This window comes from Eptatretus burgeri, chromosome 5 (assembly GCF_056783735.1).
Source record: "Eptatretus burgeri isolate ZD-2024b chromosome 5, Ebu_testis_v1, whole genome shotgun sequence".
NCBI classification, from domain to species: domain Eukaryota; kingdom Metazoa; phylum Chordata; class Myxini; order Myxiniformes; family Myxinidae; genus Eptatretus; species Eptatretus burgeri.
Window position 1 is genome coordinate 110,838,275 of NC_140965.1, and position 66,036 is coordinate 110,904,310.

General features: G+C 45.3%; 1 protein-coding gene across 5 annotated transcripts; it reads right to left on the reverse strand.

Moving 5' to 3' along the window:
* Window positions 1-22,519: 22,519 nt before the first annotated feature.
* On the reverse strand, window positions 22,520-52,509 carry LOC147027154 (E3 ubiquitin-protein ligase RNF19A-like). 5 transcript variants are annotated; one of them, XM_085883337.1, is made up of 11 exons: window positions 52,389-52,509; window positions 48,906-49,579; window positions 48,122-48,324; window positions 37,276-37,420; window positions 36,733-36,895; window positions 34,111-34,225; window positions 26,308-26,469; window positions 25,789-25,987; window positions 25,561-25,695; window positions 25,157-25,406; window positions 22,520-24,060 (listed from the first exon to the last, which is right to left on the reverse strand). In XM_085883337.1, exons 2-11 carry the CDS (start codon window positions 49,520-49,522, stop codon window positions 23,647-23,649), a joined length of 2,403 nt encoding a protein of 800 aa, XP_085739463.1. In that variant the 5' UTR covers window positions 49,523-49,579; window positions 52,389-52,509; the 3' UTR covers window positions 22,520-23,646. The 5 variants fall into 5 exon arrangements, with proteins under 5 accessions (XP_085739463.1, XP_085739464.1, XP_085739460.1 ...); XM_085883338.1 differs by lacking the exon at window positions 52,389-52,509 and adding an exon at window positions 52,167-52,349 and having other exon boundaries at window positions 22,520-24,057; XM_085883334.1 differs by lacking the exon at window positions 52,389-52,509 and adding an exon at window positions 52,167-52,349.
* Window positions 52,510-66,036: the final 13,527 nt, after the last annotated feature.

The following is a 66,036-nucleotide window of genomic DNA, read 5'->3' on the forward strand; positions in this document are numbered from 1 at the left end:
AAATTCTTTCTAGAAAAAAAAGTTGACATCATAATATCACCGCTAATGGAAATCGCCGATACCATTATCTCCGAAACTAGGCAAGCTGTTTGAATTTTGTTTGCGGGAATCAAGCCGGGCATTAGCACAGATAATTTATCGCAAACCTGATACATCACAATGACGTCATATTCGTTTTTATAACGTCATCATTAAGAGGACGAGGATCTTAGCTCATTTGAGCTTGTTAGAAAAGAATATTCTATCAAACTTGACACATAAAAACTTATTAAAAGAGTTGAAAACCTTGTCAATCACTTTGAAAAGTGAATCTGGTGGTGGCTTGGGATCCTCGGGTCCTGAGTTCAAGCCTCGTTTTTCCGCTGAATTAACACCAGGGGGTTGACTCAGCCTGTCATCCATCCGAGGTCGGTGAAATGAGTTCCAGTGTGTACTGGTAATCGGGGCACTGCATCAGCAGCATAGCCACACCCCTAACCAATGCTTCAACCAGCAGCCAACAGGCTGTACACGAAGGGAAGGGCTATTGATGGATTTATTAAATCTCGTATTTATGTGGTGCAGACAAGATGGGCCGAATGGACTCCTCCTGCGCATAATTTCCTTGTAATCCCTCATTCGTAACAAATCCAAATTTGTATACAAAGTTGAAAAATCAAAAACTTCACCTAACATGATATTGAGGCATCTAATTGTATGCAAGAACTCTAAAGAAATTAATTACACTGGCAGAGTAACCATCCAATGGGTGATCTTGTTTCAAGCATGTAATACGTTCTTCTGCTGCATATTTCTATTTGGGTGGTGTTTAGGCACCTGACTTCTGTTTAGGCAAAAACATTTTGATAATAACCTGCCTTATGTGCATGAAGCAAAACACCTCACTGCACTGGAAAACGTGGGGAGAGGAATACTCCACTGTAAAGGGTAGGGACATGTGATACCTTCTACCTGGAGCGGTGCTGCACGCTCACTTGGCTGTGCTTGGATGGGTTTGAGGGTGGAGGAGCAGCAGCTGAACAGCAAATCCTATCCAGGTTCCTCCTGATGACGTCATCTTTTTATTTTCTTTTTCTTGTTTGGGTCCCACCTGGTGGCTCCATTGCAGGACTGTATGTATCAATTTGGTCTTCCATTTGATTTGAATTTATTTTAATCCCATTCTGAATTCAATTCAATAATAATAAGCATCATGGGTCAGGGTCAGGTGTCCAGTCTTGGTACCAGGTCATCACTGCCAGAAGTTATAAAGTGGCAGTTCTAATTATGTCTCTAATTACGTAACGCACAAATTCACAACCACCAAACAACATACGACACAAAACTACACAAACACCACCACACAAAAGTCCTGGTGAGGGTCTGCTTTCTCTGATTACTCTTTTTCTTGTTTGTATATGTGCTATGTTGGAGTTGGTCAAAATCATTCCGGTTCACTTCTGGTTCCGGGTTTGGAGTGACGAGAGGTCTCCTTCGGGGCTCTCTGCTGACGATCTCAAAGTTAGGTTTCCGGTCGTTATCTGTACCGTTTTAACTGTTTAATTTTCAACCGACATGTTACTGTGTTCCTAGTTCGGTTTTGTTTCAAAAATCGTGCTATTTTGTGAGTATTTTTGTCGATGTTCTTACCGGGTGTTTGAGGCCTAGGCCTTGGCCTCGGTTTGAGGCCAACCGGTTCCACTCGGTGTTCGATCGTTTTTTTTTTTTTTGTTTTTTTGTTTTTTCTCCCCATTCCCTTCAATTTCTATCCTCCCCATTACCTTCAATTTTCATCCTCCCCACTTTCCGAACATCCCCCATTCTCCCAACTAATCTCTTATCTCAAACAAAAAAAAAAATACCCAACAACAACAACAACACGCTGACCTCCTGATTCTGATTCTTCTTCTTCCTCTTATCTTCCTCCTCATCTTCCTCGATTTTTTTTTTCTACACTTCAATGACCTGATCTGTTGAAAACTCTCTCAAACATTAATATAAACAACAAAAACGATCTTATAATGCTTCATCTTCTTCTCTCACACATGTGGTACTCTTTACTGTTTCACAATGCACTACTCTTCTGCTATTTTAACAGACTGCTCTCATTTCGAGCTCTCCTTCATTCCTTGCCTAAAAAAATCCAACTATTACAGCGCTTCTTCTCTCCATTCTCTGAATTCGCCTTCATTGCATCCATCAAGAATTGTGTTAAATCGCATCTCTGACCTAAAACTTTTAAAACCACAGTTTGCCATGGATGCTCGCTTTCCATCAACCATTCTTTTTTTCCAACTTCAATGCCAACTCACACCCCTCACCCCTCACTCTCACTCTCAAAGCAACCATCCCACTCTTCTCCCTCCAAGCCTCCCTCTCACCTCTCTCAAAAATTCCCCCGTCACCTTTCTCCCACCTTTCATCCCCTCACTCATCCTTCTCAAAGTTGTCCCCCTCTCATCCACCAAGCTGCCTCCCTCCACTGCCCTCTCACCTCCATCTGTTCACTCCACCTCCTCAAATCCTCAACTTCCTTCTTCCTTGTCTCTTGTCCCCCCTCTCCCCCAGCACCACAGAGCCTTTCTCCTCCTCATTCGGCCCCTCCCCTAGCTATTCTGCAATACCCCACACTCTTTCAACAACCCTCCTTACCTCCCCCCTCGTCCCTTGTCCTACCCTCCCCCTCCACCCCCTGCACTCAAAGGCTCCTCCCCTACCTCTTCATTGAAAGTGTGGACCTCAAATATCCGGGGCCTTCGCTCAAACCTTTCAGATCTTTCCATACAGGTTGCCACTGACAAACCAGACATAATCTGCCAAACAGAAACTTTCCTCTCCCAAGACGTGTATGAGTCCCAAGTATCTCTCCCCGGTTACTCCCTCCTCCGGTATGACAGACCTGAGCCTCATCCTGGTGGAGGTGTTGCTCTCTTCATCAAAGACTGTATTCTTCACTCTCCATGCACTGCTCTCTCTCCCCCACACCCCCAGGAATACCTCTGGCTACGGCTTCCCCTCCACTCCCACCTCATGTTTATATGTGTACTGTACCGTCCACCGAACAGTGATGGCTCCATCTACACCTCACTATCCGAAAACATGGACCATCTTCTATCTTCTCATCCAAACTCTCTCTTCATCTTATGTGGTGACTTCAATTGTCATCATGCCAGTTGGTGAGGTGTGGGTACCTCTCTCACCTGTCATGGCGCCTCAGCAAAAGCTTTCTGCGACTCATTAGGACTGACTCAATCTGTCAACTTCCCAACCCGGATCTCAACCAATGGTACTCCATCTCTTCTGGATCTGATTTTGACAAATTTCCCTGACGATATCTGCTGCTCTTCCTCTGCTCCAATCGGTTCTTCTGACCACGTCCTTGTCAAAGTGGACATCTCTCTGGCTATTATCAGAGAACCACCTTACCGCCGTCGAGTCTGGCATTTCACTCAAGCCGACTGGCAGGGTCTCCGAGCAGCCATCAAACTTATAGACTGGTCTACAATCGCTACTTTCTCAAACATCAACTCATCCTGGGAATTCTTTCAAAGAAACTTGCTCTGCCTCATGCACAGATTTATCCCCTCTCGTGTTCAGTTGTCTTACCCTTCCTCCCGCCCTTGGTTTACTGAAGCTTGTGGCGAGGCAGTTGTCCTGAAACAACTTGCCTTTGTCTCATGGAAAGCAAACCCAACTGAGGGCAATCTCAGTTCCTTCCATAAAGCTCGGAACAAGTGTGTATCTACCCTCAGGAGAGCCAGAAAACAACATCTTTTTCATCTCAAGTCTGAACTCTCAAACCTCTCTCCCTCCTCAAAATCCTGGTGGCATTTAATCAAATCTGTTTCTGGTGTCTGTTCCATCTCCTCCCTTACCTCAAATGGCCGCACTGCTGATACCGCACGTGATAAAGCTGAATGCCTAAACTCGGTGTTTGCAGCTAAATCTTGTCCTAAACCCATCACTTTCTCTATCCACCTTACCCAGTCGCACCCAACTGTCCCTGGACTCTGTGTCCTTTTCTCCTGACAAGGTGGAAAGCTTGCTTTCAAACCTCGACTCAGATTCTGCAACCGGTCCAGAAGGCATCAGCCCACGTGTCCTCAAAGCCTGCTCTTCTGCTCTTGCTCACCCTCTCTCTGTTCTATTCACCCTCTCATTTGCCCAAGGTCATCTGACATCTGCTTGGAAATCTGCAAACATCACTGCCCTACATAAAAAAGGTGCAAAAACAGATCCCTGCAACTACAGACCAATCAGCCTTCTCCCAATCATCAGCAAGGTTATGGAATCCATCATCGCTTCAATGTCAGGTCAGGTTCGATCTGTGACCTGCTACAGGTACCATGTAAACCTGTACTAACCTGTTCCATGGTCGGGTTGTCGGCGACTAAACAGTCTCCCCCACCAGGTTTTCTGGTGAGGAGGGTGTTTGGATATGGACACCCAGCAGGATTAAAAACAAAACCTGTCAAAGGGCGGAGGAGCTCCTTGTGAGCCAACGGCCATCCATATCTAGTGCCCAACTGTGTCTGCGGACGTCCTCCTGCAGTTGGGTTACTTCTTATTAGGAGGTTGGTGGCAAGATTTGCACTCCGGCCACCGTAAAACGCTTCATTCCGCAAAACGCAAAAACGCAAAAAAATCTGAAAACCCACTCCGTGGGAGTACCTCCTGTGCAGCTTCCCTTCGCAGGGCAGCTCACCGGATGACAGGATTGGGGCAAAGCCTTCGGGACCCCCAATCTTTGATAGGAGGGAAACCACGGGGTAACATCCCTGGGTCAGATTGCGGGAGAGTGTGTCGGAGTGGTGCTGAGGTGTCGTCCACCAGACGGCAGTCTCCTTGGGTTAACCTGAGGCGGTCCCTTCGGGTGGGTGCCTGGAATGTCCTATCCCGAAGAGAGGATGATCACCTGTCTCTGTTATCATCTGAGCTCAAGCGTTTGGACATCGGGATTGCAGCTCTCTCTGAGGTTCGGAGACCGGATTGCGGCGCGATAATGGTGGGTGGTTACACCTACTATTGGTCTGGTCGCTCTGATGGTTACCATACCCAAGGAGTTGCTGTAGCTGTGTCCAATAAGCTGACCCCAATGATAATTGAGGTAACACCGGTCAACGAGCGTATTATGAGATTAAGGATTCGCCACTCCTTAGGTGTCATTTCCCTGGTCTCTATTTATGCTCCGACTGAGGCGAGTGATCTCACCGTGAAGGACACATTCTACGCCACACTCGAGTCTGTGGTTGATCAGTGTCCCAGACGAGATACACTTCTAGTCTTGGGGGATTTCAATGCATCGACTGGAACTGATAGGGATGGTTATGAGGTGTGTGTTGGTCCCCATGGGTCAGGAACTATGAACCAGAATAGCACTAAGTTCCTTGACTTTGCAAGAAGTCATGGACTTAGGGTGGCTGGTTCATGGTTTCAGCGACCGCAAGCTCATCGCTGGACTTGGTATTCCAACGCTGGTGGTGTGGCAAAGGAGATTGACCATGTCCTCATTGACGGTCGTTGGAGGATGATCCAGAACTGCAGGGTCTACCGGAGTGCTCAGTTCCTCAATACTGACCACAGGCTTGTTGTAGCAACTCTCAAGCTGCACCTTAAATCCTGGAGATTGGTACCATCCCAGCCTAGGCTGGATGTTGCCAAGCTCAGGGATGAGAGAGTAGCTGAGGAGTTTGTGAACAGGCTGAGTGGACACTTGGGGGGTCTGGGTGCTTTGGGGGGTCCTGAAGAGTTGTGGAGCACCTTCAAGACCACCGTCCTTGATGTTGCTGGTGGATGCCTTGGAGTTCACCGCAGGGCAAAGAAGAATTTTGTCTCTCAAGGGACACTGGATACCATTGACCAGAGTCGCAGGGCCAGGCTGAATGGCAGAGCTGAGCTGTTCAGGGAGCTGAGGCGTAAAACTGTACGTGCACTGAGGGTGGACAAGGAGGCCTATGTGCGAGGAATCTGTGAGGGGGTAGAGCATCACCTGTGGACAGGTGATTCTCGTCCCGCTTACAGGGGAATTCGCGCATTACGTTCATCCAAGCCCATCCCTCGGAGCACTGCAGTTCGAGCAGAGAGTGGTAGGCTCTTGACAGAGGAGTCTGAAGTGAAGGCCCGCTGGGCCGGTTACTTTGAGCGGTTGTACCAGGCTGATCCCCCAGCTGTCGAGTTGGACGTCAAGGGTGTTACAATCCCTGTTGCTGACCCTCGAATCAACTGTGGTCCACCATCGCTTGTGGAAACACGGGCTGCGGTGAACCAGTTGAAATGGGGCAAAGCTCCAGGGATCTGTGGCATCCATGCTGAACTTCTCAAGGCTGGTGGAAATGCTGCACTCATGTCGTTGCATGCAGTTTTGTGCTCTGCCTGGAACACAGGCATCATCCCAACTGACTGGAAGAGGGGCCTTGTTGTCCCTCTCTGGAAAGGGAAGGGTGATCGCCAAGACTGCAACAACTACCGAGGGGTGACGCTGCTCTCAGTGCTGGGCAAGGTCTTTGCTCGGATAATTCTTGATAGGGTTCGCCACCATCTGCTTGAGCACCAGCGTCCAGAGCAGTCAGGCTTTACACCAAAGAGGTCAACGATTGACCGTATCCTTGCACTTCGTGTACTCACCGAACGCAGACGAGAGTTTCGGCAGGGGCTGCTTGCAGCCTATGTTGATCTCTGTAAAGCGTTCGATTCAGTGAATCGGGATGTCCTCTGGAGGATTCTTGGTCTTCGTGGGGTGCCACCGAAACTGATCGATCTGATGTCTGAACTCTACTCTGGTACTGAGAGTGCTGTGAAGTGTGGTGGTACCATCTCTGACTTATTTCCAGTTGTTACTGGAGTTCGTCAGGGATGTGTACTTGCCCCCACACTTTTCAGCACTTGTATGGACTGGATTTTTGGGAGGATGTCGGAGAGATCAAGTTGCGGTGCATCGTTTGGCAATGTCAAGATCTCGGACCTTGATTTTGCAGATGATGCAGTCATCTTTGCGGAGACTTTAGACATCCTCTTGGGGGCCCTGGAGGTGCTGAATGAGGAGTCGGAGCCGTTGGGATTACGGATTTCTTGGGTCAAAACTAAGATCCAGGCTTTCGGTGACATCTTGGATGCTGCTGTCCTGTCTGTGTCTGTTTGTGGTGAGGATGTTGAGGTCGTGGATAGATTCACTTACCTTGGCAGTGATATTCATGTCTCCGCAGGTTGTGAGCCGGAGGTCAATAGACGTCTGGGTCGGGCCTGGGGAGTCATGGATTCACTGGATCATGGGGTGTGGCGCTGCCGGTACCTGTGCGGAAGGACGAAAGTCCGAGTCTTCAGGTCCTTGGTACTTCCAGTCTTGCTCTATGGGTGCGAGACTTGGACTTTGACCAAGGATCTGAGACGGAGACTTAATTCCTTTGGTACCGGGTCTCTTCGGAGAATCCTTGGCTATCGCTGGTCGGATTTTGTGTCCAACGAGCGGTTGCTGAGAGAGACTCGGATGAGATTTGTAACCTGCATAGTCCGTGAGCGTCAGCTGCGGCTGTATGGACATGTGGCTCGTTTTCCTGACGCTGATCCTGCTCACCAGATTCTCTCAGCGACGGAGTCTCATGAGTGGAGGAGGCCAGTGGGCCGACCACGTGCCTCATGGTTGCAGCAGGTTGACCATCATCTCAAGGAGATGGGGATGGGCCTGGCATCTGCCTGGGGGATGGCCAGACGGAGGCCCCTGGAGTACCGGCGGAAAGTGGACGCAGCGACGCGCTGTTCTGGCACATGCTCCCATACCTGACCATCGCTTCAGACATGAAATCCTTCCTCTTCTCCAATGGCTTGATTTCCGATCATCAATTTGGTTTCAGACCAGGTCACTCTACCATGGATATGCTGCTTCTGCTCTCCCATCAATGGATGGAGGTCCTCAATGCCAGACAGGAAATCTGAGCCGTATCCCTGGACACTTCACGTGCTTTTGACACAGTCTGGCACCCTGCACTACTCACCAAACTCTCTTCCCATGGTATTCAAGGCCATCTCCACTCATGGCTCACAGACTTCCTCTCCTGTCGCAGTCAACGTGTGGCCCTAAATGGAGTTCTTTCATCCCCTCTTCCTGTGCAGGGTGGAGTTCCTCAAGGTAGCGTTCTGGGCCCTGTTCTTTTTCTGGTTTTCATCAATGATCTCTCCGACTCTCTGGAAAATCCTCTATTTCTCTTTGCCGACAACTCCACCCTCTGCCGTTCAATCTGTCATCCCTCAGACCGGCAAGCAGCAGCTTCTTCGCTCACTGCAGATCTGGATAAAATCACAAACTGGTCCAACACGTGGAACATGTCTTTCAATCCAGACAAATCTCACACTCTCACTATGTCTCTTCGAAAGGACCGTTTAGAAAACCCCCCCATCCAGTTTCTCAACAATCCTCCGGAAGAAGTCTTTTCTTTCAAGCTTCTGGGTCTCACTATCTGCCATGACCTTTCCTGGGAAAGTCACATTTCCAACCTCGCCTCAAAAGCCAGTCGCTAACTGGGAATCTTCCGTCGTGCAAAGTCCTTCCTCGGCCCTCTTGAGCTCCTGACCACTTACAAAGCTTTTGTCCGTAGTCTGATGGAGTACTGCTCTCCCCTCTCGGCTGGTGCTCCTGCCTCCCACCTTTCTCGGCTTCACGCTGTCGAAACCAGGGCATTTAGGATCATCGGCATCTCCCGCAATGAAGCTGAGTCTTTGGGCCTCTCACTCAATCACCGCAGGTTGGTCGGTGGTCTTTCTGTCTTCTACTGACTCCTCTCCAGCCTTGCCCCCCCCCCTGCTCTCTCTGCGATTTGTCCCCACCACATTTCCACAGGGAGCTCAAGGTCCGCCAACAACCCCCTTCTGGTAAAACTACCAAAATCACGAATCACTGCTCATCTTCACTCTTTCATTCCTCTTTTTTCCTGCCTTTGGAATCAACTTCCTCACTCTATTCATTCGCATTCTTCCCTCCAGGCTTTCAAAACAGCTGTTCACCACCACCTCTTATCCCCCATCCAAATCCTCGATCTTTTCTACCCCCGATAATCCACCCAAGCCCACTTCCTTCAATTCCTCTGCTTTCCTTCCTGAAAGTCCCTGTAATGTCCATCTTCTCTTTGCCATGTTCCCTGTCCCATCCCCATCCCTCTCCCTTCTACAGTTCACCTAATGTGTCTGTTCCCCACTGTTTTGTCCCTCCCACTCCCGCCCCTCTTGTCTCATGCCCCCTTGCTGTGAGTTGTGTGTTAGCTCTCATACGAGCCTCGACAAGGTATACAAAAAAAAAAATTTAAAACATGTAAAATAACTATTAGGCTGCAGTTACAATGTGTGATGCAGAACACTCGATCATGTAAAACATTTGATCGGTCAAGTTTTCATGGTTGGCAACTGTTGTTTGTTTGGATTTTGCAAGTACATTGTTGAGCCTTCAAAGACATTTTGTTGATATGCTTCAAAAGCTAAAGAAGAAGAAAAAAATCTTGAAGCAATGTGTATTGTGTGGCATCAGCCGGTGGTAGCTGGTATTACAAATCAACACCTTCCAATGAGGCCGGGTGAAGTGAGGTCGAAGCCCTTTATTTCTGCTGCATGAAACACTGCAACCCATACCTGCAGAAATTCTATTTTTTGGAACACCAGCCACATTTTCGATCCAATAATGTCACTTTGTATGAAGTTACATGATTGCAATGCACTTGGTTTACCACAACCAAGTGCAATGGTAAAAGTTGTGCACTTTTCCCATTGCACGTGGTTGTGAGATGGCTTTGAAAACCATCAAATACAAGTCGAGTTTTACCGCTGTTGGGAAAGAAGGTGCACAGAGCACACTGCACCAGTGCAAGCACATCTCCACTTGCAAATAGAGACGGTCCAAGCCCAAATGTTTTGAGCCCAAACCGAAAGAAGCGGGTTAAATTTGCCAGAAATTCCTGGGAAACCATTTGCTGGGAAGAAACACGAGCTTGGTGAAGAATACTTGAACGTGAAATTCAAAATGGTTTGAAAATGTTGGACTTTCTCCCATGTGATCCATGCTTGTGTGTCCACAGCATAAAAGATGAGTACTAAAACATTGTTTTGGTTTTAAAAACTTACCGCAGGGGGAGAGCATATATTATGGACACAGAGGATCTGTTATTTCATTATTCTTTGTGTCGATAGTCCTTGGTCCCTTGTCAATGGGCTGATTGGGGGGTCATGCGTTGACTCGACTGTATTTGTTCCGTTCAATGTCTACCCCCTCCCCCTCTGTTACTTTCCATCTTTCTTCCTTCACACCATCGGTCTTTTCAACATACATGGCAAGTGACCCGTATATTGTGGGTTTGACCCGTTTTCATACCGTTAAAACCTGTGCTATTAGGGTTTGGTTGCGAAGCATGGAGGGATAAAATCTAGCACTGGCGGGTTGCCGAAGCAACCACGAACGCCGATTGGCACGGCCGATCCGGACAGGGTTTCACTACTTCGTGTGGTACCTTACCTGTGGACGACCGGCTAATTGGGGTCAGTGCCCTCAGCGCACACTCGGATTATTGCCGAGCGTTACAGTGAGTGTGCGCTGGCTGACAAAGCAAATTATTGTGGTAGAACGTCCCGTCGAATGTTACTTGCGCATTGCATCGGACCAATAAGGGAAAAGACAACCGAGACAGATTGGAAATGGCAACAAACTTATTTATTACAAACACACAAGCAAGCAATCATTGAGAAGCAACTATTTATAAGCACGAAAGCAAAAAGGCACATAATAGATTTAACCATAACACGTGTGCTACTTGAAGGCGCTGTCACACCTTGACGATTTAGCAAGCAATGGCAACGTATAAAAATGTATGTAAAACGTTGGCGTACACTGAAATTGATGTTTTTTTTTTTAAGTTTTGGTCGTATGCATAACATATTAGTAACGGGCACAGAATGTTTCGTTGTCTTATAGATAACTTATACCAACGAATGCTTAGCCTGTTGTCGGCGTTCACAACCTATGCCCAACCATAGTGTAATAATGCACCCGGGGGATGGGAGGCGGCGAAGCACGTACCAGAGGCATTCATCAGGAAGGAGCACAAGGGTTTACACTCGAACCCACAACGAATAGACAGACACAAGCAATCTTAATAAATAGGGGTTTAATGAACGTAAATCAAGTATTCATAACAGGAATAAATCAAAGTGTAATACTGAAAATAAATCAAAGCATGAGGTAATTTACAGCCTAAAGCTGAGGTGCCTCTACACGCAATTACAAAAACGGACAAGGGGAAAATAAAACAAAAGAAAAATCCCTCCTTTTTCTGGCACTTGGCTTCATCCAGAGATTATCCTTTTTGGACCTGGCGTCGTTGAAACTGCGTGGGAAACCGCATCCGAAAATGGTGCCAAGCCGCTCTCTGGGCGGGAAACGGACGTGAGATAGTCGTGTGGCGGTATTCAATGCCAGGATTCAGAAACCGCTGTGCAGCTTCTTTTCAAGTTCAAACTTGCAATCCGTTCCTCTCTTGCACCAGTTCCATTCACAACGATCGCCCACCTTCCTCCTCGACCATACGACGAGATGACTTCTGAGGCCCCGTGAAAGGCCACGAGGCATGCTCTTGTTCCCTCCACAGAAATGTACACACTTCACGACTCAGCCGAACAGTCAATAGCTGGCGTCTTGCTGCAGCGTGTGAACAAATTCGCCTCAGCACGAACATGAGAATCGTGCAGCCTTCACCATTTTGAGGGGAGGCCAGCGAGCTTGATCATTTTGCTGCAACAACTCCCCTCCCCTGAACCTTCTGACGTCACGCTCATCCATCATCCACCCCAGTGGCATGGCTTGCTCGTTGCCATTCCTGGAAGCAGGGGTTTTGCCTGTTTGGAACTTTCAGCTCAGTTGTTGTTGTTTTTAGGATGCGATTCCTTTTTATCCCCGATCTTGTAAGTGCAATAACATAGGAAAAGATCATGGGGGCAATCACATATGGTGACAAATTATCCTTAACCCTGCTTAATTAACACAGCACTGCCCCACATGTGGTGACATGTAACAACTTAAGCTGACAGTTTCCCTACTTAAATTACATCGAAATGTCTTCTGCTCATCCACGGACCATGCTATTCTGCAGAATCCTACCTTTACTATGAAATTCATCCATCTACTCCACAAACACAACAATATGTTTCTCGAAACGTGCTCGAAGACGATTGATTCGTTTGAAGAACACCTCCTCACGTTCTCGTTACGAGAAGAAGCCCACTGGTAATCTGAGGCCCTTGGCCTGAATATCACAAGAACCTTGATCTTGACTTCACTTCTCAATTTGAGGTCGTTTGTTGACCTGCCTGTGCTCACCATGCTCACCATTCATTGAGTTTGTTGAAACAGTCTTGTTGGGCATCTGTCAACCTCACTGGGCCATTTTTTGGGGTGCAGGTGATGGCTTCTCTGGATATTCGCAATGTGAGTGAATGACCTTTTGAGGGAGAAGCACCGTTCCATTTGTGGCCTTTGGACAGATTCAAAGCTCATGTAAGAATCCTCAGTGTTGAAAAGGCCTCATCGTCTGTGCTCGTTTAACAGGTCTCTTATGTTTCTGGGTGTGAAAAGATTTCTGCTGAAGTTTAACAGGAGGCCTCAGCAGTCCTACCCATGCTGCACTCCAAACCACCCCAGAACATCTTGGAGTGTCCACAGGTTTGCAGAACTTTTTCAAGAACTGTAAACCTCTACTTTGTACAGGCACTTTGTTTATGGTGGCAGCACTATCCTTGGCATGGTCGTTGCAAGTGGTGGCCGAGCATTTTTAGGATTGCCAACTAAAGATTTGTGAGTTGCGAGAATTTCTGCACCGGTATATTTCGAAATTACCGACTGTACTGGTTTCAGAGGAATGGCAGTACCTGGTTTTTGAGGTTTCTTCTTCTTTCCTGAACTCATTTCCTCTGAAGGTGCTGATGTGAACATCCTCATTTCCTTTGATGGTGCTGATGTGTGGAAGGTGCATTAAGTGCAGTCAGACTTCTTCAAAGGGCACAGCAAATAAGGCGATGAGTAAAGCTCTGCACACCTGCACCATATCTTTCCTGAACTTTGAGTTGACTACTGAAACTTTCAGTTGGCCTTTTTCATCTCATTCACATAAGGGCTTCTGTTCCACATGGTCAAGGATGGTTGTGGATGCTGATTACCAGTAAAATATATAATTCATCTTTGAAGTTCAAACTTGATAATATAATATACATAATGGTAATGTTGAAATCTGAGTGAGAACTATTTGAAATTTTAAAAATGTTTCGTTTTTAGCGGAGGTCCAAACCAACGCGATCAACCTTGAGCTTTACAGCAAAGCGGAAGTGATTTGTGTTCACACCATATACAAGATATGCCTGGTGTTGGCTTAATGGTTAGGGTGGTAGACTTGGGATCCTGGAATCCTGAGTTCAAATCCCACTTTTCTGTTGAATTAATACCAGGTGGGGTTGACGCTGCCTGTCTTCCTTCCGAGGTCGGCAAAATGAGTGCCTGCTTGCTGATATGCTGTCGGAGTGGCGACCCGTCCAGGATTGTGCCCAATAGCCAAGGAGACTGCTTAGGTAGCACCAATGCTCAACACAGAGTATGGTCCCGATGGATGGATGGATACACAAGGTGGGGCAGAGAAACAGGAGATTATAAAAACCAATCTCCACTATGCCAAGATGATCACAACATTTATGACTAATCAACGAGCTACTAGGTTTCCTCAATGAGGCCGGTTTGTTTCAACAAGATGGCACGACGTCTCATACCTCCAGTGTCAATGGCCTCCCACGGTTTGACAACTTTTTCATGATCACATCATCTGCAGGAATAGTGACATTACTTGCCCCCCAAGGTCCCCAGTCATGTCAACATCTGACTTTTTTGAAAGGGGGCACTGAAAAAGCAAAGTGTACGCTCATCGCCCACACTGAAGAGCTGAAAGAAAGACTTTGTCAAAAAATTGCCAGAATATTTTTGGAGATGCTACGCCAAATCATGAGAAACATGCTTGGAAGACTAAAGGAATGCCCGTGCAGAGATGGAGATCACCTCGAGGACGTGATCTTCAAGATATAAATGGCATGCTATGTACTTCAAGATGGCATATTTGTAATTTGGCAAATACAGTATGTATATTTAACTAGTGAGTTTTTGAAACCTCCCGTTTTTCTGCCTCACCACGTATAAACAGCAAGAATGGCTGAAGAGATTAGCTGACTTCCAAGCAGATGGTCAAATGATTAAGTGAATAGAACAATGTGAAGTACAACATGCCGTCTTTTGATTAAATCAGTCGACGAAGAGACGGTTTAAAACGCCCAGTATATAGAGTCATAATGGATGTATTTTTATTTATGTTCTATCATCTGCTTGATTTGATATTTAAGTGTATTTAGGAGAGGGGGTTTTGCATTTTCATTGAAGGTACTTCATTTGATTTTCACAAAATTGAAGGTTGTGTGTAGTATGACAAATAAAAATACATTGAATATTTAAATGAACCTGATTGAAGTGGATTTAACAGGTGCAATCAATAAGGGATCATAGCTTTCACCTCATCAGTCTTTTCATGGAAAGAGCAGGTGTTCCTAATGTTTTGTACATTGAGTGCATATCCAAGTTTGAAATTATTTTACCAATTTTATTGCTTTTCCTTTCCTCCCAAGGTCATTGGCAATTTGTTCCATTTAATTTTTTTTCCTCCGTTGAAAAATGTGATCCGGATGTTTCATATAATTATGTTGGAGAGGATGGTACAGAACTAATTTGCCCCAGCTGCTTGATCTGGATCTAATGACAAACCCAACAAATAGATTTGTGGTTCACATGCTGTCCCTCAGGTCATCAACCTGGGGATGTCCACAGCATTAGTATTAGCTACATCTCACTCTCACAACTATAGTGTTGGTGTTTCTCCTTTTCCATATCGTTCCCTTCCACAAGCCTCAATGAGGTATGCAAAAAATAAAAAAGGTAGTTTGACCAAGGCCAAATGAAGCGAGGTTGAGGCCATATACAGTATTTATTTATATACAAACTAAATGAAGGCAGTCATCATGGGTTAACCAAAGGTAGGTCTTGTCCAACAAACGTTTGAGATATATGAAGCAGTTTCTGATTGAACGGATGAGGGAATGCCAGTGGTCATAGTATATCTAGACTTTAAGAAGGCATTTGATAAGGTACCACGTAGGATCACCGAGGCAAAAATAGCATTCCTTTCCTGTAGAAATTCTCTGCAGACTACTGCAGTCGGACTTTTTACCAACTATAATATAGGGAAAACAACTCTTGTATACTATAATTCTAACAGTAGCATTTTTGCCTGGGTAGGTTGTTAACCAAGGTGAGGACTTGTGGAGTAGCTGGTTTCCAAAAATCGCTCAGTAAGAGGAAACAAAAGTGGGAGGATGTCAATAATGGGGTTCCTCAGGGGTCAGTACTGGGACCATTACTATTCATAATTTGCATCAACGATTTGAATAGTGGGTTGAAGAGTAGGCTTTCCAAATTTGCAGATGATACAAAGCTTGAAGGTGGATTGCAGAAGGGGTGGTGATCAGATTCAGGAAAGTATTGATACTCGCATAGATAGAATGGGCAAAGGATTTTCAGAAGCCAATATTACCTGAGCAAGTGTAAGGTGTTGGGAATGGAAAATAATGAAAATAGAGATTTCAGGATGTAAGGGGTAATTTTGGAGCGTATCACACTGGAGAAGGATCTGGGGGTGGTAATAGATATGGGAGGAAAGCAGGCAGCACAATGCCAGGCAGCAATAGGTAAAGAAAATAAGGTTTTAGGCTGTATTCAGAGGGGGATCATTTATAAATCAAAAGAGGTGGTGTTAACATTGTTTTGGAGTTTAGTGAGGCCACATCTAGAATAGTGAGCAGTTTTGGTCACCACAACTCAGGAAGGACATAGATATCACAAAGGGGGTTCAGCACAGGGCTACGAGATCGATTCCAGGCCTAGCTCGACTCAGCTATGAGGAGCTGCTGAAGGAAACAGGGCTTTATACACTAGAAAGGTGCTGGTTACGAGGAGATACGAGATGTTTAAGAAAATGAAGGGTTCTAGACAAAATAAGTGCAGAATAATTATTCAGCAAAGTAAACAGCGATAGGACCAGGGGTGTAGCCTGAGAGTAAAAAAAAAAGAGTTAAGACAGTTGAAAAAGGCAGGGGTCTTTCACTCAGAATTGTTAGGCCTAAAAAAAAAATTTTAAATATAATTTTTTTCTTTTTTAAAGGTAGTTTCTGGTAAACCCGAACTACCCAAATAATTCCTGCAAAGCCCTTTTTGTTGTTAAGGCCGGACTTCCATTTTAAGTCCACTGTTTTTGGCATTACTCTGTACCATTGTTGACCGCTGTGATGTCAGAGAAAATCAGCAGCTATTTCGGTTAAGGGGTCAGAAAGTTTTATCCACATTTTAAAAACATTGCACAACCCACCTACTGACACATCGATGGTGTCTTGTTCAAAGTTGGAAAATAGACAATGAATAGACATTCCTGAATTTTATCAGAAGTGATTGCTGCCCATTTTGTTCACATTAAGTGCTGATGGTCACCAAGACAAGATTTTTTTTTTCTTTTTCCTTTTGACATATGAACAACTACCACCAACTGAAAAAACAACTACCACCAAAAAAACGCTAAAATGGTATGTTACGAAGATAAAGAAGAAGAAGCTTATTGTGAACATAGGCCTAAAATAAAAAACTTTTTTTCATTCTGAATATTTTAAAATACAGAACTGAACATGTTGAAAATTATTTTAAATAAGTTTTGTTACAGAGTTAGAAAAATTGCAAGATCTCATCATTATCTCAGCTTTGTGTGTGCCTTTAATAGACAGTGATGTACTTTGTTGGGAGAGGGGTGTATATTAAGGCCTTAGGTCCCTGTCACACCTTGCCGTTTTAGCCAGCGTATGGCAAGGTATCAAAATGTATGTAAAACGCTGGCGTACGCTGAACTATTGATGTTTTTTTTCCAGTTTTGGACGTATTCATAACGAGTTGGACGTATGCATAACATATTAGTAACGTACACAGAACGTTTCGATAACATATAGATAACTTATATCAACGAATGCTGAACGTGTTGTCGGCATTCACAACCTATGCCCAACGATAGTCTAACTTATACATAGCGCGCGGCAGCGTATCGCCGACGATCACATGGCGTAGCCTATTTAAAGGTTGCGGCTTGACTATTCAAATCGTAACCGCACTAGACATCGAAGTGTCAAGTCGCTGCCACACCTTGACGTTTTAGCCAGCATATGCCGACGTATGAAAAATTTTCCGAATACGCTGGCACACGTCGAATACGTTATGGGTAAGTTTTGTATACGTTAATAGCACGCTGAAGTACGTCGACAAATTTTCAGCATGTTGAAAATTTTTCGATGCACTCTGCGTATGACACGTTCCGCATATGCTGGCCATAAGTTGTAGGCATGTTACACGATCGTTGACACACGTTACTTGTAAGTTACTCAAGTCGAAACACGTCGAGGTAATGGTTAGCGTCAGTGTTCCAGACTCCCTGTTTTTTTTATTTCTTCTTCGGCATGACTGTGATGTTGACACTTCGATTTCTAATGCAGTTATGATTTAAATCGTTGAGCGGCAGCCTATTAATTATATTATATTATAACCGCACTAGAAATCGAAGTGTCAACATCACCGTCATACCGAAGAAAAACAAAACCAAAAAAAAAAAACCAGGGAGTCTGGAACACTGACGCTAAACATTACCTCGACGTGTTTCGACTTATGAGTAACTTTCAAGTAACGTGTGTCGACGATCGCGTAACGTGCCTACAACTTATGGCCAGCGTTATGCGGAGCGTGTGAGTCATACGCTGGCATACGTCAAAATTTCAAGCATGGAAAATTTGTCTAACAGCTCGGCGTACTTCGACGTATGCCAGCGTGCTCTTAACGTATATAAAACTTACCCATACGTATTCGACCTGTGCCAGCGTTTTAGACAAATTTTTCATACGTTGGCATACGCTGGCTAAATCGTCAAGGTGTGAAAGGGCCTTTGGATTGGATTGTTTATACATTGAAAACAGTATACACGTTTTATTTTATACCAGCAAATACCGCCTGTCACTTCACTGACAGGAGTACAGGGTTGGAGGGGGTGGGAAGCAAGGCAAGCTTTACCTCTCCTCCAGAGAGGTGAAGGAAAAAGGAGATGGATAGAGAGAGAGTGGAGTGAGGAGGGGAGGGAGAAGAGAGGAGAGAAGGGGAGGGAGAGGAGGGGAGGGACAGGAGTGGAGGGACAGGAGTGGAGGGACAGGAGTGGAGGGACAGGAGTGGAGGGACAGGAGTGGAGGGAGGGGAGGGAGAGGGGAGGGAGGGGAGGGAGAGGAGGGAGGGAGAGGGAGGGAGGGAGAGGGAGAGAGGAGAGGGAGGGAGGAGAGGGAGGGAGGAGAGGGAGGGAGGAGAGGGAGGAGAGGGAGGAGAGGGAGGGAGGGAGAGGAAGGGAGGGAAGAGAGGTGAGGGAAGAGAGGTGAGGGAAGAGAGGTGAGGGAAGAGAGGTGAGGGAAGAGAGGTGAGGGAAGAGAGGTGAGGGAAGAGAGGTGAGGGAAGAGAGGTGAGGGAAGAGAGGTGAGGGAAGAGAGGTGAGGGAAGAGAGGTGAGGGAAGAGAGGTGAGGGGGGAGGGGTGAGGGAGGGAGGAGAGGGAGGGAAGAGAGGTGAGGGAGGAGAGGTGAGGGAGGGGAGGGAGGGGGAGGGAGGGAGGGGGTAGGAGGGAGGGGGAGGGAGGGAGGGGAGGGAGGGAGGGGAGGGGAGGGGAGGAGAGGGGAGGGGAGGAGAGGAGAGGGGAGGAGAGGAGAGGGAGGGAGAGGGGAGGGGAGGGAGAGGGGAGGGAGGAGAGGAGAGGGGAGGGAGGAGAGGAGAGGGAGGGAGGGGAGAGAGGAGAGGGGAGGGAGGGGAGGGAGGAGAGGAGGGAGGGGAGGGAGGAGAGGGGAGGGAGGGGAGGGAGGAGAGGGGAGGGAGGGGAGGGAGGAGAGGAGGGGAGGGAGAAGAGAGGAGGGGAGGGAGAAGAGAGGTGGGGTACTTGGGGGGTGTCCAAGAATTGCTATGTTGCCGTGTTATGCAGATTATATTGAAAGTACATTAGTTAGGGGTGGGGTTGGTTAAAGTTTCTTATTTTGAGGAGTATAAACTTCATGGATGTCCCCAAAGGGCATAATCTCGAATTTTAGTCAACTCGAAAGGGTCTAATATCTGAATATACAAGATTTTCATGGATGGTGAATGGGAGATTAATATTCTTCAATCCCTTAATATGTCCTGTTGAGCCATGTTAATGATATTCTGTCTGTCACTGCTGAGACCAGCTTCAATGTTTGAAGGAAACCTTGCAGAGTTACGAAATTGGTGTCAATTAATCCTCCAACTTGTGTACACAATACTGTTTTACCCCTAATTTTGTATCTAGCAATGTACAAGTTAAAGTTCATGATTCTATATTTTTTCAAGTATCAACATACACATACATACTGGTTGGAAAGATGTGGAATCTGAAATAGTCATGCTTCCATTTAAACACGTCCCATTAAAAAAAAAAAAAAATCCCAACCTACCCACCTGCCCCATTCATTGAGCAGCATGTTACCCAACTTTTTGGGGGACCTTATTGCATGAATGGTTTCCCTGGAAAGGCAGCAGAAACAGTAGACAAGTTAAAATTGGAATTAGATAGGTACCTGCAAGTATTGGAATAGAAGTATTAAAAAATATTGAAAAAAAGGCAGTGTCAATGGGGCCACAGGTGGATACAACTCAAAGGGAAATAATATGCCCCTCCAAAAAAAGAAAAAAAAAAAGACGGAACTTCGACGTCAACCGATACGCCTCCGCCCACATTATTACATCATTATACAAACTTGTACCAAGTTTGATTTGGATCCCTTAAGCTGTTCTTACATTGTCACTAACGAAAACCTATCACGGATGGATGGGACAGCCGGACGGACAACCCAAAAACATCATGCCCCAGCAACTTCGTCAGCGCAGGCCTAAAAATAAAAAAATAAAAATAGAAAAGGAAAAAAACCTGCAAGTAAGAGGGAAAGGTGGATTGGGATAAACAGACGATAGGTAGGGATGTATGTAGTATTGTTGTGTTTGTGGGGTCGGTGGAGGAATTTTATGGGTGGGATAGGATCGTGTGGAGTTGCTTGGCCCGTGGATGTGTAGGAGCCATCTCAATGTCATCAAGTAAGGAAACTGAGCTTAAGTGTTACTTGTCACCACACAGGGGGTGGTGCGGTGTTCGTTAAATAGGGATTAAGAATAAGTTCCCCCAGTATATGATTGCCCTCTGAAACCCATTCCTACGTTTTTGCATTCACAAGCGAGCTAAGCGTGCCGAGGGGGAGGGGCCCCGGCCTCCTGGGGTTTCGTGCGAGCAGACCACACCCTGGAGGAGAAGTTTTTGTTCAGCACGACGTCGAAGATGGGTTGGTTGCGGAGTAATCGCGAGAGATTAGGAGCGCACGCACGAGGTCAGTGTGAAGAGGTGTTGAGTGCAGAGTAAAGGATGCACGTGGTCGAGAGGCGAGAATGGAGCTAGGAGATGGTGTGAAAGATCAGGGCACGACGAAATGGCTTTCCTTCGACGCATGAAGATGACGGCACAATTATCGTATTCGTGCTGAGGCGATTTTGGCTCGCATGGTGAAGCAAGACGCTGGCCTTTGGCTCTTGGTTGGGTCGTGAGCAACAGACCCCGAGCTTCGTGTACGCAACCGAAGGGGATGGCAGACATTCTGAAAAGCAGCGGGTTGGTGAGGACGATCAATGCACGAGAAAGCTGCATGAGGTGAGCCTTGGTGTTGAATCCCGCTCACGGATTGCCTGACCGACGTTAGTCCCGCTGTGAGAGTGGCCGAGCACCATTTTGAGCGTGCGTTTACACGTGCATGAGGAAGCGCCTCAATTCCACGTTCCACAAAGACCATCTCTGGTCCACAGCTAAGTGCCGGGATAATGGAGGGATTTTTATTTTATTATTCTGTTCCCTTGTCTGAATTTAAGTCTGTGTGGAGGATCCTCAATTAGATTGATTTCGTTTACCTCACGGTTTTCTTTCATTATAATTTGAATTATCGTCATTGTACATATTTGATTACTGTTATTATGATTTGTTCCATTTCATATGCTTGTGTCCGTGTATCTGTTGTGGGTCGAGTATAACCCGTGTGCCTCCGTCCCTTGACCATTTATCTCTGGGAGTCTCGGCTGTAAGCCTCCAAGGGAGAAGTTTGGCCATCCGTCAAGGAAGGGGTTAACCCCCTGGACACGACAGTATATTGCTTGAAGCCTGAGAGGGTAAAGTACAATTGAATAGACTGGGGAAATCGTCCCAAATGGTAGAAGAGTGGACATGGGCACAAAACTGAGATTTTAGGTTATTCGAAGAATGCTTCCATCTTGGAAGAACTGGGAAGACATTGCAGAGGGAGCTCTATCAAATGAGAAGTGCCACTAATCTGTCTGATGAAAGCAACAGGCTTCGAACCATAACCTCTTCATGGGAGATTCTGATGTTGAGAGCTTTAGATTATCCAAAAGAGATGTGATGCTGAGACACCAGTCCGTAGGAGAGAACAGTATTCCAGCGAGCCCTGGACAAAGGCCCTCATTCCAAGTTAAGGAATGACTCAACAACAGACGATGCCTGGTTTTCAGCTAGCTTTGAATAGTGATCAGGCCAGAAGTCATGGCTGATAGTAAAACCAAGAAATGTGAGGGACCTCTTCCAGCTCCTGACCATAGAAACTGGGGGGGGGTTCATTTTACAATCTGTCTCAAATAAAACAGGATTGAAATAAGTTTCATTGATCAGACAATTTCCATTCTACATCTTCGCTGGAAGTTTTGATGGCTTGAAAAATAAAAGGTTTGAGTCGGTGTAAAGACCCAAATACCATTTAACCATAATCACAACCACATCCCATTATTTACTTCCATAACCAAATCGTTCTCACCTTTGATAAATTTGCAAGAACACGTGTTAAAACTAAAATTACAGAAAACGTCCATCACACAAACAGCTTCCGCAAAAAGCAGTTAAAATACAATCGAGGAAAATAAATAAATAAATACAAAAGATCCAGGAAACACCAGCCACGTCCGTTCATAAGTTTCACCTTGCAACTTGTCAAAATGAACGTGTCAAGCTCCCTCATCCTTCAGGTATCAGAAGTTGGTCACGACTGCTGGCTGGCATCATCCAGGTAAGCTGTAATAATAAATAAACAAAAACCATTGCTGTATCAAAGGCCTTGAATCAATGAGCTGTCTGTGTGAAACTCAGTCTTGGTGCACATTGTGAAGGAATATTGTGCAGCTAGATGCACTTTGGAAAATCACCATACCAGCAGGAATCGCTGGTTATAATGAAAACCCGGTTAAGAAACAATGGTGTCAAACTCCCCTTGTAAATAATGTGGCTGAGACACAAGCACATGCACAGACAGATTGCATGCAGTTAAGGGTTTTATTAAATGTTTGAACAATAAGAAAAGGAAAAAAAACAACAAAAACAAAACATTCAAATTTGCAGTGCCAGTAAATAGAGAACCTGCTCATCCAAGTGTTTCTTAAATGCTGGCACAAACCTCTGGCCTTGCCTAGGGCTATGAGAGGGCACTTGGCCCAAAAGTCCTCTGACGGCAGGCCCAAAGAACGAACAAACCACACCTCAGCGACCAAGAACCTTCACAAATTCGATCGAGTCGAACCGACATCCAAATATGACAAGGAACAATAAAAGCACAGATGAAAAGACGAGGTCGTGCCAGGCATACGGCACCTTTAAAACTGACCATCGACGTGGAATAAAGATTAAACAAAAGCAGAAACAGATAATACATCGCTCCTATTGCACTTGTTAAACGGAATGGCTAAAAAATATTTATCAATGTGGCGCTCACGCCATGAGAATACTGCAAAACTAAAACGTTCAGTTCTGTAAGCACAGTAGGCAAAGAAACTGGAAGGGTTCTCACCCAAAATATGTCAATACAAGGCCTCAAGTGCTCACATGCAAACCACTTAACAGATGCGGAAAGGCAAACGGAAGAAAATAAAAAGGGGACATCCCAGTTGCTGCTGTTCATGTTACGTTTCCAGGAAGCAAGCACAGATGCTCACGGGTGTTTTGTTTCACATGTCCGAGTTGTGTACATTATCGCAAGAGGGTTGTCACTATCCCTCATCAGATCCTCACAATATTCCGTCAATCTGTGGGCCATGGCATGGCTGTGCATTTCAATGAGGAATCGCGTGCCCTCAGCTCGAGGCAGAAGACACCTTGAGTCGAGCGAAAAGATGATCGCCGGGTGTACAAGCAGCAAGGCCGAGAGTGAAACCAGGGGGCAAAACTGTGCCAGAGCTCCATTTGGCTGCCGGCCCGTCGCGCCTCATCACTCCAATGCCAAATCTCAGGAAACGGTAAGCGAAAGTCAGACATGATGCTTTATATAGATGTTATGCTTGGTGAAAACGATTTTTGGTTGAGACAGTGTGGATGGGAAAGGGAGGCATGAGACAAAAGACTGTTCTGAATAAAAGCAAGAGTTAGAACAGATGGCAACATCAAGTCACCAGATCAAATGTCTGTGTGGATGACTGTGCGGTGAGCCAAAGCAGTCGCTTCTGGCTTCCCCATCTCGTCACACCCATTGTAGGATTGCCGGTTGCCCACGCCAGGGACGGATCCTCGCCGAGCAAAGACCGGAGATGGGCGGGAGCTTGTCACTGTGGTGGGACCTGGCGGAGGTGGGGAGTCGCAGCGGCTCGGTCGGTCATTCTCAACTTCAGGCAAAGGACTCACACGTGCGAGGCGCAACACGGAATGCTGCCCCTCACAAATGCCCTCAAAGTAACCAAACTCTGACAGGTGGCTCGAATGCGAGCCGGCAACGGAGGGAAGGCTGTCGCTGAGAGATGGCGATTCCAGTTCACTCGAGTTCACGCTCCCTCGGTCCAGTACTTGAGTGTCCGAAGCTTCACGCAGCTCCTGCTACAGATGCAGAAGTTTAAAATTACAATAATAAATAGTGGACTATCGATAAGAGGTAACAAACTGCAATATATGAAAAAAATTCATAAAAGTGCAGCATGTAAAATGCTGATACAATTCATTATTATTTTAATAATAATGGCATGTCAACAAAAACTTCAAGGAAAAGATTGGAAAAAAAAAAATATTCCCTTTTGACTTCCATCTACAAAAATGATTTTGATCTCAACGGTGGGATAAACCAGCTGTCATGACAAGCATTGCCTTTTCTCAACCAACAAAGCTACTCGAGCCATCTTCACCACATCCTGCTGTTCCACCCTCGAAATAATTCTCAAAATTGCATTTGTAGAGAGTGCACTGTCTCGGCTTGTTCATGAAGAGAGTGGTTTAAAATAAATAATAAACTCGAGTGAAGTCGATGGCACGCCATCACAAGTCCTGACGCTTCCCACCTAAAGCAAAGTTGATAGTAGTTGACAGTGTTCCACCAGGAATGACCCAAGATCAAATTTTGAGTTGAATTTGTTTCCCCATTTTGACCCCATGACCCAAAGTCCCCACCCTCTTTGGGTATGAACTGGGGGTCAAATGAAATATTTTTTTAAACATATTTCATGTCTTCCCAATTTGATTGCGTACACAGTTTCATTATAAAAATGGTTAAAGATGTGCCCGTAATTGAATCTTTTGTTGTTCGACCTTTTGACCCCACCCGAGAGGTCGGGGTCAAAACGATACTGCTCATGCACCTTCTTGCTGTGTGATCAAAACTCCCAATTTTGGTGAATTTCTGCACAAACATCAAGGAGGGGTTCACATGAGACAGACAGACAGACAGATTACAATACACTCCCCCACCCCCCCCCCTGCCTGCATTTTTTCAAAAAGCATAGGAATAAAAAGGATAAGTTTTTGAAGTTCATTCATAATAATGACCACCATTGAAGAGAAAATTATTCACACCTACCTACCCCATTCAGTGATGCAGACACGTGTGGCATGTTTTTCTGTCATATGCATCGGAATGATCATTACCGAGATCACTCTGCAGCGATGCTGTTCTCCCACTATTGGGCAAACAAACAAATCTCACCTTGATCTTGATGCTTGTCCTCCGCTTCCCAGCAAATTTGCCTTTCTTCGACGTACCACAGTCCTTTGCCCGCTTGCCCACATATTTCCCTGGACAAATTGGTGCCGTGGCTACTGGACTCTGAGGGGAAACACCCTGGGCAAGCGGACTGGTTCGGGGTGGCTCATCGGAACCACAGCTCCCACTGCCGTGCTGCCGCTTCGCCGGCCGTGTCTCGATGTCTACATGCACCTCCATGTTTGTGCCGTCTCTGAGGTCAGGGTGAGTGAGGGTTTCAGCTTAGAATAAAAGTATGCATTACAGAAAAAAATGCTCACTCTTTGTCCATTCATCTGAAAATAGAAAAGGGTTATTTCAGCTGGAGAAAGGATCTTCCTAGTTTAGCATAGAGATGCTGAACCCACCGCGAGGTGGTTGGGCCAGATGACATGGATGTTGGGACAGCACGGCTGCTAGTATTATCACTGCTGATTGCCAGGCTCACAGATTCTCCACTCAAGCTGCTGCGTTCCTTCTGTACATCTGCCTGCACCTCAAGCCTATAAATAGACAGGGTCATCAGAGTTGTACAAAACAGCTAAAGTGACACCGAAGTTCAGAAGATTTGTGAGGACAGCTAAACATTTGCAGACCTGCTGTAACAACTTCCCGTAATGCTGGCCCCCGCCAGGGCCGTGGTACTGGCCGTCTCGCTCACGGTATCGCGCAAAACGCCTGCTCGTTCTATGTGGCTTCCGCTAGCACTCAGGCTGCCAGTCAGGCCACCCACGCTGCTTTCACCAATGCTTGGGTTGGTCACACTGTGCCGTGCATCAGCCACCGAACCAGAATCTGACAAAAGGAATAACACTACTTTCTTGCGAAAATCCGATCACATTTGGGGAACCATGAATCATCAGTGTATAAAGAACTTTTTCCCCGAAAAGTAGTGAAAATAACTCCATAAAACAGACTGAAAACACATCAGGTTGGGCACTGCCAAAAAAAAAATTTTGAAAAAAAACACAAGGAAGGCAAAAGCAGAGGCACAGCAGAACAGACAGTACAGATGGAGTACACCAAGAAAACAAAGGGAAAGTAAATGATGGAGGAAGGAAAACTTTGCACTGAAAAGAGGAACCTTTCAGGTAACCAAGCATCCGGATGCTCACCGTTATTTGCATGTGCTCCACCCATATTCACATCATTGTCATCGTCAAACTCTATCCGAACGCCACGGCCATTCCCGGCCGACACACCGCAGCCTCCATTTCGGCACAAAGACACTGGCACAACGCCGTAGACATATGCCAGCATGATAGGTACGCCGATCCCTGGAGACGCATCGGTGGAAAAAACAAACAAACAAAAAACCAAACATGCATTCAAAAATATGCCGAGGAACAGTCATTCTGATCCGCAATATCATCAAATTGGGATTGGGTTATTCAACAGTGCAACTAGCATATACCATCTGATCCAACATGTACTGCACTCTAATAAAAAGGATAGGGCTGCAAAATCGGTCTGGAGGGTGGGAGGGGGGGAACAGAGACAACGATTTTCAATTTCCTTCGAGCAGCTCAGGCATTCTAAAAATGTCCCGAGTCCCAGCGCTCTTGAAATGACCTGTGCCGTTTTCAAGGCATCGTGGAATCTTTAACATCCACAAGTGTCCTATCCTGCAAGCAGACTTTTAAAGGATGCAATCTCAGAAAGGAAATACTGGAATACTTCACCTCCTCTTTGAAAAGACAAGTCAATTTCCATTATATTTCAATATTCATACTGTGCCTGCAAAGCAGACATGACAATCTGTAATCAGATTGTACAGTGTTGGGAAATCGAGAGCAAGCAACACGGCAGAGGTAAAGGCACCAACTATCACTTACAACCAAAGTATTACATGCTGTCAGTTGTTTTTCTTTTTAATTGACAAATATTGATGCAAAGCAAATTAAAATTTGGAAACGATTGACTTGCATATCAATGATGCAGCTGGTAGTTATGAATAACGTTTATTTATTTTTTGCATGGGTAATTTAAAGTGCAGTCCCTAAAACAGCGATAACACACCAAGGGTGGGTCATATGGTACAGGGGAAGAAAAATAAAAAAATAAAATGACCGACTGACCGAATTGTGCACTTTTGCTTAGAAGTGCCAGGGTTTGCACAATTGTGCTACTTGACCAATATTGCAGGGAGATCCACTTGAAATCAATATTTTAAAATGGACGTCATTTTCAAAATGCACTGAGGAAAAAAAAAAAATAATAATAAAAAAACCACCAAGCTTTTGAACATGCTCCCAGATCGCCAAGGATTTTGGTTAACGTGCAAAATATGACATATGTAGGAAACAAAATGCTGATCAATGTTACATTTTAAGCAATGTGAACTTCATTCAAAATGGGCACCTATTTTCAAAATGACTGCCATACACCTGAGAGACAACTGGTATGTTTATTTATTTATTCTTAAATCACGTTAATGAGCAAACCAAATGACGACAGTTCTCGTATGCTGCTTAATCAACTGGAATGCCACCCAGTAAAGTGCATATAATACCTCCACCAGGCTAAAAGTGTACGTTTTTCATCCCACCGATATGTCGGATATAGATACGGATCTCCAAAATCTAATCGGCTTGTTCTTGTCACCCACCCAACCCATCCACCAAGTTTTGTCATAATCATTCCACAACTCTGAGACCGTGTTATATATTGTTATGTTTGTGGGGTAGATGGAGGAACTTCAGAAGAAAGATAGGGGTGTATAGAGTATCTTGGACCGTGGACGTGTAGGAAATATCTCTATGTAAATTAAGTTGGGAAACTGTGAGCTGAAGTATTACGTGTCACCACACGGGGGTGGTGCTGTGTTAAATTAGGTAGGGTTTGAGGATAATTTCTCCCAGTATGTGATTGCCCCCGTGATCTTTTCCAATGGTTTTTTTTTGCATTTCAAGACCGGCGAAAAAAAGGATCATGTCCTTAAAACAAAAACGGAGCTGCACGTCCAAGCAGGCAAGAAACCCCGCCTCCAGGGGTGACAACTAGCAAACCACACCCCCGGAGTGGATGATTGATAGATATGACGTCAGAGTGGAGGAGAGTTAGTTATGTTAAGAGGAGAGTCTTGCAGGATGCGACAAGAAGGCAATCGGGACACGAAGAGGTTCAGAGAGGGACACGAAGGACGGGACAGAATGGAGTGAGGAGATGCCAGTTGGAAGAGAAGGGCATTATGGCTGGCTTTCCCTCAGCACAGTGAAGAAGGCTGCATGATTCTTGCATTCGTGCTGAGGCGAATTGGCTCGTGAGGTGGAGCAAGACGCTGGCCATTGACTGTTGGCTGGGTTGCATGAGACCAGCCTCGAAGCCTCGTGTTGTGCTATCGGGAAAAGAGATGGCGTCATTTTGCAGAGCAGCGGCATCGGCAAGTGCGATCGACGAAAGAAGCTGCACAGCGGTTTCTGAGCCCCGGTGTTGAATATCACCGCCCGAATAATCTCCTGTACGTTTCCCACCCAGAGCGTGGCTGGGAGCCATTTTGGGTGCAGGGAAAACACGGTTTGGTGACCTTCAAGCTTCAGAAACCCATCCCTGGGAACACAGCTAAGCGCCAGGATGAAGGAGGGATTTTTATTTTGTTATTCTGTCCCCTTGTCTGTATTTAAGGAGGAGCCTCAAAATTATTTAGTTTACCTCACATTCCAATATTATTATCCCGTTTTGAATTATTACCATTGTAAAGGTTTGATTTATTTTCATTAAACCCCGTATTTATTCAAGTTGTTTGTGTTGTCAATTTGTCGTGGGCTCAAGTATAAACCCCCCTGTGCTATGCCTCCGTCCTCGCCGCCCTCCCATCAAACGCGCACCAAAATCTCCTGAGAATCTCGGCTGTAAGCCTCCTTGGAAAATCGTTCGGCTATCCGTCCAGGTTGGGGCTAACCCCCTGGACATGACAACTGGTGTCAGGAGTGGGATTTTTTGAACCCCTCCCCTCCCCCCATGGTATTTGGCATCAGGGTGGGATTTTTTTCAATCCATCAGGACCACGACATTTGGTGCCGGAGTGAGCTAAAACATTAAAAAAGTTTAAAAATAATAATAATAAATAAATAATCGGTAATCAATTTTTAAAATAATCACCTCTCTACCAGAGGGAGGGGGGTTGTAGGATCGAGGTACAAATGGTGTAGTTAATTAGTGTCGGGAGAAAAGAACGCTTGAAAATTTAAGGGAAATAATTTTCATGCTTTTATTAAGAAAATACACAATTATTTCACCATATTGCCCAACTCCCATTATGTGGTCTCGATGAGCCAAGGGGGACGACAGGGTTAACTGCTCTTCCACAACTCTCAAGTAACGAAGCAAAACTGAAACTCAACTGAAACATTTTGGTAATGAGCTCAGGAAGAGCTTTTAAATCATGACACCTACAATTTACAAAGTGATTTTGCTTTTCATGAAGCAAATAGAATACAAGTAAATATTACCAATAATGGGACAATCTATACTAATAAAAGGCAACATGTGTGTGCGTCAGTGTGTGTCCTCCATAACTCCAAAACCATAAAACCTAGCAGCCTGAAACTTTGCATGCATACCAAGAAAATCCCAAGGAAGTATCTGACTGAAAATTGTGTGTTTGGGTCAATTAAAACACCCCTTTTCAAGATAATTAACGGCCGTATTTAATTGTATACTTCATCAGGCGATCGTCAGCCACCTCGCTCTCTGGGGTTTCAAGGCGTATCCTCGGTAACTTTGTGGGGTCTGAGGTCACCATGTTTTTTGGCCTGCTCAACCTTGCCTCGACTTGGAGCAGGCTGTTCATCAATGCTAGGAATCGCTGGGTACATTGCAAAGCTTACAAACGCCCGAAGACGTCAGCGTTCGTTGTTTTATTTCATTTCCGCACATGCGATCGCCACGAGTATCTCTTAAATGAAGGAGAATCACAAAATTTAAGCTCCAGAATCGAACTTACAAGCAGTACCGACTCCTCGAAAAGTGTTCATTTTTCCAATTCGGACAAATGTGACATTTTGTGCATCTCTGGGAGGTGTACGTTTAATATGACGGTTCGGTGATTGCCAATTGCATGCCAAGGGAGTCGTTTTTAATCAACTGTTTTGTTGGAGTGCTTGCTTGAGTGCTTAACCCACTTGGCGAGCGTGCTCCAAGCTGCTTGGTTGTTTGTTTCGGGAAAAAGCAACTGTGCTTTCAATCTCATATCGTACATTTCCGCCTTTGTTGGGTCCTGCAGTGCTGTGCGGTGTCTCATCCACTGAAAATGTGGAATTTTATTTTTACAGGACATCGCTTTGTTTAACCCTCTCCTTTTGTAATCCACGATCTTTTGTGCGATCTCCTTTTGTAATCCACCTCTGTCTTCGACATTGATACGTATTTAAAGAAAAACCCGATAAGGTCCATCTATCTGACCACGTGTTCGCCATGTTTGTTTTAGCTGTGAAGGCAGAGTGTATAGATCGACATTTTGTGTTCTGTGGCTTGGTACATTTTTGAATTGAATTTTGCTAATTACCAACTTTAAATCCTCTTTCAAAGAACGCTGTTTTAAGGTAAATCTTTGTGTTTATCGTTTTATTTACTTGATGCGTGTGTACATTTGCATGTGTGTATGTCTAAAAACTGTCATCACAATGGCATTTGGCACCGGTGTGTGTGATATTGGTTTTTGGTCATTATCTCCATATTGGGGTTTCAGAAAGTGAAATGGAGCCCTCCCAGGTCTCACTCAAAGTATTTATCTTCGTACGAGTGTGTGTTTGTGTGTGTACATGCAAGTTGCTGCTGTCTGCCATAATCACATGCGGGTGGGTTTCAGGAGGTGAAACATAGACCTACCGCGTGTCAGTGTGTGCGCGTGTCAGTGTGTGCGCGTGTCAGTGTGTGCGCGTGTCAGTGTGTGCGCGTGTCAGTGTGTGCGCGTGTCAGTGTGTGCGCGTGTCAGTGTGTGCGCATGTCAGTGTGTGCGCGTGTCAGTGTGTGCGCGTGTCAGTGTGTGCGCGTGTCAGTGTGTGCGCGTGTCAGTGTGTGCGCGTGTCAGTGTGTGCGCGTGTCAGTGTGTGCGCGTGTCAGTGTGTGCGCGTGTCAGTGTGTGCGCGTGTCAGTGTGTGCGCGTGTCAGTGTGTGCGCGTGTCAGTGTGTGCGCGTGTCAGTGTGTGCGCGTGTCAGTGTGTGCGCGTGTCAGTGTGTGCGCGTGTCAGTGTGTGCGCGTGTCAGTGTGTGCGCGTGTCAGTGTGTGCGCGTGTCAGTGTGTGCGCGTGTCAGTGTGTGCGCGTGTCAGTGTGTGCGCGTGTCAGTGTGTGCGCGTGTCAGTGTGTGCGCGTGTCAGTGTGTGCGCGTGTCAGTGTGTGCGCGTGTCAGTGTGTGTGCGTGTCAGTGTGTGTGTGCATGCATTGTTGATTTGATTGGTATCCACATATGTGTGTTTCAGAATGTGGAATGGAGTCCTCCCAGGGCAGGCTCAAAGTATCCACCTTCATTTTGGTAAGAGGTCACGATTCATGGACCAAGCTGTGAAGTTTTCTGTTCTCAAAGTTTTGTGCCGAGGGCTCTCTTCAGGAACATCACTGAGCCCTGGGCAGCTTCCAATTGTCGTTAATTTGTAGTAATATTCCCAGGGATGGTTTTTGATATCTCTGTGAGGTTCTTGATCATCATTCCCATAGGTCCAGCTATCACTGGTGCAACTTTGGCATTCTTCAGCTTCCAGGATCTTTTCACTTCATTCTTGAGGTCTTAGTATTTGGTCATTTTCTTGATTTCTGCATCATTTAATCCAAAATCACTGGTATCAACACCTCACTTAGCAATGCCTTCTCTCTTTTTTGTACATACGTAAGTGTGACATCTGGTCGCAATGCTTTGTTTTCAATGTACACACTCGATGGGATCATCAGGCCGTACATGAGCGGTACTTCCATGTTTTCAGTCCATGCTTTTGGTTAATGTTCCCACAAATTTTCTGGAACTGGGATATCAAAGTTTTTGCAGATGTGCCAGCGGATTACATTGTAAACTCTGTTGTGTCGTTGTGTATCCAGCTGTTCTGACACGAGGTTTTATTTATTTATTTGTGTTCGTTCATCAAACATAACACATCACTCTCTTTGCTTACACCATCTCCACCCCTCACCCATCCCTCTTTCTATTTTTTCCTCCCCCCCCCCACTCACTCTGTCCCCTCCTCACTCCCCCTCCAAATAAAATAATAAAAAAAAAATACAGCACTCTCCTCCCACACCTGTCTGTCAACGTTTCATGAGGCGTCGCTACCCCCACCTCCACCCCTCTTCTTCACCCACTCACTTCCCCTCCCTCCTCTCCCCACACCCAGTCAGCAAAGCGACGGGTTGTATTTGCTCGTAAGGCAATGTATAAGAGCGAGTCTGTTTGTTTGTTCCATATGTTTCCAAGGCCCTGGAACAATTTCCCTCAAATTTGCTGCACTGCATTATTTTCACATATGGAAGGTCAACATCACAATAAAAACTTTCAATTTTGTGAGAGAATGACACTTTGTGGTAAACAAGCTGCACACAAGCTGAATGAAGCACAGCAAGAAGAGGAATGGGAAAGCAGGGATAAAATAGAAAAGCTACAAAACAACCGACAATGCAGAAACGAAGAAAGGTGAGGGGTGAGGGATGAGGGACACAATGACCTGGAAAAGGGAGGGCTTGAGAATGGGGTCATTTGGGGTAGAAGACATCATTGGGGGAGGGGGGGAGTGACCTGAGGCAGTCAGGAAGCCCTGGAGGGAGGAAAGAATGAGGCTGAATCGACTGGGAAGTTGGTTCCACAGGCGAGAGAAAAGAGGAACCAATAAGTGGAGGTGAGCAGTGAGATTGACAAGAATAGGGTTACTTGCAGGCCATGTGTGCCCTGCACAAACCTGGGAGGGATGGAGCCAAGAGAGTGCAGAGGGTGCAAGACCAAAATGAGGCGGTAGGATATAGAGGCCACTTACCTGGTTGCAATGTGAAAGTAACAGGCCGAGATACTCAGCTAAGTCTACCAATTAACTAAACATACCAATGATTTTGAGGGTCTTGTATTAACCACGCCTTGAGAGACCTCACATCATAATCCATTTAAAGTATGTCTGCCTCTTATCTCACATTGAGACTCAGGTTATGATGCACCACTACCTCAGCAGGGCAGAGCTTGGACTGCGCAAGCACATTCAGCCGGTCTAGATATCGAATCCTGCCTGCATTTTAGACCGTTTAGACACCGTTGGACATTTACATCCTTTCATTTATATCATTGGTCAAACAGTGTCAAAATGGTCTAAAATGCTTCAATATGCTCGATGCTTTGCTTCTGTCCAAATAACCTGATCTTGATAGGGTGACAACTTGCCGGATTATGCAATCACAACCATTCATTTCACTTCCAATAGTAGTGTAAGACAATCACCGATGTGATACACATAATCATGGTGATAGATATCAGCAGTGTTGTGCCATCCCAAATTCAGAGTTCACCCATTTAATTGATGCTTCACAGTCCCTCGTGACATCTGGCTCAGAAAAAAACAGCCATTCCCTGAAAATGTTGTGTAAAAACCACATGATACGAGGAATTATTGCACGTGTTTAAATTGTTTGTTTATTTATTTAATTCTGTCACCCCCCCCCTCCACCCCACTTTCTTGAATTTAACCCCAATCCCTCCCCCTACCCTGATTGGAGTGCCATTTTCAATATGAACCAATTACAACACAAGTTTGCTATCACTCAGTCTGCAAGACAAGCGTTTATGGAGCAGCCCATTTAAGTGATAAATGCATTGCAAATCAAAATGTCACTCTCTCAAAAGTGGCAAACAACAAACTCAAAAAGGGTGGTTGCTTTCACATTTTGACCGGGTATCTGGATAAACGCACTTCACAACTATTGATAAAGAGAGTGAATGTCGAGCTGTACCAACAGAGACAGCAGCGATGACGGGAGACAAAAGGATGGACAGGGTCACACCCCCAGTGATAGCCAGGTTCCTCTTGTGCTTGGTCACGTTCTTCGCTTCCAATCGACGGTGAATCTGCCACGAGTCCAGAGGGAAAAGCAATTTGAAAACGTCTCGCTTTAATCACCGACGCACGATTAACCGCTCCGCAATATTCGTTTTGCAAACAAACAAACGAGAAGGGCACTTGGAAGAGCGCATACCTCCACCACACAATGCCTGATCCAATGGAACATATTAGGCCTGATAGTTTTTGATACATCATGCACACAAACAAACAGACAGACAGACAGAGACAGATAGGGGTGAAAACATCACCACTGTCCACCTTTAGTGGCAGAGGTAATAACAGGTTCTGTACTCCTTCGGAAAACAATGACCAGAATACAGGACATGATCAATCGGTTCTGACCAGCAAGTACAACCAAACCCAAGTGGTTGCTAAACCCAGTTCAGAGGTCTTAAGGCCCAGTCACACCTTGACGTTTTAGCCAACGTATGCCGATTTTTGAGTTTTTTTTCTAAAACGCTGGCACACGTTGAATACGTTATGGGTAAGTTTTGATAACATTGAGAGCACGCTGAAAAACACTGCCATACGTCGTTGTACGTTGGCTTTAAACGTTGTACTTTTTGGTTGTCCTCAAATTCTTTCATGCTTGAAATTTCACGACGTATGCCGGCGTATGACTCACACGTTCCGCTACGCTGGCCACAAGTTGTATGCACGGTCTGCGATCGTTGACAGACGTCAACACATGCTACTTGTAAGTTAATCATAAGTTGAGACACGCCGAGGTAATGTTTAGCGTACCCGAAACTTATTTCTAACCTATGATTAACGTGTTGTTGGCACGTTACGCGATCGTTGCCATACATCGAGAGACGTTACTTTTAAGTTACTCGTAGGCTGAAAGACGTCGGTATAATGGATCGTCCTTGCGTCAGCGTCCACGGCCACGGCCAGGACACTTATTTGCAGCATTCTTCAAACTTTTCTTGGGCATGACGAGGATGTTCACACTTCGATGTCGAGCTTGGCTATGATTCCAATTGTCCATCGGCAGCGTCTATTTAAAATAGTCGAGTTTGAGCGTTTTAACACGTTCAGAAGAAACGCTTCAAATTTCCAAACCCCAGCGTCAAAAAACAAATAAAAGGCGAGTGACAGCAATTTAAATCGTTCATTGTAAACAATGAAAATAGCTGAGTGGTACCGTTTAAAAGTCGTTGAGTGTAAAAAAAATCCAATTGTTGAGCGCAAGCGTCTACTTTCAATAGTGGAGATGCAGCCATTTAAATCATTGAGTTTATCATTTAAATCGTTAAATGCAAGGACGATCCATCATAACCCACACCCTCCCCCTCACACTCACCTACTACTGCCAACATGAACAAACTACTACTAATACTAATACTAATACTAATACTGATACTGTTACTGCTGACATGAACATCGACTCAAAAAGGACTCAAAAACACTGTTGGGTTCCCCTTTTATGAGCAGCATTTTTATATACCAATTCCCAAAACTGCTGGGAACACGTCTTTATATGGCAGTTGTAAGTTAGAAACACGTTAATTTATTTATTTTTGTCGACCGGAAGACGTCATTGGAATACGTCTACATACGTCGATGTGTGTTGGGACTACGTAAAGAATTGGTTCAAAGCACGTCAAACATAAGTTAGAAATGTTTCGCGTAAAAAAGACATTACCGCGACGCGTTTCGACTTATGAGTAGCTTATAAGTAGCGTTTGTGGACGTGTGTAAAACTTATCCCCATCGCATGCGGAACGTGTGTCATACAATTTTGAACATGTTTAAAATTTCTTGACGTACTCTACTTACTACGACGTATGATAGCGTACTTTAGCGTTGTACTCACGTATACCAAACTTACTCATACCGTATTTGACGTGCCCAAACGTTTTAGACACATTTTTCTTAGGTCGGCATACGCTGGCAAGATCGCCAAGGTGTGACCACGATGTTGACACTTCCATTTCTACGGCAGTTATGATTCGAATCGTTGTGCGTCAGCCTTTTAATAGACTACGTCACGACATCGTCGGCGATGCGTGCAACGCGCTATGCCTAAGTTAGACTATCATTGGGCGTCGGTTGTGTAGGCCGACAACAGGTTCAGCATTCGTTGGTATAAGTTATCTATAACACAACGAAACGTTCTGTGTCCGTTACCAATGTGTTATACATAAGACCAAGTGGCAATGAATACGTCCGAATCTTTAAAAAAAAAACATCAAAAGTTCAACGTAAGCCAGCGTTTTACATACATTTTAATACGTTGCCATTGCTGGCTAAAACGTCAAGGTGTGACCGGGCCTTTAGGAAAAGTAATAAATGAATGAATGAAAAAAAAAAAAAAAAAAAAAAAAAAAGGTAAGCGTTTCAGAGGAACTTCCAGCAAGTACATGGACCGTACAGATCTATAAAAGCTCGTCAACTACCCCAGGGAAACGATCAAGTACACAAATTAAATCGGCAAACATGTGAGTTTCCTTCATTCCAAACATTCATCAGTGAGCTGACCCAACACGGTTTCAACACATGCACTCACCTTCCGGCCAACGTAGACTGGGATTCCAATCACCATAGCAGGTACGGCTACACCTGCTATCAGCGCTATGCCCACGGGTGCACCAACCAGTGTACCGAGTTGCCAGAGAATCTTCTTCTTCCTGCTCCAAGGCTTCTTGCCCCAAAAAGTACACCCAGAAGGGCTACCAAAAAAATAAAAAAAACATGACATTACACAACACATGACACATGATGACATTATGACACAACACAAAAATGACATTACAAAGCAGCACACCAGCATTTAATATTTTACAAAGACCTAAACGGCAAAGAGTAGAAGATAGAGTGTAGTGACAATGGGGATAGTGGTGAGGAGGCTTAATGGTAACATATGGTGAAAAAGGAGATCGCAAGAATAAAGAATAACACAGGTAGACAAGGGGGAAAGGGTTTCCCAGACTACAAAAGCAAGTATGTATGTGTGGACGAGACATAGTAGTTAATACTCAATTAACATACAACACACAACAGAAAAAAAAAGATGGAATCCTTTGTATCAGCAATAAACTGAGGAACTTACCTCAAGTAGTGCAGGTCTGAGATCTCATTCATGCAAAGCCAGCAAAATTCACAACCACACACAGAACACGTCATGTGGTTGCAGCTACCGTCGTTCATCTTCATAATATATGCCACACAGCGTGGACAAGGTTTGATGTCATCGGCTGGAAGAGGGAAAAGAAAATAACTACAAACAACTTGCCGATTACACATGGGACAGACATAAAACATGTCTACATAATAACCGAATGTCCCCACTGCAGCCATGGATCCTACAACAACCAGAGGTAGAGGTCTGTAGGAGGGGAGAAAGCAGTCACAGGGAGAGAGAATAAAATAAATAAATATAAACCCTGTCCCGGCAGGGGAAGGGGGGGGAGGAGGGGAGGGAAGTACCACCTTGTGTACACTCAAGCTTGGGAAAACTCACATGTACTCGATCCGGAGAACTCTCAGGCATTTTCTTCACAAGGTGAGTGGTGGTCATGCCAAGACTAATGTGCATCACTGACAGAATTCTCACGGAATTGCTTCGCGGAAACTGGCATGGTCCTCCACCTGGACTCGTCACCCTCCCACCTGTGGCTTTTCAAGGGGTAATCTGAAGAACGGCTCACCTACCTAAATAGTGCAGTTCAGAGCATGTACCATGCCGTCTCCCACTAGTATAGCCGGAGGTCACCACCATGAGTGCCGTATATAGAGTCTGGGCAACTCAACAATGGGTGCCATGTTGCTCCCTCCACAGGCATAGCTGACAGATGCAATGCAACAAAATAGCCATATATCTACGACCAAATTACCTTGAAAATACCAGTTCTTGTCCGGTCACCAAATTTAAGCAGCATAGGGATTAGATGGTATTGTTGATCAATTGGAACTACCAAGTGCTGTGGGCTGCTTTTACCCATGGAAGCAGTCGTAGTGCAATGGAAAGGGTGCATGCCAAAATGCTCCACACAATGCAACAATAGCTAAGCTCGCCCGCTTTCAATAGATTTCCTTCGGCCAGTTGTTAATCTTGACGTAGCTGAGTCCCTTGGCACTGGGTCATTTCATAATCTAATCTAACCCTTTCCCCCATAATCTAATCCGTTATATCTTTGCATCATTATACATACTTGTACCGAGTTCGACTTGGATCCCTTTGGCCATTCTTAAATTATCACAGAAACGAAAACCCATCACGGATGGACAGATGCACAACCCGAAAACAACGCCTCCGGCAAATGTCAGCAGAGGTCTTTTCTTTGTCAGCAGTAAAACAGCTGCTTGGAGAAGGTTAAATAAAAGATGAGATATCAATTACATCGATTTTTGTATAAACTATAAATAACCAAGCATGGAGTTCTGGTTGCCAAATCAAATGATGAACAGGATCGGATGCCAAAGAGATATATATATATATATATATATATATATATATATATATATATATATATATATATATATATATATATATATATATATATATATATATATATATATATATATATATATATATATATATATATATATATATATATATATATATATATATACACATACATATATACACATACATATACACACATACATATATACATATATACACATACATATACACACATACATATATACATATATACACATACACATACATATATACACATACATATATACATATATACACATACATATATACACATACATATATACATATATACACATACATATATACACATACATATATACACATACATATATACATATATACACATACATATATACACATACACACATACATATATATATATATACACACACATATATATACATATATTCACATATATATATATATATATATATATATATATATATATATACATACATATATACATATATTCACATACATATATATATATATATATATATATATATATATATATACACACACATCTTCTTCTTCTTCTTTCAGCTGCTCCCGTTGGGGGTCGCCACAGCGGATCATCCATATGATCCGCATAGTGATTTAGCAAGTTTTACACCGGATGCCCTTCCTGACGCAACCCTGGTCGCCTCTTACGAGACAGGGATATGGTACACCTATTTTAACCAGGGTATGCACCGGCCCAGTATACTGGAACTCATTTTGCCGACCTCAGAAGGATGACAGACTGAGTCAACCCCCTGGTGTATTAATTCAGTGGCCCAACGGGGCTTGAACTCAGGACCTCTTGGATCTCAAGCCGCTGCCCTAACCACTGCGCCAACACCAGGCATATATATATATATATATAGCCTGGTGTTGGCTTAGTATGTATGTATGTATGTATGTATGTATGTATGTATATGTATATATATATGTATATGTATATGTATATGTATATGTATATATATATATATATATATATATATATATATATATATATATATGTATATATGTATGTATATATATGTATGTATATATATGTATGTATATATATGTATATATGTATATATGTATATATGTATATATGTATGTATGTATATATATATGTATGTATATGTATGTATATATATGTATATAGCCTGGTGTTGGCTTGGTGGTTAGGGTGGCGGCTTGGGATCCCAGGATCCTGAGTTCAAGCCCCGCTGGCTGCTGAATTAACACCAGGGGGTTGACTCAGCCTGTCATCCATCTGAGGTCGGCGAAGTGAGTACCAGTGTACTGGTCCCGGTGTATGCCCCGGTTAGAATAGGTGTACCATATCCCTGTGTGTCGTAAGAGGCGACCAGGGTTGGCGTCAGGAAGGGCATCCGGCCATAAAAAACATTGCCTCAAGAAAAAAGCCTAACCGCTGCACAGCAGGGAAAAATAGCTGTAAAAACGGTCATATATATATATATATATATATATATATATATATATATATATATATATATATATATATATATATATATATATATATATATATATATATATATATATATATATATATATAAAGTGTGTGTCTGTGTGGCTGTGTGTGTGTTTGTCTGTGACCTATGCACGCGAAAAGTACTGGACTGATCCTCACCAAATTTCACATGCTGACAGAACATGCACCCGGAAGTGTCCCGATGTAAAAGAATTGTACTTCTGACTTGCGGTTTCCGTATTATGACGTCATCACCTGATTTTGTAACGTTAATTTTTCAAGTTCAGCCGATTGACATGGGGCCAATGCCATTTGCAATATAATGAAAAAATAATGCTACAGTCAATTGAAGACAATGACTTCCGACTTCCCGGTTTCCGAATTATGACGTCATCACCTGATTGCGTAACGTTAATTTTTCAAGTTCAGCCGATTGACATGGGACCAACAGAATTTGCTAGAGAATGAGAATTAATTAAGTCACAAATGATGACATGAAACCAGCTTCACATTGTTGAGGCATTATGGTTTTTTATCTGATGCGTCAATAAATCTTAACATTTTTGAACTCGAGTCTTCTGCATATAAAACATGGCGGGGAAAAATATAATATTATAGTGGTGATGAAAAACAATAATAATGGTGGCAGCCTCTACAATTTTACAATTAACTGTGACATATACTCCTTCAGACCCGCCGTCATCCACGGGATTCCTGTGAGGAGCACGGGTATCCCTGCTCGTGTTTCATAATTTGCAGGCAAATAAATGCACAATTCATTCATTTTTGTGTAAAGTTTTAAAAGTGGATCTGGAAGGCATCAGGAGGAAAAGATGAATGCAGAAGTACAAGTGTGAACAAACAAAATGCATCAAGAATGTTGGTATCAATACTTCCTCCCTCAGGCCAAATGACATGCTTCATCACAATTTTGAAAGATTTTTCAATCATCACGCAGCTTTACACGAAACAAAAACAAACAGGTGAAGCAATCCTTCATTCCACTTCTCATACCCCAACTTCATTGGGTGAACCATAAAAATAACAAGGACAAATGTGTCCAAGAACAGCGTCCTAAAGGTTTTGTCAACTAAAAAAACAAAAACAAAAAAAAAAACCAACAACAACTTCCGATATTTCGTCACGTGCCTTGATTAAGCCAATAGCGAGACCAGTCATAGTGTATTTACGAAATAAATAATGTATTTCCGAAATTACAATACATTAAATGGAATAATCTTTAAATAGTAACGTGAACTTTTCGAAAATTTAAAGCAAATGTCCGAATATATTTAAAAGTTCATGATAGACTTTCTCAAAAGGCACCCTCAACGCGAGGATGTGTACAAGTGTTTAATATTTAAAGAGATCTGGATCACGTATATAAAAGAGCAGAGTCCTAATATAGAAGAAAAAAAAAAGGGAGAAGGAGAAGGAGAAGGAGAAGGAGAAGACCGAGCTCTCTTAGAGCAGCGTCTCGCGTAGCGAACGCTACGCTGCTAATAAAGAAACAAAAAGGAGAAAAGTGGTAATAAAGTGAACTTTTATACACCACTCATTCCCAATTCCATATCCAGGAGATGCATGACGTCATTGAGGGCACCGAAGGAAGGGAGTACTGTACTCTGTTGCAAAATCGAACATTTTTCAAGTATCTTGGTCAGTCAATTTTGTTATTCTGTCTATCGTCTACAGGTCACACTTCCAAACCAATCGCCATGAAACTTTACAAAGTTGTAGGGGTAGTCTCAAGTTAAGACTCTCAACTGAGAAGCAGATTGATTTTGAGGTCAAAGGTCATCTTGAGTCAAATTTCAAGTCATTTTTCATTTGATCAACTTGAAAGTTGAACAGGATTTGCATATTGCATTACTGAATTGGGAAACCAACTATTTGAGATCAAAAGGTCAAAGGTTAACTCAAGGTAAAACTTCTAAAAATCATCAATTTTCAACTGAAAAATCATGAATTTACATCCTATCAACTTGAAAATTAAGCAGCAATTGCATAGTGCATCACTGAATTTGGAAAGAGTATTTTTGAGGTCAAAAGATCAAACTTCGATAATCAATTTCAATCTGAAACTATGTACATGTATGAACATTGGGACTGTACTCTGTACAGAGCATTGGTGCTGCCCAAGCAGTCTCCTTGGCTATTGGACACAATCCTAAATGGGTCGCCACTCCAACACAGGATACCAGCAAGCTGGCACTCATTTTGCCGACATCGGAAGGATGACAGGCAGTCAACCCCACCTGGTATGAATTCAACAGAAAAGCGGGATTTGAACTTAGCATCCTAGGATCCCAAGCCCAACATCCTAACCATTAAGCCAACACCAGGCATAATCTGAAAATAATCAATTTTCATCTGACTGACCTGAGCTTTGATCAAGATTGTCAATTTTAATCTTAATGAAATGGACAATCGGATGCATCTATGGATGGCAAGTATCGTGCTCTGCACAACATCTTTTTCTTATTTGTTTGTTGTACACCACTCCTTCCAAATTCCATATCCAGGCGATGCATGACGCCATCGCCGGGCACCAAAAAAAAGGGAATACTCAGTTTTCACTCGGTTTGTTTGTTTACTTGTTTGTCCGGGCGATATCTCAGCCATCCTTTGAGCTAGGAAGCTGAAATTTGGGAACGAAAGTGAAGATGTGCTTTGACAAGAACTATTTTTTATATTATTGATTAATCAATTAATTATTATCGATTTATTAGTTAGTTATGTATTTTACTTCTCATCCTGGCAATATCTCAGGCACCTTTTGAGCTCGGAAGCTGATATTTGGACACGACAGTAAACAGGTGATTGGGCTATAAAGGGTGTTTTCATTTATTGATTAATCAATAAATTGTACAATTTTCCAAAAGTTAGATTCAGATGAAACAGTAGTGGTTTAGGTATGCTATTTATTTGGCAAATGAGAAATCGATTATTTTATGATAATCTATTTTAATTACACAATATTAATCAATGAACAAGTCTGAAGACGACGATGGTTCACGAGCGGTATTTGACGATGTGGATTGTTTCAGAAGTCAAGGATGAGACAATGTGATAATGTTTGACCAAGTTATAAAAATGATCAACATGATGTGGTACGAGTGACAGGTTATTAGCTGCAAAATGTCGAAAACCGGGTTTCGTTCAACAACTTTAAAAATTTGACCTTTGCATGACCTTTAAAAGGTCACAAAGCAGTGTTGTGGACATTAAAATAAGGAAAAACAGGATATGTGCTATAACTTATTGAAGTTAGTTCGTTGAAGGTCGAAAACCCGGTTCGATTCCCACAACTTTGAAAATTTTAAAGGTCAAAGGTCAAGGATTATGAGCTTTGGTGCAAAACTTCCTCTGGAACATTCCAGGAACAATACAACGTCATATAGGCTATATGGCATTTCGCACTCCTCAGATTATCCATACTATGATGAAATCAGCGTAAAAACAAACTTGAAGGGGGCGCCACGGGCAAGGTGTTCGAGATAGAGAAAAATGGTTTCAAGACTTTAGGTGGGGAATGACCTCAAGATCATGCATAAAAATATTGTCATCCTCGCTCTCAAAGTTTGGGCAGTCGTCTGATTTTTATGTCAAAATTCGAAATTTTCTAAGTTCATGACCTTGTGACCAAAATGAAAAAAAATAAAATAAATCGAGGTCCGTGGGGCTATGCAGGTGCCATTGGGCTAACCAAATACCGAAACCCCAGCCAGATTCGACAAATCCCTTGGAGAAGATGCAAATTGAAATCGGCTACCCCCTAAAAACACAATTTGCAATTTTCTAAGTTCGTGACCTTGTGACGAAAATGAAGAAAAAAAAAAAAAAAAAGAGCTCCGTGGGGCTATGCAGGTGCCATTGGGCTAACCAAACATCGAAACCCCAGCCAGATTCAACAAACCCCTCGGAGAAGATAATTTTTTTATGTCAAAATTCGCAATTTTCTAAGTTCATGACCTTGTGACCTTGACCTTGGGACGAAAATGAAAAATAAATAAATAAAAATTAAGCTCCGTGGGGCTATGCAGGTGCCATTGGGCTTACCAAATACCAAAACCCGTCACATTCGACAAACCCCCTCGGAGAATATGCAAATTGAAATTGGCTACCCCCTAAAAACACGTTTTTTGGGCGTGGCTCCACCCATAATGGGCACACCACGCCCATTCTCAGGAAAACACAACGAGATCATGATATAAACCTCCCACCAAAATTTGATCAGGATCGGATCAAAACCCACGGAGCTATGCTCGGGACAGACAGACAAGCCGGTAGGCGGACATGGGTAGTCAACTACCCAATAGAACCTGACGCGATGGGCCCATTCGATGTGGAATGACCTGAGGATTAAGCACAAGAAAATTCATGATTCCAGCTTCAAGCGTTAATGCTGCAGATTGTTTTTTTCCTTAAAATACCCCCACATTTAGAGGTTTTTCGGCCGTTGCTCGGCAACGGAGGGGTTCATAGCAACGGTTCTTTCTCACAAATAACTAGGACATACCATACCAGTTTCATGTAAATCTGACTCATAGTCTCAGAGATATAACGAACTTCTTTTTTTTATTGTTTTCGACCACGGTTCATTCAAAGTCTATCTTCTCCAACAGTTTTCATAGGATCCGGCTGGAAATTTTTGACAATATGGCTGAATGTACTACCCAGTCGGTCGTGGCGCGATTTTTGAATTTCGAAAAAATAATTTTTTTATGATTTTTCAAAAATTTCAAAGTCCCGTTGCTAGGCAACCAAAGGGGCATTAGCAACCAGTACCGACGCGGCACAACGACGTCATAAACTGGTCCTACCAACCAAATTTCATTAAAATCGAACTGCAAGGGGGTCAAAAACCCCCGACACACACACACGGACAGACCGACACCACGACCAACAAACTAAGGGTAGATCAAAAAAAAATTTTTTTTTAATTTTTTTCGACTTGATCGACTACCCAAGACACACAACAATAAAAAATATAGTGGACACTTATTTTTTTCGTGAACCAATTATTATACACTGCTCCTTCCATGTGCTGCACGGCGGTATCGCTGGGTGCCAAAGGCACCCCGGCAGTGTCACGTGCTGGAGGATTTATTATTTAGTTATTTGGCATGGGGGCGATGTATCTTGAATGCACCTCTACTTGTTTGTGTTTCTTTGAGTCAGTCAGTGTCCCTCCCAAAGATAAGAGTTATAAACTGTCATTCTGATATTGTATTGCAAGGGCAAAGCATACAAGCCATTTAGATAAAGAATTAACACAATTCTAAAGTTTCTCAAGACTCAATGGCAATCCTACAATGAAACATTGAAGCAAAAATGCCCGCCAGTGAGTGGACGGTGGACTTTGTGGGATTTCTTGTGTGAACATGGCAGGCTTGGTGATTTAATTTATCGAGCTTGCAATTGGAAAGATGATACCATCATGCCCAACGTCCAGGTAGACTTCCCAGAGGGAGACAACGTATCTGGTCTGGGTGCTTCCCAACACCGATGGATAGGTCATATCTGGGGCTTGTCAATGCACAATGCACAGGGAAAGTTTAAAATGATGATATTTATAATTAATCATGTTTGGGAGGAGGAGAGTGTAAGCTGCATGAGCCATTACAAATACCAGCGAGGTATGCTTACACATTGACAGCAATAACAAACCGCGCTTCCCATTGATCTCGGGTCTCTCACCTGCATTTGTTTTTTTCCATTTATTTATATTTTAATTGATGGATGCTTCCCGATGGTTCTGTGATTTTCCCCAATGTATCAGCTTCAATGTCCGCCGGCAATTTTCAATTATCGCGGGTCGCTCACCTACATTTGATTTTTTCATTTATGGATGTTCTCCGAAGGTTCTGCGATTTTGCCTGGTGCATCGGCTTCAATGTCCGGCAGCACACAAAATTACCACGCTTCCCCATTCTCAGGTCACTCAACTGCAGGTATTTTTTTTTCATTTATTGTTTTTCTTTTACATTTTCATTCATGGATGTTGTCTGACGATTCCATGAATTTTTCCGGTGTACTGACTTTGATGTCCATCGGGCAGGCAAAATTTCAGCTTTAGTCACCCGGAAGGTACTGGTTTTTAAAATCAGTCAGTGGTTAGAAAGAGCTACACACGCACACAAACACACGTACGAGTGTTCGATTTTTGTGTGTGATAGAATCATTAGGAATAGTTGTCTGTGAAAAACATGAGATATTTGTGATGATTGACATTTCTTTTGGTGAGGCTTCTCCCACTGATGTGTCATTATCTTTTGGTGGAAAAAAATCACTGCACTGTTTCTTAGATATTTATACGTTTCTCATGTATTCATTTGATTCTTGTGTATTTGTGAAAACTATAGGTCGACTGACTGCATGGACGCAACTGAGGTTGTGGATCCACTGATGTAGTTAATCTATTGATGTGGATCTGTGACCAGGGTTGTGGATCCACCATTTGGAGAGGCTCTGCCCTAAAAGGATCGAAACTTCGAGGAAGAACAATGCCCAGCTGATGATCCATGTGGATGTGAAAGTGTGTGTGTGTGTGTGTGTGTGTGTGTGTGTGTGTGTGTGTGTGTGTGTGTGTGTGTGTGTGTGTGTGTGTGTGTGTGTGTGTGTGTGTGTGTGTGTGCGCGCGCGCGCGACCATTTTTTTCAGATGGCCAAAACAGATCTTCGTCAAACTTTCAGAGGTCTGTCAGTGAGTTTTTAAGCAAAAAAAAAAAACCAAAAAAAAAAAAACCATGATTGAACATTTTGGAAAAAAAACAAAAATTATTATTAAAATCTCACAATGTGAAAGGTAATATTAATGATCCCTGACCCCTTTCCTTAGTGGGTGAAGGGAGGTGTTTTTTCCCCTTCCACAATTCTGTCGAAAAATAAATAAATAAATGATTTCTTCAAAATGCCAACAGGATGAGAACAGCACTGGGCAACGCCAGGTACCCCTGCTCATTCCCAATATTTCCAGGAGTCCACTCCAATTTGCATTCAGGAACAGAATTTTGAAATTGCCATTCTTTTGTCGAAATGCTGAAAAACATGTGAAAACACGAATTGAATTTCAGATCTCTCGTGACAACAGGTTAAAAGTGCTCGGCAAGGAGAACCGGGTCACTGAAAACGCGCACACAAAGCGTATGCACAAAAGGCCTTGTTAGCATTCATACGTCATTTCAAGTCACGTCTTGATGAAAAAGAAAACTGAAAAAAAAATAAAGGGAAGGGAAATGGGGTATAAAAAAAAGCAAAAGTGGATAGGGAACGGTGAAGAGGGGAAAGATACTAATAAGGGGGAAAGGATGGAAGGAGAAACATGCAAAATGCATGAAGTAAAGTGAAAGGGTAAATATAAATAAATTTTAATGTGCAATTTGATTACAAGACAACTCTTTACCAGTAATTACAATGCACTTAAAACTATGTGACTTCATGAATGAGCAAAAACAAGGCAGTGTTGAAAGCTTAGTTGCTCGTTTAATCAATGTCAAAGCTTATCCTTGAACTATAGTCATCAAGGGTCAACAAGATATGTTCAGGAAACATTTTGGTTTGACATTGGGTACCCTAGAACACGTTTGTGGGGTGCGACAATGATTGAGAGGAGGAATTGCAAGGAAGGAGCAGGGAGTGAGGTAATTTTACAAATCCACTTTCCCACGATTGTGTAAAGGTAAAAAAATAAATAAATAAAAGTACTATATATATATATATTTTTTTTTTTTATATACATAGGTCACCACTTATTATTTTATTCCATCTATCCATCTCCTTTGGCTCTAAAATATGCTATTTCAAAAGAAGATTGTATTAAAAACACTTTACAATAACAGGAAAACGTTTCAACGAATGTAAAATTTCCAAGTGTGCTAACTTTAGGATGCATCGTTTCCTCGCCAATTTAAATCTAGCACAAAGAAGCCTTCCTGAGCAGCACTCGTTAAAGTGTGACTCAATCCTCCACACCCATTCGTACCGTGGCCATTCTCCTGGTTGTAACTGATGGATGACTGGATAGAACGGAGACGAAGCGTCTGTGATCGCTGCTGCCTGGCAGTGTCACACGTCTGATTTGGGTGCCACACCTGCTTGCAATGATAGCAGAACTCGGTGCTGCAGCCCTCCCGACCGCACGTCAGCTTGGGGCAGCTTGCGCAGCCTGACGCGATCACTGCAAAACTGTACCGCCAGAGGTGGTGATGGAGTCGGGGGACAATGTCAGGGAGATCGTGACAATGAATGATGAAGCCATATGAATGCAAAGTAGAGACAAAACAGAAACCTGACCGACTTTGCTCCGACGATGTGAAGAGAAAAATAAATAAATCAATAAATCTACATACCAAAGATGGCCCCAAATAAACAAAGGTAGCTTTCTATTGAAAACCGTTCAAAGTTGATGAGGGTGGACCACAAGTATTTTTCATTTGAAGAGAAATTCAAATATTAAATGAAAAAATTAAAATGAGATAAATGCAAAAACATCCCTGGACTTGCAAAAATTTGCAGCAAATTATCAGCTAACCCTAACAAACATAATAATAATAATAATAACAAATTTGATCAAAACCCATATCCACTATCTCAAGGCCAAATTATACAGTCAGCAAGAGCCTTCAAGGTCACATTGAAAGTTTCCCCAAATGATCTGACCAGGACACTGGGATCAAAGCACAACAAGTTCACCTCCAACCACTCAGAAATGTTGAGATTATACTTGCGTGGGCCTTACAAACAAGCACAGCACACAAACGACATACCCACAGTCAGGTGCTGGACACCAGCGGCAGTCTGGGTCGGCCACGAGGAAGCGCCGAAGCATAAACTCCTCGTACTTTTCCATGAGCGCCGGATCCTGGAGGATGCTCTTGATGTCATGCGGGTGCAGCCGCTCCGAGCACTCCGGGCAGCAGATGTTGACACGGCTCTCGGATATCTCGATTCGAAGGTATTGCTTGAGGCAGTCCAAACACGACCTGTGCTGGCAAGAAACGAGCTCGGGGAAGCAATCCGCCTCGAGGCGAGCCAAACAAAGCGGGCATTCCAGCAAGTCCGCGGCGAGGCACTCTGCACCGTCCTTTGTCGACGGTGTTACAGTTACTGGCACGACCATTCCGGTACTCGATTCCGCAGGGCTCGAAGACTCCCGAGCTATAATCTCAGTGTGAAGACTCTCGATGCTAGCCAACACACCCTCGGCTATAATATCTCGGGGACGTGGCTTTATATTTCCTGAAGTCTTGCGTCCAAATATTCCTCGAAGGGAAAACCTCCGCTGCTTTGGTGGCTTCACGACGACAGACGGCAAGCTCACAGATGATGTGGCCGATTGGGAGTCGCGATCGGCCGCCATCTTTTTACGCCGATAGAGGCTCATGGCAAGTGGGCAGTTCCTGGGTCGTTCCTTAGCGTTAGTGTTTCTTTGTTGTAGCCACTGCAAAAGAGATTTTTCTTTTTATTTCAACACATAACTACAATTTCATTTCACTTTTAAAAGGAATGTGAGCAACAGTACCTGTCCTGTTTTTTTTTTAACAAATAAACAATGGAAACTTCATTTCAGGCAAGGCACTTTTCAAACGTGACATGGAAATTTTAATGTTCTCAATTTCAACGAACCACAAAATTTTGGTTCCATAGATCACTTGCGACTGAAGAACAGAGATGTGATTTAATAAATAAATAAATATATAAAACACACCATGGGTGGTGGGGGGGGGTCCTGGATACAAGCAAGGAGAATAAGTTATATTTCCTCCATTACTGTGTTCCATTAAATCAGGAAAAAATGACATCAGCATCACAAACTACACAACCACTCATTTCACTCAACTACAATACATTACAAACTGCAGAGTACTGGGTGACAAGTATATGTAAAGGTGGGGAAGGGAGGTAGATGGGTGAGTGTAGGGCACAGTGAAGGAGGGGAGGCCCAGTGAAGGAGGGGATGAGGGGGGACCCAGTGAAGGTGGGGAGGAGGGGGGACCAAGTGAAGGTGGGGAGGAGGGGGGACTCAGTGAAGGTGGGGATGAGGGGGACCCAGTGAAGGTGGGGATGAGGGGGGACCCAGTGAAGGTGGGGAGGAGGGGGACCAAGTGAAGGTGGGGAGGAGGGGGACTCAGTGAAGGTGGGGAGGAGGGGGGGCCAAGGGAAGGGGGGGAGGGGGGGGGACCCAGTGAGGGTGGGGAGGAGGGGGGACCAAGTGAAGGTGGGGAGGCGGGGGACCCAGTGAAGGTGGGGAGGAGGGGGGACCCAGTGAAGGTGGGGAGGAGGGGGACCCAGTGAAGGTGGGGAGGAGGGGGGACCAAGTGAAGGTGGGGAGGAGGGGGACCCAGTGAAGGTGGGGAGGAGGGGGACCCAGTGAAGGTGGGGAGGAGGGGGACCCAGTGAAGGTGGGGAGGAGGGGGACCCAGTGAAGGTGGGGAGGAGGGGGGACCCAGTGAAGGTGGGGAGGAGGGGGACCCAGTGAAGGTGGGGAGGAGGGGGGACCTAGTGAAGGTGGGGAGGAGGGGGGACCTAGTGAAGGTGGGGAGGAGGGGGGACCTAGTGAAGAAGGTGCGGCTGGGTGGTGGGAGACAGGGCGAGTGAATACATGAGTGGACGGGTGATGGGAAGGAGAGTGAAAACTACAGGCATGTGAGGGGAGGGGGGTAACAAAAAGAAAGGGCATGTGAGTGGAGGGGTACAAAAAGAAAGGGCATGGGAGGGGGGGACTTAAAATAACAAATGGTGTTGGGAGAGCTCTTAAGAAAAAGGATTAGTAAGAGGGAAGAGTTGTAAAGAAAAGAAATGGAGGTAGAGAGAATGCAATATTTATGGTAAAATTAAAGCGGTAAATTAAAAGGGGTGAGTGGGGGGGGGGACATTAAAAGATTTCCAGCCATTTATTTTATATGTTGGTTGTATACAAATGTACCATCGTGTCCTCTCCCACAATGGTGACCTTTGTAAAGACGGGGAGGAGTTTGGGGAACTAGTCAATAAAGGAGAGGATGATGGACGGTTACTAATGGGTTTGGGGGGGGGGCGTTGGTGTTCTGCGAGAAATGACAGAGGACGAGGATGGCTCAGAAGGTAAAAGGGTGTGATAGGGAGTGGTGGTGGTAATGAAAAGAGGTCGAGAAGTCGTAGGTTTACTAAAGGGGAAGTAAACAAGGTCATTTACATGGGATATTGACAGGGAAGAGGAAGCATTTCAACACATTTTTTTAATGAAGGTAATATGCAAATCTCCCGTGTTGTTAGTTTCCCCACAATCCTACAGCAATACAGCACAATGAACCCCAACCTTTTACCACCCCCCCTCCCAGTACCGCCGGACTACATTGGAGGTCCCTGGGTGTTTTGACTGAACCACTTGGACTTGCACAACGACAGTGACTGCGCTCTCCAAGTTTTTACCTTCAAGGAAAATGGAGAACTGTAAAGAGTTTTCCTTGGATGTGAAAGTTCCCATCCTTGAAATCCATTTACAGTGCCTACTGTACCTGACAAAGGGCTGGGAGAGATTGTTTACACGACACCCGACTCGGAGGGGACAACCCGTACGGGGTCAGGGGGATCGAACCCAGGAGAGGAATCTTACATCGCCATCATTTAACAATGGCGAGTGCACACACACACACACATCGTCACAGACTACAGTAAACAAGACGCACTTGATGACGACGTCCATTAGTTCTCCTCCATCCACAACAACCAAACGTCGAGTTTCGCGCCGCGGTTCCTTGAACCAAGAGGAGCCAAAACAAAATGCCGCCTCAGACATTTTTATTACCTCAGACTTCAAAACGTCATTCACACGGACTGTTCACTCGGTCAAAAGTCTCCATAAAACTTCGCACCGATTAAACAAAGCGAGTCCGACTTGATGGCGAGAAAACCGAGCACAAACGGTCATTTGTACGAACATTCGAGGCCGGGATGTCGGCGACGCTAAAAGCCTAGGCCGCAGGCTTCGGGCCTCCTCAAAGAGGCGTCGCGGAAAAAGCCGAAAGATTCTCGACAAACACGCTCACCCGACCGAGCAGAGGTCAGTCAATAAACCTTCTTTCCCCGTCGTCTCTTGTGATTGTTCGTCGATCTTTACGACTTTTTATCCACCCTTTCTCATCCCGTCACAAGCGGCCCAAACCCAGATGACATCACCCTGTTTCCGACGAACTCACACCCATTACGTCAGACGCACACTGCGTCGTGACGTGGCTAAATATTAACATCACGCTTGACCGTTCACGCACAGTCAGTGAGTCAGGTGTTGAAAGGCGACTTCTCCACGATCTGTATCGCGCGGAAAAACGTGATACGAGTGAACTCCCTCATCAGCAAGTGGCAAACAGGTTTGGACGTTTGAATCGTCGATGGAATAGTGTTAACGTTGTTGAGGTCGAACGAGTGGGCGGGGTTAGGGGAGAGTAGGCGTGGTTAGGGTAGAGTGGGCGGGGTTAGGGGAGAGTAGGCGTGGTTAGGGTAGAGTGGGCGTGGTTAAGGGAGAGTGGGCGGGGTTATGGGAGAGTAGGCGTGGTTAGGGTAGAGTGGGCGTGGTTAAGGGAGAGTGGGCGGGGGTGTGGAAAATGAAAATGTTTTGTATTCGTTTTCTTGGAAGAGAACGAGGCGTGTACCTATTAGTATTGCGTAGTTTGTTTGCGTTCTTGAAAGACGCATTTACACCTCTTTAGATTCTTGCTTACCGAAGGTGGACCAAGGTTATGTTTTCACGTTTGTTTGTTGGGTGGTCGCTAGACTACCGTTATTCTCAGGTTTTCCGTCTGTCTGTCTGTATGTATGTAATGGACAGCTCTGGAGGCCAGAGGAGTCAACCGATTTTGATGAAACTTGACTGGTAGGTTCATACCAGGATCGACTTGTATGCTTTTGAGCACCGTTGCTATGGACGCCACCGTTGCCTCGCAACGGGACTTTGAAACTTGAAAAAAATCCGAATTTTTTTATTTTTCGAAAATCAAAAATCGGCTACCGCGCTTTTATGCGCACTATAATCAACCTCTTTGTCAAAAAATTACAGCCCGATCCGTCAAAAACTGTATGACTAGTATGCAATTATATAGCAACCATCCATGTCACCTACCGACTTGTATTTGTTTTGTTTGTTTGTTTGTTTGTTTATTATACAAACTTTGTTTGTTTATTTGTTGGGTAGTCGATCTAGTCGAAAAAATATTTTTTTTTTAGATTTGTACTGCCCTTATTATCAGTATTTAAAATGGCGATTTCAGTTTATACAATGGCGATTTCGATGAAACTTGGTTGGTAGGTTCATACCATGACTTAGTTGTGTGCAAATGAGAACCGTTGCTATGGACACCACCGTTGCTATGGACACTATGAACACGGGACTTTGAAATTTTTGAAAAATCATAAAAAATTAATTTTTTTCAAAAATTGAGCCACGAGCGACTGTGGGCAGTACATTCAGCCATATTGTCAAAAATTTCCAGCCGGATCCTATGAAAACTGTCGGAGAAGATAGACTTTGAATGAACCCTGGTCGAAAACAATAAAAAACGAAGTTCGTTATATCTCAGAGACTATGAGTCAGATATACATGAAACTGGTATGATAGGTTCATGGTATGTCCTAGTTATGTGTGAGAAAGAACCGTTGCTATGGACCCCTCCGTTGCCTAGCAACGGCCAAAAAACCTCTAAATGTGGGGGTATTTTAACGAAAAAAACAATCTGCAGCATTAACCCTTGAAGCTAGAATCATGAATTTTCTTGTGCTTAATCCTCAGGTCATTCCCCATTGAATGGGCCCATCGCGTCAGGTTCTATTGGGTAGTCAACTACCCATGTCCACCTACCGGCTTATTTGTTTGTCTGTCTGTGATATGAGCAGGATATCTCTAAAAGTAATGGACGGATTTGGATGAAACTTGGTGGACAGGTTGGATGGATGATAACTAAAAAGGACAGATTAATTCCATTTGGTGAGGATCCCAATCTGGATACGAGAAGTTTTATTTATTTTTTAATTCCCGCTGTAGTGTGCGTACAGGCTGATCAGAAGTGACATAACCACCACTCGTGGTGCTGGACAACTACCGATCATTGAGCAAGTTTTTTATATATATTTTTTTGTATACACTGTCGAGGCTCGTATGAGAGCTAACACACAGAACGTACAACAAGGGGAGCAGGAGACAAGAGTGGCGGGAAAGGGAAGGACAAAACAGTGGGGAACAGAGACATGAGGAGATCTGTGGAAGGGAGAGGGATGGGGTGGGGAACATGGAGAATACAAGGTGGACATTACACGGACTTTCAGGAAGGAAAGCAGGGAATTTGAAGGAGGAGTGTTTTGAGTGGATTAATGGGAGTAGGTAGAAAAGATAATGGTTTTGATGGGGAAAGATAAGAGATGGTGGGGAACAGCTGTTTTGAAGACCTGGAGGGAAGAGTGGGATTGAAGAGAGTGTGGGAGTTTGTTCCAAAGGTGGGGAAAAAGAGGAATGAAAGAGTGAAGGTGAGCAGTGATTCTTGATTTTGGTAGTTTTACCAGAAGGGGGTTGCTGGTGGACCTTTAGCGCCATGCGGAAAAATGGGGAGGGGGAGGGGAGAGGCCATATCTCAGAACAGGGGAGGAGATGGTAGAAAACAGAAAGACCACCGACCTGCTTGTGGTGAGAGAGTGAGAGACCCAAAAACTCAGCCTCATCACGGGAGATACCAATGATCCGAAATGCTTTGGTTTCCACAGCGTGAAGCTGAGAAAGGGGAGACCAGTACTCCATCAGGCTGCGGACGAAAGCTTTGTACGTGGTCAGAAGCTTAGGTGTGCCAAGGAAGGACTTTGCAGGACTGAGGATGCCCAGTCAGCCACTGGTTTTGGAGGTCAGGTTGGAAATGTGGTTTTTCCAAAGAAAGGTCATGGCAGATAGTGAGACCCAGAAGCTTGGAGATCATTCTACATCTCAGCTAAATTAGAAGAGAAACTGGTTGTGAATGCATTCATTAGGATCTGCTACCATGGAGACTGAGAGAATGATGGAAGTGCAAAACAACACTTTTCTACACAAGGCACCAACCACAAAACGACCTCCATTGTAAATTAGACTAAATCCCCCTAACTAATCATCTCAACAAGACCTGGGCTTCCTTAGGCAGGGCTTATTCCCTCCAAGTCATTCCTTCGCATTATACACGCTGCACTCACATTCATTCTTGGGCTGCTGACCCACATTCATTCCATGCCTGCTGGTTCACATTAGTGATGAGCAATTCCAGGAATTTTGGAATCGATTCAATTCCGAGTACTTTTTTTTTCGGAATCGATGGAATTGAGTGCAATTCTGATTCCTTTTTCGTTTTCTTTTTTGGAGGTTTTTTTTTTTTTTTTGTATACCTTGGTCGAGGCTCGTATGAGAGCTAACACACAACTCACAGCAAGGAGGCATGAGACAAGAGGGGCGGGAGTGGAAGGGACAAAACAGTGGGGAACAGACACATTAGGTGAACTGTGGAAGGGAGATGGATGGGGATGGGACGGGGAACATGGCGAGAGAAGATGGACATTTCAGGGACTTTCAGGAAGGAAAGCAGGAGAAATGAAGGAAGTGGGCTTGGGTGGATTATTGGGGGTAGAAAAGATCGAGGATTTGGATGGGAGAAGATAAGAGGTGGTGGTGAACAGCTGTTTTGAAAGCCTGGAGGGAAGAATGGGAAAGAATAGAGTGAGGAAGTTTATTCCAAAGGCGGGAAAAAAGAGGAATGAAAGAGTGAAGATGAGCAGTGATTCGTGATTTTGGTAGTTTTACCAGAAGGGGGTTGTTGGCGGACCTTGAGCGCCCTGTGGAATTGTGGTGGGGACAAATCGCAGAGAGAGCAGGGGGGGCAAGGCTGGAGAGGAGTCAGTAGAAGACAGAAAGACCACCGACCAACCTGCGGTGATTGAGTGAGAGGCCCAAAGACTCAGCTTTATTGCGGGAGATGCCGATGATCTTAAATGCCCTGGTTTCGACAGCGTGAAGCCGAGAAAGGTGGGAGGCAGGAGCACCAGCCCAGAGGGGAGAGCAGTACTCCATCAGGTTTGGTGATGGGGTGGGGGGGGTGGTGAAGGTACCTATTACATATGGACTGAAAATGAGAAGGGAGGGTGGAGGGGTGGGAGTGTTTTCTTTGAATTATAAATCTTTGTTTGCAATTGAAAAGAGCAGTAAAGAGTTGGGTTGAGGCTCAACAAGAATCATTTTCTATTTTTACAGAAAAAAAATCATTCAAAAATTTTAAAAAAGACTGAAAAAAAATCTTTTGCATTTTAAAGACAAATTTCAATTTCACCGACAGTAGTTTGCAAACAATTACAAATCATTCTTGTTCAAAAATGATATAATATCCACATTTTTGTCCACAATTGGATCAAAATTACAACTTTTGATTGCAATAAAAGTGGTTCGCAAACAATTCTAAATCATTATATTCTTGTTAAAGAACAACATCACATCCACATTTTGGGAGTTTATCCTATTCCTTTTTGCTGATGTCAACTCCCCTGCTTTGGAAAACACACGCTCAGAAGTTGCAGGAGCACAAAGCTATTTTCTGGTCAGTTTGTGAAACTTGGGAAATAATGATTCATTCACTCTCCACCTGAGCAGAGGGACACCAACCATCAGGATGTTGTCTTCCTCCAAGTATTTCTGCATTTCAACAATGGCATCTATCTGCCCATGCCGATCATGAAGCTTTTGCTTGTGTGATGTCATCATCAAAACGGCCCCAAAGGTTCATCCTCGCAGGAGCCCAGCTGCTTCTCAGGAGTTGTTGTTGGATCTCTTCAAAGGTTCATCACTGATATTGTGTTTCTTCTGTCTGTGCCATTTCATTGTCCTTTGTCTTATCAATGGTATCAGCACCCGATCATCCACCGTGCCTCTTGAATCTGGAGTCAAGCAGGATGACTGCTGAAATTATAAACTTGTCCTCCAGTGAAGTGAAACGACTCCTCATTTTCTTGTTAAGGTCCGCAGCGAACGAATTCCTGTTCGACTGACTGTGGGACATCGTTTCATGCATTTCCTTTGTCAAGGGCATGATCTTTAATAGAGTTGTGTGCATTTCTGCTGACATTTCCACTGTTACAACCTGAAAGGCTCCAGAACTTTCATGGCATCCTTAAAAATTTCCACATCCTCATCACTCAAGGCCAAATGCATTTTACCGAGTAGACCAAGTGTCGTTGAAACAGGGATATGTTGTTCTACGATACGTTTGAACATATAATATGTGGAATTCCATCGAGTTTCAACATCAGGGATCAGCTTTGTTGAAGCCATTGAGTTTTGACTTTGGATCTCAGTCAATCTGTCCATAGCTTTCATGCTGTGGTGGAAGTGGCTTAGCAGAATTCTGACTTTTAGCTGCAGATTTTTGAGAGCTTTCATCCCTTCATTGCATTCTAGACAATTAAGTTCAGAGTATGAGCATCACAAGGGAGATGACAACATTTGAGGAGAGCAACAGCAGCTACCATATTTGCAGCATTGACTTTCACGATGACAGATATTCTTCTGGTAAGATTCCAATCCTCGGATAATTTAAAGAGTTCCTTTGATATGTTGTCTGCTGTGTGCTCTTAGATCATATGTAATGTGGCATGAACAACAGCATGCACATTCCAATCATGGCCAAGGAATTGAGCCGTGATAGTGATGCACAGGTCAGGTCAGATATGGGAGCATGTGCCGGAGCAGCGCGTCACTGAGTCAACTTTCCACTGGTACTCCAGGGGCCTCCCGTTGGCCATGCCCCAGGCATATGCTTGGCCCATCCCTATCTCCTTGAGATGCTGATCAACCTGCTGCAACCACAAGGCATGTGGTTGGTCCATTGGCCTCCTCCACTCAGATAATCTGGTGAGCAGGATCAGTGTCAGGAAAATGAGCCACATGTCCATGCAGCCACAGTTGATGCTTATGGACTATGCAGGTAACAAATCTCATTTGAGTCTCAATCAGCAACCGCTCGTTGGATACAAAGCCTGACCAGTGATAGCCAAGGATTCTCCAAAGAGACCTGGCACCAAAGGAATTAAGTTTCCATCTCAGATCCTTTGTCAGAATCCTAGTCTCACATCTGTAAAACAAGACTAGAAGCAACAAGGACCTGAAGACTCAGACTTTCATCCTCCTGCACAGGAACTGACAGTGCCACACCCCATGATCCAGTGAATCCATGACTCCCCAGCCCCAACCCAGACATCTATTGACCTCTGGCTCACAGCCAGCAGAGACATGAATATTACTGCCAAGGTAAGTGAATCTCTCAGTGACCTCAACATCTTCGTCATAAACAGGAACAGACAGTATAGCAGCATCCAAGATGTCATTGAAAGCCTGGATCTTAGTTTTGACCTAGGAAACCTGTAATCCCAGTGGCTCTGACTCCTCATTCAGCACCTTGAGGGGCCCCAAAAGGATACCCAGAGTCTCTGCAAAGATAACTGCATCATCTGCAAAAGCAAGGGCTGAGATCTGGACATTCCTAAATGAAGCATTACCGCTTGATCTCTCCGACATCCTCCACAGAATCCAGTCAATACAAGCACTGAAATGTATGGGGGGGGGGCAGTACACACCCGACGAACTCCAGTAACAACTGGAAATAAGTTCGAGATGGTATCACCACATCTCACAGCACTCTTAGTACCAGAGTATAGTTCAGACATTACCAACCACGGGCTTGTTGTAGCAACTCTTTGTAGAAATCTTGTTGTAGCAACTCAATCTTGTTGTAGCAACTCTTGTTGTAGCAATCAGACTGATTAATTTTGTTGGCATCCCAAGAAGACCAAAAATCCTCCAGAGAGCATCCAGTGAGGACTGAAAGAGCAAGGACATGATCAATCATTGACCTCTCTGGTGTTAAGCCTCCCTGCTCTGGGCACTGCTGCTCAAGCAGATGGTGACGAACCCAATGAAAAATGATCAGAGCAAAGACCTTGCTTGGTTCGAAGAGCAGTGTCACCCCTCAGTAGTTGTTGCAGTCTTGACGATCACCCTTCCCTTTTCCAGGGAGGGACAACATGGCCCCTTTTCCAGTCAGTTGGGATGACGCCTGTGTACGAGGCAGAGCACAGAACTGCATGTAACGACAGAAATACAACATTTCCACGAGCCTTGAGAAGTTCAGCATGGATGCCACAGACCCAGGAGCTTCACCCCATTTCAACCGGTTCACTGCAGCCCGTGTTTCCACAAACGAAGGTGGATCACATTTGATTGGAGTGTCAGCAATCGGGATTGTAACACCACTGACATCCAACTTGACAGCTGTTTGATCAGCCTGGTACAAGCGCTCAAAGTAACTGGCCCAACGGGCCTTCACTTCAGACTCCACTTTCAAGAGCCCACCACCCTCCGTTCTAACTGCATTACACCGAGGGATGGACTTGAAGGAACGCAATGCATTGATTCCCCTGTAAGTCGGACGAGAATTAGTCGACCACAGGTGATGCTCTACTGCCTCACAGATTCCTCGCACATAGGCCTCCTTGTCCAGCTTCAGCGCACATACAGTTTTATGCCTCAACTCCCTGAACAGCTCAGCTTTTTCGTGAGCCAGGCCCTGCAAATCTGGTCAATGGTATCCAGTGTCCTTTGAGAGAAAAAAATTCTTCACCCTTCGGTGAGTTCTAAGACATCTACCAGCAACATCAAGGACGGTGGTATTGAAAGCACTCCACAACTCTTCAGGATTCCCCAAAGCACCCAGACCCCCCAAATCTCCACTCAGCCTGTTCACAAACTCCTCAGCTACCCTCTCATCCTTGAGCTTGCCAACATCCAGCCTAGGCTGGGATGGCACCATTCTCCTGGATTTAAGGTGCAACTTAAGAGTTGCTACAACAAGCCTGCGGTTGGTAATGAGGAATTGAGCACTCCGGTAGACCCTGCAGTTCTGGATCATCCTCCAGTGACCATCAATGAGCAGTATGGTCAATCTCCTTTGCCACCCCACCATCGTTGGAATAACAAGTCCGGCGATGAGCTTGTGGGAACTGAAACCATGAACCGGCCACCCGAAGTCCATGATTTCTTGCAAAGTCAAGGAACTTAGAACTATTCTGATTCACAGTTCCAGACCCATGAGGACCAACACCTGTCTCATAGCCATCCGTATCAGTTCCAGTCGACGCATTGAAATCCCCCAAGACGAGAAAAATATTTCGCTGAGGCACTATTCAACCACAGACTTCAGCACGACATACAGTGCCTCCTTCACGGTGAGATCACTCGCTTCAGTTGGAGCATCAACAGAAACCAGGGAAATGACACTCAATGAGTGATGAATCCTTAGTCTAATAATATGCTCGTTGACCAGTGTTACCTCAATTATCATTAGAGTCAGCTAATTGGACACAGCTACAGCAACTCCTTGTGCATGGTAACCATCAGAGCGACCAGACCAATAGGAGGTGTAACCACCCACCATGATCTCGCCACAATCCGGTCTCCCAACCTCAGGGAGTGCTGTAATACCGATGTCCAAACGCTTCAAGAGCTCAGATGATAACAGAGACAATAACAACTAGCATCCGTTGAAGACAAAGTCTTAGATATCCTCCACCATAGTAAATGAGGATTAACAAACTTATATTCCCTAAGCGTGTGCAATATGTATGTGAAGTTTCTGCTCAATCTGTCCAGCCGTTCTGGAGAAGAAGATTTTAAAAATTTACTTAATTTTCAATCCAAGATGGCTGATGAACCATGTGACCTATGACATCATAAATTTACATTCTGCCTCCAATCCTCCAGTGGGGTACGTTGTGGCATCCGAGGTAGGCGATTCAGCACATGCCACCGCCTCGCGACAAGACGCAGCTACGCTCGTCCTTCCTGAGCAACCGCCTTAACAGTGCAAGCTGTGAGCTAAGCCCGCGCACGGACCTCTGGTAATACTGGACCATACCAATGAACGAGCGCAGCTGCGTCTTGTCGCGAGGCGGTGGCATGTGCTGAATCGCCTCCACCTTCCGAGGGCCTTTCAACAGCTCCTCCGGCGTGATGACGTGCCTGAGGTATTCCAAGCGCTGCTTGAAGAACGCGCACTTGTCTTTGTTCAAGCGCAGGCCGCACGCTTCCAGCTTCGTCAGCACTTGGGCAATGTTCGCAAGATGCTCGTCCGCCGTTTTCCCCACAATGAGCACATCGTCCAGGTAGGTTTGAGCGGGCAGGCCAATGCAGACCTGATCCATGGCTTTCTGCCACAAGGCCGGGGCCGAAGCAATTCCAAAACAGAGTCGGGTATATCGATAGAGTCCTTGACACGTGTTGATTGTCAAAAGCTCGCTACTCCCGGGATCCATCGGCAGGTGAAAATATGCATCACGCAGATCAAGCTTCGTGAAGTATTGACTCCCCGCCAATCGTGCATATATTTCACCGATTGACGGCAATGGATATTGCTCCACGCTGAGCCCGGGTTATCCGTGGACTTGAAGTCCCCGCACAATCGGACGTCTCCATTCCGTTTCAGCACCGTGACGACCGGGGTGGCCCAATCTGAGTACGACACCCGTTCGATCACTCCACAGGCCTCCAGCCTATCCAGTTCACCCTTGACCTTGTTCCGCAGGGCATACGGCACCGGTCGTGATTTACAAAAACGAGGAACCACCCCCTCCTTCAGGAAGAGCCTTGCCTCCATGCCCTTGAGTTTCCCAAGGTCGTCGCAAAACAAACCTTGATGTCTTTGCAGAATCTTCTCCAACTGATCCTCCCATTGGCTCAGCATGGGTTGCACAAGGTGAACGGCGGCCCAGTCTAGCCTGATGCGGGTCAGCCAGTCTCGGCCGAGGAGAGACGGACCCTCCCCCGCACGACGTACAACGGAAGCACAGCGACCTGGCCTTGGTACCGCACAGACACGTCTGCCATCCCGACTGGCGTTATCTTCTCGCGGGTGTACGTGAACAGTGTGAAGTCGGACCTGATAAGCTTCAGGTCGTTGAGTCTACGTGCGGTCTGTTCACCGATGATCGACACTGCCGCTCCTGTATCAACCTGAAACATGATCGGCGTGTTGTTCACTTCGACTTCCGTCATCGGGCGCGCCGCCGCAGGGCCAATTGAAAACAGGCCCATCAACGGCTGCCGGTTTCGCACGGGGTCGCCGAGGTCGCCTCGCACATTGCCGTCCCTGACCTTAACGGTGGCCAACGACCCTCGGCACACACGCTTCAGATGGCCCACCTTGTGACAATGTAAACACACGGTGCTTTTAAACAGGCACACACGGCGCAGGTGTCGACCACCGCATCCCAAACACGTCCGCGGGGTCACCTCGCCGCTCGTGCGGCCGCGCGGCGACATCAGGCCCCGACCCGCAACGAAGGATGTGCGTGCGTCCCGGGGCGCCCGCGACACCGCGTCGGCCCCCGGGCCATCTGGCATGCTGTGGCCGGTGATGACCTGAACATCTCCGAGAGTCTGCTCGACAGCTGCAGCAGTGTCGACCGCCGAGGTAAATGTAATGGATTCACCCTTTGTGGTGTAGTCTGCGGGCCCACGGGGAGAGGCATGGTGATGATGCATGATGGGCGTGATGATTGGAGGAGTGGTCGTGGTGGTTATCGTAGCTGCAAGGGATATAGGGTGTGTGCGCCGTCTGAGGCGTCGTAGTAATACTGGAGTCACCCGGCTCATGAGTGTGCCGAATACGGAATAAAGGGGAGCCGCCGCGCATCGCATTCGGCTGTGCCGTGCGAATTCACGTCGGAGGAGCGTCCGGCATGGTTCAGAGATCGTTTTATTTCTGGTCTGCGAGCAGCCATCCTATGGTTGACCGACATCACATTCGACTCGGCGGTCGTGACTGCTTCATCTGTCGAGCAGACATTCACGGATGTCCGCGCCATTGCTGGCCAAGACGTAATGAGTAGCTCCAGCTGGAGCATGGCGGCTAATCCCGAAGGCCACGCGGTGACCGCGCAAGTGCCGCAGGTCGCGCAGCTCGGAGTCCGCGCAATGGCTCAAGTGCCGCAGGGTGCTCGCGCGCCTAGCGGTGCGGGACGAGGGCACGCACCGCAGCACGGTCGCACCGGGAGCGAAGGGGCACCGCAGCACGGTCGCACCGGGAGCGAAGGGGCACCGCAGCAGGACCCCAGTGACCTGGAGATCAGCCTGCAGCCGGGGCATGATGATGCCGGCGAGCCGGAGCAGGAGCCGGACCCGGCGAGCCGGACCCTTTTGGGTCGGAACGGGTTCCGGTTCGTGCCTCCAGATGTGCCAGTGCTCTCTTCGAGACCTTCGTCGAGTACCGAGGGCGAGGCTCTGGCGGCGGGGGCCGCGTCGATGCAGCAGGAGCCACCGTTTGTTGCTGCCTGCGGCGGTGATGTGCGCTCCAGGAGCGGCGAGAGCCATATCAGCTCTCGCGATGAGTTCCCGCGCTTCGTTCGCGATGAGTTCCCGCGCTTCGGCAGGGTTCGTGAGGCAATGCGCATCGGTGTTGTTCAGGCAGCTTCAACAGGTGGCGGTGAGCCCGTGGCGTTAGAGGGAGTCGCGAGTCACAACATCAAGTCGGCAACCAAGAAACGGACTCGTGATGTGGGTTGTGGGTTGTTGTTCAGGGCATATATGTTTTTCCTTGCTCTAGTGATGCAGTTTAACGTTGTTGAAATAAATGCCAGCAGTTCTCATGTGAAAGTGGATTTGGCGGGGATCAGTCAATGGAGTTGGTGTTATGATCAATGTGATGTGGGGGCGAATAAAGAAGGTTTATTGGCCTCCAGTTGCCCCAGGCCACAGGTAATTGCTTTGTCATGTGCTGGGATTTTATTAAAAAAGCGCGCTGTACGGAAAAATGAATTTGCAATGCTTCGCATAATGTTCGTAGTGATTTATAACGAGCCTATGATTGCAGTGTGGTTTAAGTGGAGTTGCTCCCGTCTAGCGGCCGTGTGGGTCTCGGAGGTCGACTCAGGACCAAGATTGGTGCCCTGGTCGGCGTTACCCCCACCTCTGATTGCGAGCGCAGCTCTCTGTGTTCGCTCAAGGCCGTTGGGACGGGCGTTGGCGTCTCAACTGATTGTGGTGCGTGAGTTGTTTTGGAGCATTAAATGCATACAGCCAGCGGCGCTGTTCAGCGCCCCCGGCCAAGGTCGATCAAGGCTGGCGCCACGGCTTCCAGACGGCGGGCTTCCGGCCTCGGAATGTTTATCTACGTCGGGTCTGCCTGGGGGGAGTGGGCCAGAGGCGTTTGATGGGGCCGGGGGAGGTTGGCTCGAAAGGTCGTCACGACCTCGGGGAGGGGCATGTCAGCATGGGCCGCCTGGGGGCGTTTTTGCTGCGTAGTGCTGCTGTGCTTCTCATTTTGCTGCTCCACTCGCTCGCATCGACACATTATATGATGTGGTGTGCTATTATACTTCGCTATTTTTCATTTTATTTTCTTGATTGTTATACCGAAGACCTTATAATGCTTCTTATATTGGTGGTCATTTAATAATCATACTTTTAGGAGGGAGGAGTGTGGTGTAGTCTGCGGGCCCACGGGGAGGGGCATGGTGATGATGCATGATGGGCGTGATGATTGGAGGAGTGGTCGTGGTGGTTATCGTAGCTGCAAGGGATATAGGGTGTGCGCGCCGTCTGAGGCGTCGTAGTAATACTGGAGTCGCCCGGCTCGTGAGTGTGCCGAATACGGAATAAAGGGGAGCCGCCGGGCAGAGTACGCCCGCGCTCGCATTTGTACAACACAGCTCGGCTCGACTGTCCTTCCGCTCGTGTCTGCCTGCTAAGCATCTTCCACTTCAGTACAGTACACCCTTCAGCCGTAGAACCGTGGAAACCATTTTCGCATCTTGCAAACCAGAAATAAAACGATCTCTGAGCCGAGCTTGGCGCTCTTCTGCCGTGAACTTGCAGGCCACGGAAGAATGCTTAATCCGCGCCACGAAATCAGCAACGCGCTCCCCTGTACCTTTCGCGAGGAGATCGAACTGGTATCAAGCCAGCTGTAATGACTTCTCCGGCGCCATGTGTGCTTTCATCCTCTGCACAATGTCCCGAAATGACAGCGCATCCCCACTGGGCTTGTCTGGTGCCACCAAATCACTCAGCAGTCGATAATGCTCCGCCGACAGCGAGGCGAGCAAGATCGACTTCTGTTTGCTCTCGTCGACCACATCATTCGCGTGGAAATAGCACCCCAACTGTTCCGAAAACAATTCGAAGTCGTCTCCGACGAAAACGGGTCCATGTCCGTGCGCCGTGACTCGTCGATCAACCATCCTCGTCAGCCAACTGTGGCGTCCGAGGTGCAGTGGAACATGGAGGACGAGAGCGTAGCAGCAAATCCGCTTTATTGCGCGTCCGAATGTACATCACTGCCACCCCTAGCGGGCGAGTCATGATATACGAAAACCCAATCACGTGATACAGCACATACGTGTGTGAAGTTTCGTGTTAATCGGATGAGGTGTGTTTTTATATCCAAGATGGCCGCCAAAGCATGTGACTTGTGACATCATAATTTTATTATGTATGCAGAAATGATGGAAGATGATAGTTGCAAATTTTCGCTTCGTTAGGTTTGTGATTCCAGAGAAAACATTATTTAATATTTTTCTTGAATCTAACATGGCTGCCAAACCATGTGACCAATCAATTAGAAAATATCAAAAAGCACCAGTTCACCACTTGCTTGATATGTGTACCAAATTTTGTAAATATATCTTGAGGGGATTTGTAGTTAAGCTCCGGAAACGAAATGTGACGGACGGACGGACGGACGCACTGGAGGATGATCTATATCCCCCGCCAACTTCGTTTGTTGGTGGGGGATAATAAACAACCCCAACAAGTAGTCCGAGAATGTTGAATTTTTTTTTGAGAAAGGGCTTGGCAGGGAGTGAACGTGACGAGTG

Coding starts and splice junctions, on each gene's coding strand:
- LOC147027154 (XM_085883337.1), bottom strand. CDS start 49,522: ATGAGCCTCTATCGGCGTAAAAAGATGGCGGCCGATCGCGACTCCCAA. Junction 26,470..34,110: donor CATCGCTGCTGTCTCTGTTG/GTACAGCTCGAC, acceptor ATGCGTCTCCAG/GGATCGGCGTACCTATCATG. Junction 25,407..25,560: donor TCTGGCCCAACCACCTCGCG/GTGGGTTCAGCA, acceptor CCCTGACCTCAG/AGACGGCACAAACATGGAGG.